This window comes from Bos taurus, chromosome 25, assembly GCF_002263795.3.
Source record: "Bos taurus isolate L1 Dominette 01449 registration number 42190680 breed Hereford chromosome 25, ARS-UCD2.0, whole genome shotgun sequence".
NCBI classification, from domain to species: Eukaryota; Metazoa; Chordata; class Mammalia; order Artiodactyla; family Bovidae; genus Bos; species Bos taurus.
Genome location: NC_037352.1, coordinates 2,475,309 through 2,526,129, shown reverse-complemented (window position 1 = coordinate 2,526,129; position 50,821 = coordinate 2,475,309). Strand labels below are relative to the sequence as shown.

General features: G+C 57.2%; 5 protein-coding genes across 13 annotated transcripts; all 5 read right to left on the bottom strand.

Annotated features, from left to right (window-relative positions):
* Positions 1-231: 231 nt before the first annotated feature.
* On the bottom strand, positions 232-4,459 carry LOC100141258 (interleukin-32). Of its 3 annotated transcripts, XM_059881530.1 has the most exons (7): positions 4,415-4,459; positions 4,254-4,295; positions 2,793-2,831; positions 2,595-2,651; positions 2,216-2,242; positions 1,981-2,040; positions 232-1,502 (listed from the first exon to the last, which is right to left on the bottom strand). In XM_059881530.1, exons 2-7 carry the CDS (start codon positions 4,266-4,268, stop codon positions 1,185-1,187), a joined length of 516 nt encoding a protein of 171 aa, XP_059737513.1. In that variant the 5' UTR covers positions 4,269-4,295; positions 4,415-4,459; the 3' UTR covers positions 232-1,184. The 3 variants fall into 3 exon arrangements, with proteins under 3 accessions (XP_059737513.1, XP_059737512.1, XP_059737514.1); XM_059881529.1 differs by having other exon boundaries at positions 2,595-2,831; XM_059881531.1 differs by lacking the exon at positions 1,981-2,040.
* Positions 4,460-8,773: 4,314 nt separating this feature from the next.
* Positions 8,774-13,064, bottom strand: LOC618541 (uncharacterized). 3 transcript variants are annotated; one of them, XM_024985324.2, is made up of 7 exons: positions 13,021-13,064; positions 12,855-12,899; positions 11,339-11,377; positions 11,142-11,198; positions 10,762-10,788; positions 10,527-10,586; positions 8,774-10,042 (listed from the first exon to the last, which is right to left on the bottom strand). In XM_024985324.2, exons 2-7 carry the CDS (start codon positions 12,867-12,869, stop codon positions 9,728-9,730), a joined length of 513 nt encoding a protein of 170 aa, XP_024841092.1. In that variant the 5' UTR covers positions 12,870-12,899; positions 13,021-13,064; the 3' UTR covers positions 8,774-9,727. The 3 variants fall into 3 exon arrangements, with proteins under 3 accessions (XP_024841092.1, XP_024841091.1, XP_024841094.1); XM_024985323.2 differs by having other exon boundaries at positions 12,855-12,896; XM_024985326.2 differs by lacking the exon at positions 12,855-12,899.
* Positions 13,065-19,281: 6,217 nt separating this feature from the next.
* LOC100139916 (interleukin 32-like) lies at positions 19,282-28,147 on the bottom strand. Of its 2 annotated transcripts, XM_002697870.7 has the most exons (7): positions 23,501-23,540; positions 23,336-23,377; positions 21,821-21,859; positions 21,624-21,680; positions 21,245-21,271; positions 21,012-21,071; positions 19,282-20,522 (listed from the first exon to the last, which is right to left on the bottom strand). In XM_002697870.7, the coding sequence occupies exons 2-7, from the start codon at positions 23,348-23,350 to the stop codon at positions 20,208-20,210; spliced, it is 513 nt and encodes a 170-aa protein (XP_002697916.4). In that variant the 5' UTR covers positions 23,351-23,377; positions 23,501-23,540; the 3' UTR covers positions 19,282-20,207. The 2 variants fall into 2 exon arrangements, 1 of the variants encoding a protein (XP_002697916.4); XR_009492817.1 differs by lacking the exons at positions 19,282-20,522; positions 21,012-21,071; positions 21,245-21,271; positions 21,624-21,680; positions 21,821-21,859 and having other exon boundaries at positions 23,346-23,377; positions 23,501-28,147.
* A 3,043-nt stretch (positions 28,148-31,190) lies between these two features.
* IL32 (interleukin 32) lies at positions 31,191-35,471 on the bottom strand. 3 transcript variants are annotated; one of them, XM_002697939.6, is made up of 7 exons: positions 35,400-35,471; positions 35,239-35,280; positions 33,749-33,787; positions 33,551-33,607; positions 33,172-33,198; positions 32,937-32,996; positions 31,191-32,458 (listed from the first exon to the last, which is right to left on the bottom strand). In XM_002697939.6, exons 2-7 carry the CDS (start codon positions 35,251-35,253, stop codon positions 32,141-32,143), a joined length of 516 nt encoding a protein of 171 aa, XP_002697985.1. In that variant the 5' UTR covers positions 35,254-35,280; positions 35,400-35,471; the 3' UTR covers positions 31,191-32,140. The 3 variants fall into 3 exon arrangements, with proteins under 3 accessions (XP_002697985.1, XP_005224696.1, XP_024841087.1); XM_005224639.5 differs by having other exon boundaries at positions 33,551-33,787; XM_024985319.2 differs by lacking the exon at positions 32,937-32,996.
* A 2,216-nt stretch (positions 35,472-37,687) lies between these two features.
* On the bottom strand, positions 37,688-49,485 carry MMP25 (matrix metallopeptidase 25). 2 transcript variants are annotated; one of them, XM_024985318.2, is made up of 10 exons: positions 48,832-49,485; positions 48,255-48,387; positions 46,472-46,607; positions 46,072-46,364; positions 41,324-41,500; positions 41,155-41,239; positions 40,907-40,989; positions 40,376-40,528; positions 40,033-40,290; positions 37,688-38,371 (listed from the first exon to the last, which is right to left on the bottom strand). In XM_024985318.2, exons 1-10 carry the CDS (start codon positions 48,919-48,921, stop codon positions 38,277-38,279), a joined length of 1,503 nt encoding a protein of 500 aa, XP_024841086.1. In that variant the 5' UTR covers positions 48,922-49,485; the 3' UTR covers positions 37,688-38,276. The 2 variants fall into 2 exon arrangements, with proteins under 2 accessions (XP_024841086.1, XP_010817533.1); XM_010819231.4 differs by having other exon boundaries at positions 37,688-39,869; positions 48,832-49,476.
* Between the last annotated feature and the right edge of the window lie 1,336 nt (positions 49,486-50,821).

Below are 50,821 nucleotides of genomic sequence, written 5' to 3'. Positions count from 1 at the left end.
CACTCCCTCCTGCACCTTGGAGGACTCTTTCCTCCATATTTTTATTGGATTTTGTTCTGTTACCTCCTGAGTTTATATTGTCCATGCACAAATCACATATCATTGGTCAAAAACTGAAACATTTCCTTGGGAGGGAAAGTGTTTAGAAAATGTATTTCATGTAACTTACATTGAAATGGAGAAAAGATTTAATCTAAAAACAACAACAACAAAAATAAAAACAAACTCATATTGATGTTGAAACGGGGAAGAAATTTAATGTTAAACAAAACATCCGTACTACTCTATCAACGGCTATAATCACCATCGTGAGAAGTAGAATATCAGATGTAAGGTCATTATGTAAAAAGAAAAAAAAGGAAATAGTCAAGTGCAGGTTTAGCACAGGGGCACGGGAGAACGCAGGGGAAAGTCTGAGAGACTTGCATACTGATGGGGAGGTGAGGCAGGAACGGGGCCAGGAAGACAAGGCTGCTCAGGGCCCGGCAGTGGGCAGCTCCTTGCAGCAGGGAACTCAGGCCAGATGTAGACCTTCCAGAGTCAGGCCTGTCAGAGGGACCCCCTGGAAGTGAAGGGGGAAGGGTGGGGCCAGAATGGGGCTCTGCCACAAGGAACTCCCAGACAGGCTGCTGTCCTCCTCAGACAGGAAGGCGCAGGCCCAGGAGACAGGGAGAGCCTTCCTCCAGGTCTCCTGCCCTGCTGGGGCCTCAGCTGACAGCAAGCTGGGTCGCTTAGGATGATGAGGGCACTAAGATGCTAGCGTCAGGGTCAGGGTCCACCACTGACTCCTCCTGCGAGACCCACAGCCGGCCCTCAGGGGTCCCCCTCGCTGAGGATCAGCTCAGCGCCCCATCTGACATGGTTTGGAGCGACACGCAGAGACACAGAGGCATGCTGACCCACGGAAGGCACCTTGGTCCTTGGGGCCTCTGAGTTTCGAAGCCTCTCCCACATCCCTGGGTCAGCAGATCATCCCTGTCCCTGACAGACAGGTCAGATCTGGAGAAGGGAAACCTGGCCTGATGCTGTGGTGTCGTCCCTGCAGGACAGGAGGTGAGGGCAGTTAAAGGATGGGTCAAGGGTGAGCAGGAGGGTAAAGGTCGCTTCAGAAGATGGTTTCTGGGAAGGGCATCGTACAGGGCCTTCTGGATGAGGTGGGGCTCCTCCAGAACCACGTGAGGCTCTTAGACCTGGATGAGGCTTCTGCATAAGAGCTGCCCAACAAAGGAAGAGAAATCCGTGAGCACTTCCCAGAGGGCCTCCACCGCACTGCAGATGGCCTGTAGGCAGGCCGCGGCCTTCTCCCACAGCCAGGTGAGCGCATCCCGACACCCGGACAGGAAACTCTGCAGAATGCCCAAGAACTGCCGCAGGGCTCTGGCCCAGATGCTCTCTTCCGGATTCTGGACCTCCAGAGAGGTGGAGACGGAGCGTCTCTGGATTCTGCAGCGTACTTCTTGCCGTGCTTCCTGAAGCAAGGGACTGGACTCCTTCAGGGTTTCCTGCAGGGATTGTGGGCTATTCAGGGACTCGCCCGGAGCGAGGCAGACCCTGGTCCTGACCTTACCGAGGCCTCCCAGCCCTTGTGAAATGCTGGGACTCAGAAGCCCACGAATCCAAACTGCCTGCTTCTGGCCAAAAGGTCTGCAGACACGAGCACTTCTCCCAGAGACTGGGCCTTGCCCCTCGGTTCCCTTCGAAGAACGAACCCCAGTGCTTGGTTGTACCTGCGTCTACGTGATCAACCACTGAACCCAGCACCAGGCCCACGGGGCTCATAGCAGGAAGCTAAGTCCAGGGCTCTGGCCACCGATGCTGAGTCGGGAGGCTGATGCTCGAAAGGCTGCACCACCTGAGATTTCAGGGACCCCCCCCTTCATCCCCCACTCCAGGGAGCTCTGTGCACACGCAGCAGCCCCAAGGACAAGAGAGACCAGTGGGGAGGGGAAGGAAGGCACTGAGACAGTGGCTCCAACTCACGGGACTGTTCTCTTGAATGTGATTATCCATGACTTTAAAGGCGTCCTTGATGAATTTCTCCTGGGGAGAGGAAGTGTGCAGTCTGCACTCCTGCCTCGCTGCTGAGGTCAGTGGTCCCCAGTGTGGCCTCCCGTGCATCCAGGTGAGTCTGAAGGGAGCCAGTGCCCCAGACTCCATACCCTGGCTGATCCAACTCTGAGGACTACCCTTAGCAGGGGGCAAGGTCCAAACTCACCTTAGTCTCTGCTAGGACTGCCTCCATCTGTTGGGAAAAAACGCTCTGTTTAAAATACCCCCACCCTCTCTCACTTTCACCCTGAATCCCAAGGCCCAGCTAGTACTCATCTCTGCCCAGTTACCCCAATAACTAACACTCAACCTGGGGACCATGCTCTGGCATCCTGCCCACCCTCGTTGCCCTGTGGTCTGGACGCTGCCCTCAGCATCCCTGGGCCTCCGTATCTCCTCCCTGTGCACTCACCTGCCACACAGGTGTGCGTTTGTCCAGTGTAAGGACTGGGTGCTGAGCTGTGACCCTCATCATCACCATGACTGTGAACCCACACCACCTCCCTCAAACTGGGGAGGGTCGGGGGTGGGGCACAGTGACCCACCTGTGCTCCTTCTGGTTCATTTTCCATTGTATCGAAAAATTCATCTACAAGGTTGTGCTGTGAACAGAGATGGACTTGAGTAAAAGAATCTCGGTTCTTCTCCCTGCTGGGTCCCAAGTGGGCCAGAATGTTCTCAGCTTCACCCAGCAGAACCCAGGCCTCCCGAACCCCAGCTATACGTGGAAATGAGCTTCTTACCATTAACACCCTGAAAGAAGCCAGGACACGTGGGTCTCTCTGTGGAGGTAACAGTGAAATTCAGGCTTCTGACCTTGTAACCACCAAGATCTGTTTTATACACACACACACACTCACCCAAGGAGGACGGTTGCCCTGGAGTAGGCGGGTCAACCTGGTTCCCAGATGTCTAGCCCTCCGTGGTCCTGCTGAGAGCTGACCAGGGAGGAACTGGTGCTGTCCTCTCCTGTCTGAGGTGCTGAGGGTGACAGTGGCCAGTCTTCCTGACTTCTGACCCTGCAGACCGCCCCCCAGCCCTTCCCCTCCAGACAATTGATGACTCAATGGAGGATACTCGGGAATCTGGCGCTGTCCCCTCTGCCCTCCTGGCCCTGGGTAGTCAGTGCGGCTCACAGCGCAAGCAGGGCTCCCGTCTGCACACCCTTGTCTGGGGGCCCCATCCTGTCAGCCCAGCATCACACATGACTGGGCAAGGAAACTCCTCGCGGGTCCGTGGGGACACTCTCTGCCCACATCCTCTCACTGGACCTGAGTGCTCAGCCTGGCTCACCCCAAGATGACCACTCCCAGACACCGGTGTTCCATGGCCCAGAGCCCCTGGGGATCTGGTCACCCTCAGAACTAGGTAGGTGAGTGGACAGAGGGCGGAGGCCACCCCAAAGGGTAAGAATAGTTTCTGATCTCAGTGTGGCTTCAGCTGTTGATCCACGCCCTGAGAGAAATGCTTTCAGCTTTTCTCTGAAAATCCTGGCCAGTGAACTAGACCCCACACGCTGCAACTAAGATCGCTCAGAGACAAAAGAAATTCAATAAATAGGAATAAGCATTAGAAGGAGCCCGAGGACGGCTGATTCCTCGGACACTGCAGAGGCTCCAGGTCCGGCTCCCCCACGAGCATGACGACTCTAATTCCTACACTCAGTCCCTGGTCCATTGCTCCTTCCTCGGTCCCAAAGGCCCCCACACTGAGCTGCCCGCAAAACTGACCTCCCAGCAGGAGCCCCAGCCCCACAGCCAGGACCTGCCACATAAGGAAAGGGCTCAGAGCAACAGGAAATTGGAGCGTGCTTGTCAACAATTATCCAAAATTTCAGGATGGTGACAGCAGAGCGTTCGACCAGGGTTATTGTGAGACGAGGTGCTTTGTGGCACGGGTCCCATGTTTTGACCCTCTGCTTCCTCAGTGGGAAGGAAATGGCAACCCGCTCCAGTATCTCTGCCTGGAGAAGCCCATGGACAGGGGAGCCTGGTGGGCTACAGTCCCGGGGTTCGCAAAGAGTTGGACACCACTGAGGGACTCACACTTTCACTTCCCCTGTGGCCACCCCAGGGCCCAGGGAGGGTGGGACAGAGGTTGCTGCGCACAGAGCAGTCAGCAGGGCTGGGGCTGAGCTGGTGGGAGCGGGGACAGGTGGCAAATGAGACTCCAGGACGACTCTCCCCTCATCTCTTGTCACTCACCTTAGTGAAGCACATGGTGGCTTAGGGTCCTGCCGCTGGGACCTGGTGGAGGAAGAGTGGGAGGAAAGTGCTTCAGAGAAGAGGGCTCGCCCACCACCCTGGAGGGTCCTCCGCCTGCAGGTCTCCCCGACCCCCACGCCAGGCTCCCCAGAGCCCCTCACCTGAGATCCTGCAGCCAGAGCTCCAGCTGAGCACTACCCCGCTGCCTGCTGAGCCCCAGCGACTTAAGAGCTGGCCAGGGAAGGGCAGAGAGGGTGGAGCCCTGCTGGGGAGGAGGCAGGGTCAGCTGGGTGTGTTTGAGACAGAAACTGAGATAGAAATAGAAGCAGAAACAGAAGAGGAAGGGGGGGAGTCAGAAGGAGGGGAAGACATGGAGCCAGAATCTGAGGTGCGGGGCGGGAAGGGCGTGTCCCTTACACTCAGGGTCCCAGGACAGGGGCCTTCTCCCTGAGCTGGGTGGGGATCTCTGAGCCCAGCTTGGGCTGGGACCCCCCGCCATCGGCTAGAGCACGCGGAGGGACGGGGTAAAGTCCAGACTTGGGATGATAGTTTGAGGAAGCTTCAGGGGGAGCCGACCAGGGCCCTTGAACAGACTGCACCCCACTCCACATCCAGAGAAGCTTCTGTAGCTGCCCTGCCCTCAGGAAGTCACAGGACCTGCGGGAGCCCTGAGGTGGAGACTCTCCCCTGCATCCAGGGAAGGGCCGGGCCTGTGTGCCTCACCCACAGGATGTGTCCTTCAGAAGGGGCAGAAGGGAGCCTTGCTGGCCGTCTGGGCCCCGCTGACCAGGGTCTCCTGAGCCCTGCTCGGGCCCCCGGGCCTCAGTCACCATGGCAGGGGTCTCCCTGGCCCTGGCCAGCCCCACAGGGCTTGACTCTCACAGCCTGGCCCACCTCCCCCTAAGACCACAGCCCCTCACAGCCATGGCCTGGCATCGGTCTTAGAGACCCAGGGCTGCCATAACAAAGAGCCACAGACCCGGGTCTCAGCAACACACATTTATTCTCACAGTGAAGCCTCGAAATTGAAATCAAGGCGTCAGCAGGCAGCGGTTGCTCTAGAGCCCTGAGGGAAGCAAGTGTTCCAGGCTTCTCTCCTAGGCCTGTTGACAGCTGTCTCCAGGTCTACATGGTGCCCTCCCTAGACACGTATCTGTCTCCTAATTCCCCATTTTCCTAAGGTCACCAGTCATAATGGATTAGGACCCACCCTAAGGGCCTCATGCTCACTTGATTCCCTGTAAAGACCCCCCTCCAGGCGCTGGTGGTTAGGACTTCACTGTGTGAATTTAGGGGAACACGATTTAGTGTCTAATATCCTTGAAGAGGAACCGGCCTCCTGATGGGCCACCCGTGTGCACCCCATGGGGACAACCTACGAATCCTGCTCCTCAGGGAAAGTCTCTCTTGGGCCCACCAGACCCCAGCCGGCACCCCCTGCCCCTGTTGCTGACGGTGACATCGTCGGGAGCCGGCAGCCCGCCCTCCCAGAGGCTCAGATCGCGCGGGTAGCCGGGGTCCGGGCGCGCCACAGCCTCGTCCTACCGCCAGTACTGCCGCCCCCGGATCAGGGAGGTCTTCCCGTTGAGCCGCCAGGAGAACACGGCGTCCACCTCCGTCCCGGGGGGCAGCCCCAGCTCGGTGAGCGGGCTTGCGGCGCCCTCTAGCAGCCGGTCCTGGAACGACCAGAACTGCGGGCCTGCGGGCGGGGCGGGGGCCGGGTAGGCCGCGCTGCGCGTGCCCCGCGCTAGCCCCCCACCACCAGGACCCTTCTACTGCTGCCAAGTCGCTTCAGGCGTGTCCGACTCTGTGCGACTCCATAGACGGCAACCCACCAGGCTCCCCCATCCCTGGGATTCTCCAGGCAAGAACACTGGAGTGGGTTGCCATTTCCTTTTCCAATGCATAAAAGTGGAAAGTGAAAGTGAAGTCGCTAAGTCGTGTCCGACTCCTTGCGACCCCATGGACTACAGCCTTCCAGGCTCCTCCGACCATGGGATTTTCCAGGCAAGAGTACTGGAGTGGGGTGCCACCGCCTTCTCCACAAAAGAAGAGAATCGGGCACTGATTTAGATCCTGAATTCTGTGATGAGCTGGGATGGGGGGAGGTCAATAGATGGCCCACGTCCCACCCACTCATCACCCAGGAACGTTGACGAAGCAGTGACCCCAGACTGAGAGGGGACCAGTCGGGGGACCAGTCCACTGTCTTCCCGCCAGCATGAGCTGATGGGAGCCAGGAAGCTCCCGAGAGGACGGCAGGGGCTCAGGTGTGGAGGAGCAGAGAGGTGTTCCAGGTGTAGGAGGGTGTCCCCCTGAAAGTGGGCAGTTCTGGTTCCAGGGTGCTGACCGGAAAGAAGGTGCACGGGGCCGACTGTGGAGCATCATCTATGTGTGAGCAGTGATGTCACCCAGGACCTGGGGCACGGTGACCAGGGGTGGTCTCAGGGCTGATGTGGGGTCCCCAGCAAAGTGGGTTGCTTGGGATGTCACAGAAGGAGGACAGGGTGACAAAAATCACAGAGGGCCCACAGAGGCAGGCTGGGGTTCAGCGTCCCGGGGTGGACGGTGGGGCCCATCCCTAAAGACCCAAACAGCTTGGCACAGTTGTTGACAGGAGCGGCCTGGGCTGCCTGGCACACAGACTGGGGCCTTCAGAAGGGAATGAAGGCCGTCTGGGCGCTGAGACCTCTGGGGTCCCCTCGATCCAAAGCGAAGTGGCAGGTGTCTCCCTCCCCTGGCCTGCCCCACAGGGCTTGTCCCTCACAGCCTGGCCAGCCTCCTTGCTGAGGCAACAGCCTCTCTCAGCCCAGCACCTCCATGGCCTTCTCGTAAGTCTTCCAGCCCCAGGGCCACCATAACAAAGAACCACAGACCCGTGTATCAACAACACACATTTATTCTCTCACACGGGAGCCTAGAAGTTGAGGCCAAGGTGTCAGCAGGTATGGTTCCTCTGAGAGCCCTGAGGGAAGCCTGTGTTCCAGGTCTCTCCTAGGCTTTAGATAACCATCTCCACATCAACACGGAATCCTCTCCAGACATGTATGTGTCTCCTAATCCCCCATTTTCCTAAGGTCACCAGTCATAATGGATTAGGGCCCACCCCAAGGACCAGGTTTCTCTTGATCCCTTGTAAAGACCACCTCCAGATGACGTGGCATTCAGAGGACTTCGGCATGGGAATTTGGAGACACAGTGCGACTTCTGATATCCTTGAAGGGCAACTGGATTTGGAAAGTAGAGGTGTTTCTTGGGCACAGCTGGAAGGGAAAGCTCTGAGCCGGGGGCTGGGATGTTCAGTCGTTTAGGTGTTGGGAGGAAGACAGGGCTACGGGAGTCCCCACATGTCACAGGTTTAGGTTTAAGACTCCTGCAAGACTCCTAGGAGGAACGTTTCCAGGAGACAGCACAGGTCAGCTAAGAGACTGAGGAAGTGGGAGAACTCACAGCGTGGGGGCACTAGTGGTAAGGGATCTGACTGCTAATGAGGGAGATGCAAGCGACCTGGGTTCAATGCCTGGGCTCGGAAGATCCCTTGGAGAAGGAAATGACACGCACTGCACTGTCCTTGCCTGGGAAATCCCATGGATGAGGGACCTGGTGGGCCACAGTCCGTGGGGCTGCAGAGGCAAACACGACAGGGCGACAGCACTCACAGCGTAGCAAGGCATGATTATTTCCTGAGCCATGTGCCGCATTTTCCATGTGCCAGGGAATGTGGTGGGGCCTTGAGGGGAACTGGCTTGAAACAGAGGGGTAGGGCTGCCCCGGAGAAAAAGGAGGGCATCCCAGGCAAAAGGAGCAGCATGTGTAGAGACCCAGGCCGTAGAGCAAGGAGCTTGGCCGGCAGCCAAGGACTATTGTGCAGCCGAGGAGATGCAGAGCAGCGTCCTGCGGATGAGACTCGGTCTGACAGGTCACTGAGAGCCTTAGGTCCTCAGTTGTGTCCGACTCTGTGCCACCCCATGGACTGTAAGCTGCCAGGCTCCTTTTGCCTGTCGCTGAATTCTTTCTGAGCTGAGACATAAAGGACCAGAGTTCCTCGGATCCCATGAAATACCACCTAACGGTTTCAAATGCCTATCCTATGCTAAATGGAGTACAAAACATCTTCTTTACAGCAAATAACCCACTGAAAACTGCTGCCTATAACATGCATGTGCTGGTTAAAAGGTCCAAGAAGTGAGATGACTGATATTCACATAAGTAATATTTCATCTGTTCAGAATTCTCCATAGGAAGGAAGAAACTTGTGCCCAGAATCCCTGGAAATTGCACCTATTCCATTCACATCACTCCCTCCTGCACCTTGGAGGACTCTTTCCTCCATATTTTTATTGGATTTTGTTCTGTTACCTCCCGAGTTTATATTGTCCATGCACAAAGCACATATCATTGGTCAAAAACAAACATTTCTTTGGGAGGGAAAATGTTTAGAAAATGTATTTCATGTGACTTACATTGAAATGGAGAAAAGATTTAATCTAAAAACAACAACAACAAAAAACAAACTCATATTGACTTTGAAACGGGGAAGAAATTTAATGTTAAACACAGAATACCGTACTACTTCTATCAGCTGAGTAACCTCACCATCGTGAGAAGTAGAATATCAGATGTAAGGTCATTATGTAAAAAGAAAAAAAGGAAATAGTCAAGTGCAGGTTTAGCACAGGGGCACCGGAGAACACAGGGGAAAGCCTGAGAGACTTGCATACTGATGGGGAGGTGAGGCAGGGACGGGGCCAGGAAGCCAAGGCTGCTCAGGGCCTGGCAGTGGGCGGCTCCTTGAAGCAGGGAACTCAGGCCAGAGGTAGGCCTTCCAGAGTCAGGCCTGTCAGAGGGACCCCCTGGAAGTGAAGGGGGAAGGGTGTGGCCGGAATGGAGCTCTGCCACAAGGAACTCCCAGACAGGCTGCTGTCCTCCTCAGACAGGGAGGCGCAGGCCCAGGAGACAGGGAGAGCCTTCCTCCAGGTCTCCTGCCCTGCTGGGGCCTGTGCTGACAGCAAGCTGGGTCGTTTAGGATGATGAGGGCACTAAGATGCTAATGTCAGGGTCAGGGTCCACCGCTGACTCCTCCTGCGAGACCCGCAGCCGGCCCTCAGGGGTCCCCCTCGCTGAGGATCAGCTCAGCGCCCCATCTGACATGGTTTGGAGCGACAGGCAGAGGCACAGAGGCATGCTGACCCACGGAAGGCACCTTGGTCCTTGGCGCCTCCGGGCTTCCAAGCCTCTCCCACATCCCTAGGTCAGCAGAGCATCCCCGTCCCTGACAGACAGGTCAGACCTGGAGATGGAAAACCTGGCCTGATGCTGTGGTGTCGTCCCTGCAGGACAGGAGGGGAGGGCAGTTAAAGGATGGGTCAAGGGTGAGCAGGAGGGTAAAGGTCGCTTTAGAAGATGGTTTCCGGGAAGGGGATCGTGCAGGGCCTTCTGGATGAGGTGGAGTTCCTCCAGAATCACTGGGGCTCCTATACCTGGATGAGGTTTCCGAAGAGCTGCCCCACAGAGGAGCACATATCCATCAGCATTCCGCAGACGGCCTTCACTGCACTCCAGACGGCCTCCAGGAACGCCCCCACCTTCTCCCAAAGCCAGGTGAGCACATCCCAACACCGCTGCTGGATACTCTGCAGAATGCCTTGGAACCGCCGCAGGGCTCTGGCCCAGATGCTCTCTTCCGGATTCAAGACCTCCAGACAGGCAGAGCCTGAGGGTCTCTGGATTCTGCGGCGTACTTCTTGCCTTGCTTCCTGAAGCAAGGGACTGGACTCCTTCAGGGATTCCTGCATGGATGGGGGCCTTTCAGGGACCCGCCCTGGGTGAGGCAGACCCTGGTCCTGACCTGACTGAGGCCTCCCAGACCTTGGGAGACGCTGTAACTCAAAAGTACAGCCCAGCCCAACCCAAACCGCCTGCCTGCAGACCAAGAGCTTTGCAGACACAAGGACTTCTCCCAGAGACTGGGTCTGCTCCTTGGTTCGCCTTGAAGAATGAACTCTGGTGCTTGGTTGTATCTGCCTGCAGGTGGTTGGCCTCTGAACCCAGCACGAGACCCCCGGGTCTTAGAGCAGGAAGCTGAGTCAGGGCTCTGGCCACCGTGTGCTGAGTGGGGAGGGTGATGCCCGCAAGGCTGCACCATCTGAGATTTCAGGGACCACCCCCTTCATCCCCCACTCCAGGGAGCTCTGTGCGCACATAGCAGCCCCAAGGACAAGAGAGACCAGTGGGGAGGGGAAGGAAGGCGCTGAGATAGTGGCTGTGACTCACTGGAAGGTTCTGTTGAATGTGATCTTCTATAAATTCACTGATGTCCTCGCTGAGCTCCTCCTGGGGAGAGGAAGCGTGCAGTCTGCACTCCTGCCTCCCTGCTGACGTCTGGGGTCCCCACTGTGGCCTCCCGTGCATCCAGGTGAGTCTGACGGGAGCCAGGGCCCCAGACCCCATACCCTGGCTGATGCAACTCTGAGGACTACCCTTAGCAGGGGGCAAGGTCCAAACTCACCTCCGTCTCATCTAGGGCTGCCTCCATCTGGTGGGGAAAAAATATTGTATTTAAAACACCCCCACCCTCTCTCACTTTCACCCTGAATCCCAAGCCCCAGCTAGTACTCATCTCGGCCCAGTCACCCCAATAACTAACCCTCAACCCGAGGGCCATACTCTGGCATCCCTGCCTTGCCCTGTTGCCCTGTGGTCTGGACGCCGCCCTCAGCATCCCTGGGCCTCCGTATCCCCTCCCTGTGCACTCACCTGCCACACAGGTATGCGTTTGTCCAGTGTAAGGACTGGGTGCTGAGCTGTGACCCTCATCATCACTGTGACTGTGAACCCACCTACCGCCCTCAAACTGGGGAGGGTTGAGGGTGGGGCACACTGACCCACCTGTGCTTCTTCTGGTTCATTTCCCATCTTATCACAGAAATCATCCACCCGTTTGTGCTGTGAACAGAGATGGACTTGAGTAAAAGAATCTCCGTCCTTCTCCCTGCTGGGTCTCAAGTGGGCCAGATCGACTCGGCTTCACCTCGCAGACCCAGGCCTCCCGAGACCCTAGCTATTCATGGGGATGAGCCTCTTACCATTATGGACCTCAGAGAAGCCTGGTCATATGGGACTCCCTGTGGAGGTAACAGTGAAACTCAGATTCTGTCCTTGTAACCACCGAGACCTGTCCTACACAGACACACACACACACACACACACACACACACACACGGACACTGACCAAAGGAGGACCCTTGCCCTGGAGTAGGCAGGTCAACCTATTTCCCAGATGCCTAGCCCTCCGTGGTCCTGCTGAGAGCTGACCAGGGAGGACCTGGCACTGTCCTCTCGGGTCTGAGGCTCTGAGGGTGACAGTGGCCAGTCTTCAGACCTCTGACCCTGCAGACCCCCGGCCCCCAGGACCTTCCACTCCAGACCCTTGATGAGTCATGGAGGTGGGAGGCGCCCCACCGACCCCTGGGAGACTCCACCTAACGGCGGGCATCTGGTGGGTCCCCACTGCCCTCCTGGCCCTGGGTGGTCAGTGGGGCTCACAGCGCATGCAGGGCTCCGTCTGCACACCCTTGTCCAGGGGGCCCATCCTGTCAGCCCAGCATCACACACAACTGGGCAAGGAAACACCTCACGGGGCCGTGGGGACACTCTCTGCCCGCATCGTCTCACTGGGCCTGGCCGCTCAACCTCGGCCAGCCACGCTGACCACTGCCAGATACTGGTGTTCCATGGCCTGGAGCTCCTGAGCATCTTGTCACCGTCAGAACTGAGATGAGGGAGTTGTACAGAGGGCGGAGGGCACTCCAAAGGGAAAGAGTAGACTCTGAGCTCAGTGTGGCTCGGCTACTCATCCAGGCCCTGAGAGAAATGTTTTCAGCTTTTCTCTGAAAATGCTGGCCACATGCTGCAACTAAGATCGCTCAGAGACAAAAGAAATTCAATAAATAGGAATAAGCATTAGAAGGAGCCCGAGGATAGCTGATTCCTAGGAGACTGCAGACGCTCCACGTCTGGCTCCCCCACGAGCATGACGACTCTAATTCCTACACTCACTCCCTGGTCCATTGCTCCTTCCTCGGTCCCAAAGGCCCCCACACTGAGCTGCCCCCCAAACCGAACTCCCAGCAGGAGCCCCAGCCCCACAGCCAGGACCTGCTACATAAGGAAAGGGCTCAGAGCAACAGGAAACTGGTGCCTGCTTGTCAACAATTATCCAGAATTTCAGGATGGTGACAGCAGAGCGTTCGACCAGGGTCATTGTGAGACGGGGCGCTTTGATGGCCCGGGTCCCATGTTTTGACCCTCTGCTTCCCCAGTGGGAAGGAAATGGCAACCCGCTCCAGTATCTCTGCCTGGAGAAGCCCATGGACAGGGGAGCCTGGTGGGCTATAGTCCCCGGGTTCGCAAAGAGTTGGACACCACTGAGCGACTAACACTTTCACTTTCCCCTGCGGCCACCCTAGGGCCCAGGGAGGGTGGAACAGAGGCTGTTGTGCAGAAAGCAGTCAGCAGGGCTGGGGCTGAGCTGGTGGGAGCCAGATCGGGCGGCAAATGATACTCCAGGACCACTCTCCCCTCATCTCTTTTCGTCACTACCTTTGCGAAGCACATGGTGGCTTAGGGTCCTCCCGCTGGGACCTGCTGGAGGAAGAGGTTGGGGGGTGGAAAGTGCTTCAGAGAAGCGGGCTCGCCCACCACCCTGGAGGGTCCTCCGGCTGCAGGTCTCCCCCATCCCCATGCCGGGGTCCCCAGAGCCCCTCACCTGAGATCCTGCAGTCAGAGCTCCAGCTGAGCACTACCCCGCTGCCTGCTGAGCCCCAGCGACGTAAGAGCCGGCCAGGGAGGGGCAGAGAGGGTGGAGCCTTGCTGGGGGAGGGAATAGGGGCAGCTGGGAGTGTTTGAGACAGAAACTGAGTCAGAAATAGAAGCAGAAAAAAAAGGGGAAAGCGGGGAGTCAGAAGGAGGGGAAGACATGGAGCCAGAGGTCTGAGGGCCGGGGCGGGGAGGGCATGTCTCTTACTCTCAGGGTCCCAGGACAGGCCCCTTCTCCCTGAGCTGGGTGGGGATCTCTGAGCCCAGCTTGGGCCACATTCCCCCACCATCGGCTGGAGCATGGGGAGGGACGGGGTAAAGTCCAGACTTGGGACGATAGTTTGAGGAAGATTCGGGGGGAGCCGACCAGGGCCCTCGAACAGACTGCACCCCACTCCACATCCAGAGAAGCTTCTGTAGCTGCCCTGCCCTCAGGAAGTCACAGGACCTGCAGGGGCCCTGAGGTGGAGACTCTCCCCGGGGCCCTGGCATCCAGGGCAGGGCCGGGCCTGTGTGCCTCACCCACAGGATGTGTCCCTCAGAAGGGGCAGAAGGGAGCCTTGCTGGCCGTCTGGGCCCCACTGACCAGGGTCTCCTGAGCCCTGCTCGGGCCCCCGGGCCTCAGTCACCATGGCAGGGGTCTCCAAGACCCTGGCCAGCCCCACAGGGCTTGACTCTCACAGCCTGGCCCACCTCCCCCTAAGACCACAGCCCCTCACAGCCATGGCCTGGCATCTGTCTTAGAGACCCAGGGCTGCCACAACAAAGAGCCACAGACCCGGGTCTCAGCAACACATATTTATTCTCACAGTGGAGCCTCGAAATTGAAATCAAGGCGTCAGCAGGCAGCGGTTGCTCTGCGAGCCCTGAGGGAAGCATGTGTTCCAGGCTTCTCTCCTAGGCCTGTAGACAGATGTCTCCAGGTCTGCATGGCGCCCTCCCTAGACAAGTATCTGTCTCCTAATTCCCCATTTTCCTAAGGTCACCAGTCATAATGGATTAGGGCCCACCCTAAGGACCTCATGCTCACTTGATTCCCTGTAAAGACTCCCCTCCAGGTGCTGGTGGTTAGGACTTCACTGTGTATATTTAGGGGAACACTATTCAGTGTCTAATATCCTTGAAGAGGAACCGGCCTCCTGATGGGCCATCTGTGTGCACCCCACGGGGACAACCTATGAATCGTGCTCCTCAGGGAAAGTCTCTCTTGAGTGCACAAGACCCCAGCCGGCACCGCCTGCCCCTTAGGTCCGTTCAGTTGTCTGAAACTCCCTTCCTACACCCAGGAAGTCCAGATTCTTCCCTGAGCCACCTCAGAACTCCAGGGTGGGAGGGAGCCAATAGAGCTGCTCTTGCTTCAGCTGCAGGCTTCCCTGGTGGCTCAGAGAGTAGAGAATCTGCCTGCAATGCAGGAGACATAGGTTCGATCCCTGGGTCGGAAAGATCCCCCTGGAGAAAGGAACCCACTCCTCTATCATGGCCCGGAGAGTTCCATGGACTGCATAGTCCATGGGTCGCAAAGAGTCACACGGGTGAGCGGCTTTCACTTGCTTCAGCTGCACGCCTCATTTCCAGGTCGTATTTCCAGTGATCTGGCTGCCTGAGACGTGACAATGGGCACCTCCACATCTGTCTCAGGAAGGCCACCTCCTGAAAGGCATTTCATGTCTCACGTTGGGCTGAACCCTTTTCTTTATAGAGTTTTAGTGAGATGTAATTCACATATCATACAATTCACCCAGGAAAGGGCCTAATTTAATGCACAGTACTACTCAACCATCACCACCATCAATTTCACAATACTTTTATCATCTCCAGAAACCATACTGCACCCTTAAGCCTCCAGGGCCCACCACCAGGCAATCCCTAAGTCTGTTTTTAACTTTTTGGGGTACCACTAGACTATTTCCCCAGGCTTTCCTGGTAGCTCAGCAGTAAAGAATCTGCCTGCAATGCTGAAAACCAGCTTCAATCCGTGGGTCAGGGAAGATCCCTGGGAGGAAGACATGGCAACCCACTCTAATACTCTTGCCTGGAAAACCACATGGACAGAGGAGCCTAGGGGGCTACAGTCTATGGGGCCACGGAGACAGCATTGAGCATGCACGACCACACGCAAGAGTAGTAAATGTTTTCTGGCTCCATGCCCTTACCACATGAATCATTTGCAAATTTTCTTCCCCATTCTATCGGTTGTCTTCTTACTTTTCCGGTGTTTCCCTTTGAAATACAAAAGTTTTAAGTGCTTATATTTTAATAATTTATATCATTTACTTCCCATTCTTTAAAAAACATAATTCAGTGCGATGTGGCATTTTGTGAAGCAGACGTCATGAAGTGAGAGGCTGGAGAAGTATCCATTGTCTCAGCGAAAGGAGCCTCAGATATCACATGGGACATCCCTCTCTGGGCGCCTCCAACCAACTCTTGGTTGCCCCCCAGCTCATCCTCAGCCACCCTGTCCCCCGTCAATGCTGGATTCCAGCCTCTTCTGGAAAACAGTGATTCGGGTCTGTCACGTTCCTGCCACCAAACTTCAGCCTGGCTCCATCACTGCTTCAAGGAAATGAGGGTTTTCTCTCCTGTTATTTTTACTGTCCTGCTTTGGGGCTGACAAGCTTTTTGAAGACAAGTTTCCTCCTCCTCGTACTTAGAAAGGGTCCTGACAGAGGCCCAGATGGCTTCTGGTGCCTTTGAATTCCCAGGTGGCTGGCTGGTTGAAGACACCGGGCTGTCATCCTCCTTCTGGCCTGGTCATGACCACGCTGGGCTCCATGTCCCTGGGTCAGCTCTTGCAGCACTGTGGGCCCGCTGAGGCTGGTGGCACATTAAGAAATGGTGGGTATGTGACTCCACCCATGGGGGGTGAACCTCTCTAACCCAGCCGATGAGCTGGGCTCAGTAAACACAGGAAGAGGTTAGAGAACTTGGCAGAGACACAGAAAAGCCACAAGACAAAGAGATGCAGGTGCTGGCCCAGCTCCCTTGCCCAGGAAGACCACGCCCCGCCCCACCACCCAGTTTGTTAAAATGCAGATTCCTGTCCCCAGACCTCAGAGTGTAGATTCAGATGAGGACATGGAATCTGCATTTTCAGTCTCCAGGGTCATGCTCTCTCTCTGTGTGTGTGTTTTTTTTTTTTTTTTTCCGGCAAGATCAAGCGACTTGAGGGATCTTACTTCTGGGACTAGAAATTTAACCCAGGCCATGACAGTGAAAGCACCTGATTCTAACCAGTGGACCACCAGGCAATTCCCTTCTTGAGTCATCCTGTGTGGAATATTCCCGAAGCAGATTTGCAGAGGCACTGGTTTTTAGATCCTGAATTCTGTGACGAGTCTGGGGTGGGCAGAGGTCAATGAGGTGGCTCAGGTTCCACCCACTCATCACCCAGGAACGATGAGGAAGTCGTGACCCCAGACTGAGAGGGGGCCAGTCCACTGTCTTCCCACCAGCATGAGCTGATGGGAGCCAAGCAGCTCCTGAGAGCACGGCAGGGGCTCAGGTGTGGAGGAGCAGGGAGGGGTCCAGGTGCAGGAGGGTGTCCCCCTGAAAGTGGCAATTCTGGTTCCAGGGTGCTGACCGGAAAGAAGGTGCACGGGGCCAACTGTGGAGCATCATCTATGTGTGAGCAGTGATGTCACCCAGGACTTGGGGCACGGTGACCAGGGGTGGTCTCAGGGCTGATGTGGGGTCCCCAGCAATGTGGGTTGCTTGGGATGTCACAGAAGGAGGACAGGGTGACAAACATCACAGAGGGCCCAGAGAGGCAGGGCTGGGGTTCAGCATCCCGGGATGGACGGTGGGGCCTGTCCCTAAAGACCCAAACAGCTTGGCACAGTTGTTGACAGGAGTGGCCTGGGCTGCCTGGCACACAGACTGGGGCCTTCAGGAGAGAATGAAGGCCGTCTGGGCGCTGAGCCCTCTGGGGTCCCCTTGATCCAAGGCGAAGTGGCAGGTGTCTCCCTGCCCTGGCCTGCCCCACAGGGCTTGTCGCTCCCAGCCTGGCCAGCCTCCTTGCTGAGGCAACAGCCTCTCTCAGCCCAGCACCTCCATGGCCTTCTCATAAGTCTTCCAGGCCCAGGACCACCATAACAAAGAACCACAGACCCATATATCAACAACACACATTTATTCTCTCACAGGGGAGCCTAGAAGTGGAGGTCAAGGTGTCAGCAGGTATGGTTCCTCTGAGAGCCCTGAGGGAAGCCTGTGTTCCAGGTCTCTCCTAGGCTTTAGATAGCCATCTCTACATTGACACGGAATCCTCTCCAGACATGTATGTGTCTCCTAATCCCCCATTTTCATAAGGTCACCAGTCATAATGAATTAGGGCCCACCCCAAGGACCACGTTCACCTTGATCCCTTGTAAAGACCACCTCCAGATGACGTGGCATTCAGAGGACTTCGGCATAGGAATCTGGAGACACAGTGTGACTTCTGATATCCTTGAAGGACAACTGGATTTGGAAAGTAGAGGTGTTTCTTGGGCACAGCTGGAAGGGAAAGCTCTGAGCCTGGGGCTGGAAGGTTCAGTCGTTTAGGTGTTGGGAGGAAGACAGGGATACGGGAGTCCCCACATGTCACAGGTTTAGGTTTAAGACTCCTGCAAGACTCCTGGGAAGAATGTTTCCAGGAGAGAGGACAGGTCAGCTAAGAGACTGAGGAACTGGGAGAACCCACAGCATGGGGGTCATTAATGGTAAGGTATCTGACTGCTAATGAAGGAGATGCAAGGGACCTGGGTTCAATGCCAGGGCTCGGAAGATCCCTGGAAAAGGAAATGACACCCTACTCCAGTATCCTTGCCTAGGAAATCCCATGGATGAGGGACCTGGTGGGCCACAGTCCGTGGGGCTGCAGAGGCGAACACGACAGAGCGACAGCACTCACAGCATATCAAGGCGTGATTATTTCCTGAGCCCACCCACGTGCCAGGGAATGTGGTGGGGCGTTAGGAGACCTGGCTTGAAATAGAGGGGCAGGGCTGCCCCGGAGAAAAAGGAGGGCATCCCAGGCAAAAGGAGCAGCATGTGCAGAGACCCCAACAGGAGAGAGAGGAGCTTGGCCCCCAGCCAAGGACTATTGCGCAGGCGAGGAGATGCAGAGCAGCGTCCTGCAGATGAGACGGGGTCTGACAGGTCAGTGAGAGCCTTAGGTCCTCAGTTGTGTCTGACTGTGCCACTCGTGAACTGAAGGCTGCCAGGCTCCTTTCGCCTCTCCCTGAATTCTTTCTGAGCTGAAGCATAAAAGACCAGAGTTCACCAGATCAGATCAGATCAGATCAGTCGCTCAGTCGTGTCCGACTCTTTCCGACCCCATCAATCGCAGAAAGCAGGCCTCCCTGTCCATCACCAACTCCCAGAGTGCACTCAGACTCACGTCGATCGAGTCAGTGATACCATCCAGCCATCTCATCCTCTGTCGTCCCCTTCTCCTCCTGCCCCCAATCCCTCCCAGCATCAGAGTCTTTTCCAATGAGTCAACTCCTCGCATGAGGTGGCCAAAGTACTGGAATTTCAGCTTTAGCATCATTCCTTCCAAAGAAATCCCAGGCGTGATCTCCTTCAGAATGGACTGGTTGGATCTCCCTGCAGTCCAAGGGACTCTCAAGAGTCTTCTCCAACACCACAGTTCAAAAGCATCAATTCTTCGGCACTCAGCCTTCTTCACAGTCCAACTCTCACATCCATACATGACCACAGGAAAAACCATAGCCTTGACTAGATGGACCTTTGTTATCCCATGAAATACCACCTAAGGGTTTCAAATGGCTATCCTATGCTAAATGGAGTACAAAACATCTGCTTTACAGCAAATAACCCACTGAAAACTGCTGTCTATAACTTGCATGTGCTGGTTAAAAGGTCCAAGAAGTGAGATGACTGATATTCACATAAGTAATATTTCATTGTTTCAGAATTCTCCATAGGAAGGAAGAAACTTGTGCCCAGAATCCCTGGAAATTGCACCTATTCCATTCACATCACTCCCTCCTGCACCTTGGAGGACTCTTTCCTCCATATTTTTATTGGATTTTGTTCTGTTACCTCCTAAGTTTATATTGTCCATGCACAAATCACATATCATTGGTCAAAAACTGAAACATTTCTTTGGGAGGGGGAATGTTTAGAAAATGTATTTCATGTAACTTACATTGAAATGGAGAAAAGATTTAATCTAAAAACAACAACAAAAAACAAACTCATATTGACGTTGAAACAGGGAAGAAATTTAATGTTAAACAAAAAAAAACCTTATTCCTTATACCAACTGAGGAACCTCACTATCGTGAGAAGTAGTATATCAGATGTAAGGTCATTATGTAAAAAGAAATAAAGGAAATAGTCAAGAGCTGGTTTAGCACAGGAGACTTGCATACTGATGGGGAGGTGAGCCAGGGACGGGGCCAGGAAGCCAAGGCTGCTCAGGGCCTGGCAGTGGGCGCCTCCTTGAAGCAGGGAACTCAGGCCAGAGGTAGGCCTTCCAGAGTCAGGCCTGTCAGAGGGACCCCCTGGAAGTGAAGGGGGAAGGGTGTGGCCGGAATGGAGCTCTGCCACAAGGAACTCCCAGACAGGCTGCTGTCCTCCTCAGACAGGAAGGCGCAGGCCCAGGAGACAGGGAGAGCCTTCCTCCAGGTCTCCTGCCCTGCTGGGGCCTCAGCTGACAGCAAGCTGGGTCACTTAGGATGATGAGGGCACTAAGACGCTAACGTCAGGGTCAGGGTCCACCACTGACTCCTCCTGCGAGACCCACAGCCGGCCCTCAGGGGTCCCCCTCGCTGAGGATCAGCTCAGCGCCCCATCTGACATGGTTTGGAGCGACAGGCAGAGGCACAGAGGCATGCTGACCCACGGAAGGCACCTTGGTCCTTGGCGCCTCCGGGCTTCCAAGCCTCTCCCACATCCCTGGGTCAGCAGAGCATCCCCGTCCCTGACAGACAGGTCAGACCTGGAGAAGGGAAACCTGGCCTGATGCTGTGGTGTCGTCTCTGCAAGACAGGAGGTGAGGGCAGTTAAAGGATGGGTCAAGGGTGAGCAGGAGTGCAAAGGTCGCTTCACAAGATGGTTTCTGGGAAGGGGATGGTGCAGGGCCTCCTAGATGAGGAGGAGTTCCTCCAGAACCACCTGCGGCTCCTAGACCTGGATGAGGTTTCCGAAGAGCTGCCCCACAGAGGAGCAGAAATCCGTCAGCACTCCCAAGACGGCCTTCACCACACTGCAGATGGCCTCCAGGAAGGTCACCGCCTTCTCCCGCAGCCAGGTGAGCGCATCCCAACACCGCTGCTGGAGACTCTGCAGAATTACTTGGAACCTCCCCAGGGCTCTGGCCCAGATGCTCTCTTCCGGATTCTGGACCTCCAGACGGGCAGAGACTGAAGGTCTCTGGATTCTGCGGCGTACTCCTTGCCGTGCTTCCTGAAGCAAGGGACTGGACTCCTGCAGGGATTCCTGCATGGATGGGGGCCTTTCAAGGACCTGCCCTGGGAGAGGCAGACCCTGGTCCTGACCTGACCGAGGCCTCCCAGCCCTTGTAAGAGTCTGGGGCTCAGAAGCCCAGCCCAGCCCAACCCAAACTGCCTGCCTTCAGGCCAACAGCTCAGCAGACATGAGCACTTCTCCCAGAGACTGGGCCTGGCCCCTCGGTTCCCCTTGAAGAACGAACCCTGGTGCTTGGTTGTACCTGCCTGCAGGTGGTTGGCCTCTGAACCCAGCACCAGGCCCACGGGGCTCATAGCAGGAAGCTCAGTCCAGGGCTCTGGCCACCATGTGCTGAGTGGGGAGGCTGATGCCCGCAAGGCTGCACCACCTGAGATTTCAGGGACCCCCCCTTCATCCCCCACTCCAGGGAGCTCTGGGCACACACAGCAGCCCCAAGGACAAGAGAGACCAGTGGGGAGGGGAAGGAAGGAAGGCGCTGAGACAGTGGCTCCAACTCACGGGAAGGTTCTCTTGAATGTGATCTTCTATGAATTCACAGATGTCCTCGCTGAGTCCCTCCTGGGGAGAGGAAGTGTGCAGTCTGCACTCCTGCCTCCCTGCTGAGGTCAGTGGTCCCCACTGGCCTCCCGTGCATCCAGGTGAGTCTGACGGGAGCCAGGGCCCCAGACCCCATACCCTGGCTGATCCAACTCTGAGGACTACGCTGAGCATGGGGCAAGGTCCAAACTCACCTCCGTCTCATCTAGGGCTGCCTCCATCTGGTGGGGAAAAAATATTGTATTTAAAACACCCCCACCCTCTCTCACTTTCACCCTGAATCCCAAGCCCCACAAGTTCTCTTCTCTGCCCAGTTACCCCAATAACTAACCCTCAACCCGAGGGCCATGCTCTGGCATCCCTGCCCTGCCCTGTTGCCCTGTGGTCTGGACGCCGCCCTCAGCATCCCTGGGCCTCCGTATCCCCTCCCTGTGCACTCACCTGCCACACAGGTATGCGTTTGTCCAGTGTAAGGACTGGGTGCTGAGCTGTGACCCTCATCATCACTGTGACTGTGAACCCACCTACCGCCCTCAAACTGGGGAGGGTTGAGGGTGGGGCACACTGACCCACCTGTGCTTCTTCTGGTTCATTTCCCATCTTATCACAGAAATCATCCACCCGTTTGTGCTGTGAACAGAGATGGACTTGAGTAAAAGAATCTCCGTCCTTCTCCCTGCTGGGTCTCAAGTGGGCCAGATCGACTCGGCTTCACCTCGAAGACCCAGGCCTCCCGAGACCCTAGCTATTCATGGGGATGAGCCTCTTACCATTATGGACCTCAGAGAAGCCTGGTCATATGGGACTCCCTGTGGAGGTAACAGTGAAACTCAGGTTCTGTCCTTGTAACCACCGAGACCTGTTCTACACACACACACACACACACACACACGGACACTGACCAAAGGAGGACCCTTGCCCTGGAGTAGGCAGGTCAACCTGTTTCCCAGATGCCTAGCCCTCCGTGGTCCTGCTGAGAGCTGACCAGGGAGGACCTGGCACTGTCCTCTCGGGTCTGAGGCTCTGAGGGTGACAGTGGCCAGTCTTCAGACCTCTGACCCTGAAGACCCCCGGCCCCCAGGACCTTCCACTCCAGACCCTTGATGAGTCATGGAGGTGGGAGGCGCCCCACCGACCCCTGGGAGACTCCACCTAACGGCGGGCATCTGGTGGGTCCCCACTGCCCTCCTGGCCCTGGGTGGTCAGTGGGGCTCACAGCGCATGCAGAGCTCCGTCTGCACACCCTTGTCCGGGGGGCCCATCCTGTCAGCCCAGCATCACACACAACTGGGCAAGGAAACACCTCACGGGGCCGTGGGGACACTCTCTGCCCGCATCCTCTCACTGGGCTTGGCCGCTCAACCTCGGCCAGCCACGCTGACCACTGCCAGATACTGGTGTTCCATGGCCTGGAGCTCCTGAGCATCTTGTCACCGTCAGAACTGAGATGAGGGAGTTGTACAGAGGGCGGAGGGCACTCCAAAGGGAAAGAGTAGACTCTGAGCTCAGTGTGGCTCGGCTACTGATCCAGGCCCTGAGAGAAATGTTTTCAGCTTTTCTCTGAAAATGCTGGCCAGCCAACTAGACCCCACATGCTGCAACTAAGATCGCTCAGAGACAAAAGAAATTCAATAAATAGGAATAAGCATTAGAAGGAGCCCGAGGATAGCTGATTCCTAGGAGACTGCAGACGCTCCACGTCTGGCTCCCCCACGAGCATGACGACTCTAATTCCTACACTCACTCCCTGGTCCATTGCTCCTTCCTCGGTCCCAAAGGCCCCCACACTGAGCTGCCCCCCAAACCAACCTCCCAGCAGGAGCCTCAACCCCACATCAGGACCTGCCACATAAGGAAAGGGCTCAGAGCAACAGGAAACTGGAGCGTGCTTGTCAACAATTATCCAAAATTTCAGGATGGTGACAGCAGAGTGTTTGACCAGGGTCATTGTGAGATGGGGTGCTTTGATGGCCCGGGTCCCATGTTTTGACCCTCTGCTTCCCCAGTGGGAAGGAAATGGCAACCCGCTCCAGTATCTGCCTGGAGAAGCCCATGGACAGGGGAGCCTGGTGGGCTACAGTCCCCAGGTTCCCAAAGAGTTGGACATCACTGAGCGACTCACACTTTCATTTTCCCCTGTGGCCACCCCAGGACCCAGGGAGGTTGGGACAGAGGCTGCTGTGCACAGAGCAGTCAGCAGGGCTGGGGCTGAGCTGGTGGGAGCGGGGACAGACGGCAAAGGAGACTCCAGGCCCACTCTCCCCACATCTCTTGTCGTCACTCACCTTAGCGAAGCACATGGTGGCTTAGGGTCCTCCCGAAGGGACCTGATGGAGGAAGAGGTGGGGGGTGGAAAGTGCTTCAGAGAAGCGGGCTCGCCCACCACCCTGGAGGGTCCTCCGCCTGCAGGTCTCCCCCATCCCCATGCCGGGGTCCCCAGAGTCCCTCACCTGAGATCCTGCAGCCAGAGCTCCAGCTGAGCACTGCCCCACTGCCCGCTGAGCCCCAGCAACTTAAGAGCTGGCCAGGGAGGGGCAGAGAGGGTGGAGCCCTGCTGGGGAGGGGGCAGGGGCAGCTGGGTGTGTTTGAGACAGAAACTGAGATAGAAATAGAAGCAGAAACAGAGGGGGGAGGGCAGGAGTCCGAAGGAAGGGATGACAAGGGGCCAGAGGTCTGAGGGGCGGGGTGGGGAGGGCGTGTGCCTTACACTCAGGGTCCAGGGGTCAGGGCCCTTCCTCTCTGACCTGGGTTGGGATCTCTGAGCCCAGCTTGGGCCACCTCCCTTCACCATCGGGTCGAGCACAGGGAGGGACAGGGTAAAGTCCAGACTTGAGACAATAGTTTGAGGAAGATTTGGGGGGAGCTGACCAGGGCCCTCGAACAGACTGCACCCCACTCCACTCCACATTCTGGAGCTGCCCTACCCTCAGGAAGGCACAAGACCTGCAGGGGCCCTGAGGTGGAGACTCTCCCCGGGGCCCTGGCATCCAGGGCAGGGCCGGGCCTGTGTGCCTCACCCACAGGATGTGTCCCTCAGAAGGGGCAGAAGGGAACCTTGCTGGCTGTCTGGGCCCCGCTCACCAGGGTCTCCTGAGCCCTGCTCGGGCCCCCGGGCCTCAGTCACCATGGCAGGGGTCTCCCTGGCCCTGGCCAGCCCCACAGGGCTTGACTCTCCCAGCATGGCCCACCTCCCCCTGAGACCACAACCCCTCACAGCCATGGCCTAGCATCTGTCTTAGAGACCCAGGGCTGCCATAACAAAGAGCTACAGACCCCGGTCTCAGCAACACACATTTACTCTCACAGTGGAGCCTCGAAATTGAAATCAAGGCGTCAGCAGGCAGCGGTTGCTCTGAGAGCCCTGAGGGAAGCATGTGTTCCAGGCTTCTCTCCTAGATGTGTAGACAGCTGTCTCCAGGTCTGCATGGTGCCCTCCCTACACATGTATATGTCTCCTAATTCCCCATTTTCCTAAGGTCACCAGTCATAATGGATTAGGGCCCACCCTAAAGACCTCATGCTCACTTGATTCCCTGTAAAGAACCCCCTCCAGGCGCTGCTGGTTAGGACTTCACTGTGTGAATTTAGGGGAACACTATTCAGTGTCTAATATCCTTAAAGAGGAACCAGGCTCCTGATGGGCCACCCGTGTGCACCCCACGGGGACAACCTATGAATCCTGCTCCTCAGGGAAAGTCTCTCTTGAGTGCACCAGACCCCAGCCGGCACCCCCTGCCCCTTAGGAGCCAGTTCAGTTGTCTGAAAGTCCCTTCCCACACCCAGGAAGTCCAGATCCTTCCCTGAGCCAGCTCAGAACTCCAGGGTGGGAGGGAGACAATAGAGTGGCTCTTGCTTTGGCTGCAGGCTTCCCTGGTGGCTCAGAGGGTAGGGAATCTGCCTGCAATGCAGGAGACCTGGGTTCAATCCCTGGGTCGGAAAGATCCCCCTGGAGAAAGGAACCCACTCCACTATCATGGCCCAGAGAATTCCATGGACTGAATAGTCCATAGGGTTGCAAAGAGTCACACAGCTGAGCGGCTTTCACTTGCTTCATTTGCCCGCCTCATTTCCAGGTTTGATCTCCGGTGATGTGACACTGGGCACCGCCACATCTGTCTCAGGAAGGCCACCTCCAGAAAGGCATTTCATGTCTCACTGAGGACTGAACGCTTTTCTTTATAGAGTTTTAGTGAGATGTAATTCACATATCATACAATTCACCCAGGAAAGGGCCTAATTTAATGCACAGTACTACTCAACCATCACCACCATCAATTTCAGAACACTTTTATCATCTCCAGAAACCATTCTGCACCCTAAGCCATCATCCTCCACGGTCCAGCATCAGGCAATTCCTAAGTCTGTTTTTAACTTGTTGAGGTACCAGTAGCCTCTTTCCCCAGGCTTCCCCGGTAGCTCAGCGGTAAAGAATCTGACTGCAATGCTGAAAACCAGGTTCAATCTGTGGGTCAGGGAAGATCCTTGGGAGGAGGACATGGCAACCCTCTCCAATACTCTTGCCTGGAAAACCCCATGGACAGAGGAGCCTGGGGGGCTACAGTCTATGGGGCCACAGAGACAGCATTGAGCATGCACAACCACACACAAGAGTAGTAAATGTTTTCCGGCTCCATGCCCTGACCACATGAATCATTTGCAACTTTTGGTCCCCATTCTGTGGGTTGTCTTTTTACTTTTCTCGTGTTGCCCTTTGAAATACAAAAGTTTTAAGTGTTTATATTTTAAAACTTTGTATCATTTCCTTCCCATTCTTTAAAAAACATAATTCAATACCATGTGGCATGTTTGCGACCCTGACTTCATGACGTCTGAGAGGCTGGACAAGTGTCCATTGTCACAGCGAAAGGAGCCTCAGGTGTCACATGGGACATCCCTCTCTGGGCACCTCCAACCAACTCTTGGTTGCCCCCCAGCTCATCCTCAGCCACCCTGTCCCCCATCAATGCTGGATTCCAGCCTCTTCTGGAAAACAGTGATTCGGGTCTGTCACGTTCCTGCCACCAAACTTCGCCTTGGGGCTCCATCACTGCTCCGAGCAAATGAAGGGTTTTCTCTCCTGTTATTTTTATTGTCCTGCTTCAGGGCTGATAAACTTTTTGAAGACAAGTTTCCTCCTCCTCATACTTAGAAAGGGTCCTGACAGAGGCCCAGATGGCTTCTGGTGCCTTTAAACATCCAGATCCCTGGCTGGTTGAAGACACCGGGCTGTCATCCTCCCTCTGGCCTGGTTGTGACCACGCTGGGCTCCATGCCCCTGGGTCACCTCTGGGCTGCACTGTGGGCCCGCTGAGGCTGGTGGCACATAAGAAATGGTGGGTATGTGACTCCAGCCATGGGGGTGAACCTCTCTCACCCAGGCCGTGAGTGGAATCTGTAAACACAGGAAGAGGTTGGCTCCTGGGTGGAGAACACGGAGGGGACGCACAAGTCAGAAGACAGAGACCTGAGATGGCAGCTGCTGGCCCTGGTCCCTTGCAGATCGGGGCCACCCCCAGCCCACCCCCACATCAACCACCCAGTTTGTTCAAATGCAGATTCCTGGCCCCAGACCCAGAGTGAGGATTCACAGTGAAGCCATGGAATCTGCATTTTTCAAGTTCCCTAGGTCATTCTCTCTTTTTCTTGGACCACACCGATCGGCTTGAAGGATTTGAGTTCTGGGACTAGAAATTTAACTCAGGCCACGACAATGAGAGCACCAGATTCTAACCACTGGACCACCAGGGAACTCCCTTCCTGGATTATCTTGTGTGGACTATTCCAGAAGCAGAGTTCCAGAGGCATTCATTTAGATCCTGAATTCAGTGGGGAGGGAGGTCATTGCGGTGGCCAGGTTCCATCCACTTGTCACCCAGGGGCACTGAGGAGACAGTGACCCCAGACTGAGAGTGGACCAGTCCACTTTCTTCCCACCAACATCGAGCTGATGGGAGCCAAGCGGTTCTGGAGGGGGTGGCAGAGGCTCAGGTGAGGAGGTGGGAGAGGTGTTTTAGGAGCAGGAGGGTGTCGTACTGAATGTGGGCAGTGCTGGTTACCAGCGTGCTGATTAGAACCAAGGATGGGCCACAGGGGCCGTCTCAGGAGAATCACCCACGTGATGCTCATGTGACACCCATGTGAACCATGGATGTCACCCCGGACTTGGGACATGCTCAGGGGTGGTCACAGAGCTGGGTTTGGGACCCCACCAATGTGCTTCGATTGGCACTTCGTGAGGGGATGACAGGATGAGAAACCTTAGACCAGAGGCTGGAGAGCCTGCTCAGCAAGGGGGAGTGGGGCTGTCCTGTAAAGAGCCAAGCACTTGGGACAGCTGCTGTTGGCAGGCGGGGCGGGCTGCAGGAATTCAGCCACCTGAGCTCCGGGAAAGGCCAGGTGTTCCGGGAAAAGGAGAGTCCTGCGGGGTCATGGCCAGGGACAGGGGAGGAAGGAAGGCCCAGGAGGCGGCAGTCAGGACATTCAGTGCCAGGGCTGGCCCTGTGTCTCTGCCCTCCTGGATTTAGGTCCACCTGCATCCCCAGCTGCATCCTGGCTGAGACCCACCCCTGGGACAGACTTCCCACAGCCACCACCCGAGGGGGCCCGGTGGGAGATCCGATCCCTTCCATACAGCCGCAGGTTCCCTTCAGGGGGAGGCCAGGCCCCCCACCAGCAGGGACAGAAGAGGCAGGAGGGGCACTGAAGGACGCCCCGCAGCCGGACTGATCCCACATTGACAGTCGCAGTCTCTGGCTTAAGGGTCGCTCTGGGGGGTCTGGGGGCCCGAGGGCCCACAGTGGGGGCGGGGCAGTCCAGGAACTTGGGACCCATGGGTTGGGGGGAGTCTGGCTCGGCTCTGATGCTGCCCTTGGGGAAGCGCCAGTAGTGGAGGCCCTTGAAGAAGTAGGTGTCACCTGCGGGGAGGGAGAGGTTTGAGGGGCTGGTGCACGCCTGCCCACCCTCCAAACCCCTCTCTCCGCACCGCTTCTCCGCCCACGCCGGGCTCTGCAGGCCCCACCACCCCACGGCCACTGGGCCCCCAAGGCCCGGCCCCCCGGGTGCGCGAGCTCTCCCACCCCTGTTGCTGACGGTGACATCGTCGGGGGCCGGCAGCGCGCCCTCCCAGAGGCTCTGATCGCGCGGGTAGCCGGGGTCCGGGCGCGCCGCCGCCTCCTCCTACCGCCAGTACTGCCGCCCCCGGATCAGGTAGGTCTTCTCGTTGAGCCGCCAGGAGACACGGCGTCCACCTCCGCCCCGGGGGGCAGCCCCGGCTCGGTGAGCGGGCGTGCGGAGCCCTCTTGCAGCCGGTCCTGGAACGACGAGAACTGCGGGCCTGCGAGCGGGGCGGGGGCCGGGTAGGCCGCGCTGCGCGTGCCCCGCGCTAGCCCGCCACCACCGGGACCCTGCTACTGCTGCTAAGTCGCTTCAGTCCTGTCCGACTCTGTGCGACTCCATAGACGGCAGCCCACCAGGCTCCCCCATCCCTGGGATTCTCCAGGTAAGAACACTGGAGTGGGTTGCCATTTCCCTCTCCAATGCAGGAAAGTGGAAAGTAAAAGTGAAGTCCCTCAGTCGTGTCGGACTCTTTGCCACCCCATGGACTGCAGCCTACCAGGCTCCTCGGTCCATGGGATTTTCCAGGCAAGAGTACTGGAGTGGGGTGCCATAGCCTTCTCCACAAAAGAAGAGAATCCGGCACTGATTTAGATCCTGAATTCTGTGATGAGCTGGGGTGGGGGGCGGTCAATAGGTGGCCCAGGTCAGACCCACACATCACCCAGGAACGATGACGAAGCAGTGACCCCAGACTGAGAGGGGGACAGTCCACTGTCTTCCCACCAGCATGAGCTGATGGGAGCCAAGCAGCTCCCGAGTGGACGGCAGGGGCTCAGGTGTGGAAGAGGGGAGAGGTGTTCCAGGTGCAGGAGGGTGTCCCCCTGAAAGTGGGCAGTTCTGGTTCCAGGGTGCTGACCAGAAAGAAGGTGCATGGGGTCTGCCTGTGGAGCATCATCTATGTGTGAGCAGTGATGTCACCCAGGACCTGGGGCACGGTGACCAGGGGTGGTCTCAGGGCTGATGTGGGGTTCCCCAGCAAAGTGGGTTGCTTGGGATGTCACAGAAGGAGGACAGGGTGACAAAAATCACAGAGGGCCCACAGAGGCAGGCTGGGGTTCAGCGTCCCGGGGTGGACGGTGGGGCCCATCCCTAAAGACCCAAACAGCTTGGCACAGTTGTTGACAGGAGTGGCCTGGGCTGCCTGGCACACAGACTGGGGCCTTCAGGAGAGAATGAAGGCCGTCTGGGCGCTGAGCCCTCTGGGGTCCCCTTGATCCAAAGCAAAGTGGCAGGTGTCTCCCTGCCCTGGCCTGCCCCACAGGGCTTGTCGCTCGCAGCCTGGCCAGCCTCCTTGCTGAGGCAACAGCCTCTCTCAGCCCAGCACCTCCATGGCCTTCTCTTAAGTCTTCAAGGCCCAGGGCCACCATAACAAAGAACCACAAACTCGTGTATCAACAACACACATTTATTCTTTCACAGGGCAGCTTAGATGTTGAGGTCAAGGTGTCAGCAGGTACGGTTCCTCTGAGCGCCCTGAGGGAAGCCTGTGTTCCAGGGCTCTCCTAGGCTTTAGATAGCCATCTCCACGTCGACAGGGTGTCCTCTCCAGACGTTTAAGTGTCTCCTAATCCCCCATTTTCATAAGGTTAACAGTCATAATGGATTAGGGCCCACTCCAAGGACCACGTTTCTCTTGATCCCTTGTAAAGACCACCTCCAGATGACGTGGCATTCAGAGGACTTCAGCATGGGAATTTGGAGACACAGTGAGACTTCTGATATCCTTGAAGGGCAACTGGATTTGGAAAGTAGAGGTGTTTCTTGGGCACAGCTGGAAGGGAAAGCTCTGAGCCGGGGGCTGGGAGGTTCAGTCATTTAGGTGTTGGGAAGAAGACAGGGCTACGGGAGTCCCCACATGTCACAGGTTTAGGTTTAAGACTCCTGCAAGACTCCTAGGAGGAACGCTTCCAGGAGAGAGGACAGGTCAATAAGAGACTGAGGAACTGGGAGAACTCACAGCGTGGGGGGCACTAGTGGTAAGGGATCTGACTGCCAATGCGGGAGATGGAAGCGACCTGGGTTCAATGCCTGGGCTTGGAAGATCCCTTGGACAAGGAAATGACACGCACTCTACTGTCCTTGCCTGGGAAATCCCATGGATGAGGGACCTGGTGGGCCACAGTCCGTGGGGCTGCAGAGGCGAACACGACAGGGCGACAGCACTCACAGCATATCAAGGCGTGATTATTTCCTGAGCCCCACCCATGTGCCAGGGAATGTGGTGGGGCCTTAGGGGACCTGGCTTGAAATAGAGGGGCAAAGCTGCCCCGGAGAAAAAGGAGGGCATCCCAGGCAAAAGGAGCAGCATGTGCAGAGACCCGGGTGGGAGAGAGAGGAGCTTGGCCAGCAGCCAAGGACTATTGCGCAGGTGAGGAGATGCAGAGCAGCATCCTGTGGATGAGACGGGGTCTGACAGGTCAGTGACAGCCTTAGGTCCTCAGTTGTGTCCGACTCTGTGCCACCCCGTGGACTGTAGGCTGCCAGGCTCCTTTCACCTCTCCCTGAATTCTTTCTGAGCTGAGACATAAAGGACCAGAGTTCCTCGGATCCCATGAAATACCTCCTAATGGTTTCAAATGGCTATCCTATGCTAAATGGAGTACAAAACGTCTTCTTTACAGCAAATCACCCACTGAAAACTGCTGTCTATAACATGCATGTGCTGGTTAAAAGGTCCAAGAAGTGAGATGACTGATATTTACATAAGTAATATTTCATTGTTTCAGAATTCTGCATAGGAAGAAGGAAACTTGTGCCCAGAATCCCTGGAAATTGCACCTATTCCATTCACATCACTCCCTCCTGTACATTGGAGGACTCTTTCCTCCATATTTTTATTGGATTTTGTTCTGTTACCTCCCGAGTTTATATTGTCCATGCACAAATCACATATCATTGGTCAAAAACTGAAACATTTCCTTGGGAGGGAAAGTGTTTAGAAAATGTATTTCATGTAACTTACATTGAAATGGAGAAAAGATTTAATCTAAAAACAACAACAACAAAAATAAAAACAAACTCATATTGATGTTGAAACGGGGAAGAAATTTAATGTTAAACAAAACATCCATACTACTTCTATCAACGGCTATAATCACCATCGTGAGAAGTAGAATATCAGATGTAAGTCATTATGTAAAAAGAAAAAAAGGAAATAGTCAAGTGCAGGTTTAGCACAGGGGCATCAGAGAACAGAGGAAAGTCTGAGGGACTTGCATACTGATGGGGAGGTGAGGCAGGGACGGGGCCAGGAAGCCAAGGCTGCTCAGGGCCTGGCAGTGGGCGGCTCCTTGCAGCAGGGAACTCAGGCCAGAGGTAGGCCTTCCAGTGTCAGGCCTGTCAGAGGGACCCTCTGGAAGTGAAGGGGGAAGGATATGCCCGGAATGGGGCTCTGCCACAAGGAACTCCCAGACAGGCTGCTGTCCTCCTCAGACAGGAAGGCACAGGCCCAGGAGACAGGGAGAGCCTTCCTCCAGGTCTCCTGCCCTGCTGGGGCCTCAGCTGACAGCAAGCTGGGTCGCTTAGGATGATGAGGGCACTAAGATGCTAATGTCAGGGTCAGGGTCCACCACTGACTCCTCCTGCGAGACCCGCAGCCGGCCCTCAGGGGTCCCCCTCGCTGAGGATCAGCTCAGCGCCCCATCTGACAGGGTCTGGAGCGACAGGCAGAGACACTGAGGCATGCTGACCCACGGAAGGCACCTTGGTCCTTGGGGCCTCTGGGCTTCCAAGCCTCTCCCACGTCCCTGGGTCAGCAGAACATCCCCGTCCCTGACAGACAGGTCAGACCTGGAGAAGGGAAACCTGGCCTGATGCTGTGGTGTCGTCCCTGCAGGACAGGAGGGGAGGGCAGTTAAAGGATGGGTCAAGGGTGAGCAGGAGGGTAAAGGTCGCTTCAGAAGATGGTTTCCGGGAAGGGCATCGTACAGGGCCTTCTGAATGAGGTGGGGCTCCTCCAGAACCATGTGAGGCTCTTAGACCTGGATGAGGCTTCTGCATAAGAGCTGCCCAACAAAGGAGCAGAAATCCGTGAGCACTTCCCAGAGGGCCTCCACCGCACTGCAGACGGCCTGTAGGCAGGCCGCGGCCTTCTCCCACAGCCAGGTGAGCGCATCCCGACACCCGGACAGGAAACTCTGCAGAATGCCCAAGAACTGCCGCAGGGCTCTGGCCCAGATGCTCTCTTCCGGATTCTGGACCTCCAGAGAGGTGGAGACGGAGCGTCTCTGGATTCTGCAGCGTACTTCTTGCTGTGCTTCCTGAAGCAAGGGACTGGACTCCTTCAGGGTTTCCTGCAGGGATTGTGGGCTATTCAGGGACTCGCCCGGAGCGAGGCAGACCCTGGTCCTGACCTTACCGAGGCCTCCCAGCCCTTGTGAAATGCTGGGACTCAGAAGCCCACGAATCCAAACTGCCTGCTTCTGGCCAAAAGGTCTGCAGACACGAGCACTTCTCCCAGAGACTGGGCCTTGCCCCTCGGTTCCCTTCGAAGAACGAACCCCAGTCCTTGGTTGTACCTGCGTCTACGTGGTCGACCGCTGAACCCAGCGCCAGGCCCACAGGGCTCATAGCAGGAAGCTAAGTCCAGGGCTCTGGCCACCGATGCTGAGTCGGGAGGCTGATGCCCACAAGGCTGCACCACCTGAGATTTCAGGGAGCCCCCACTTCATCCCCCACTCCAGGGAGCTCTGTGCACACGCAGCAGCCCCAAGGACAAGAGAGACCAGTGGGGAGGGGAAGGAAGGCACTGAGACAGTGGCTCCAACTCACGGGACTGTTCTCTTGAATGTGATTATCCATGACTTTAAAGGCGTCCTTGATGAATTTTTCCTGGGGAGAGGAAGTGTGCAGTCTGCACTCCTGCCTCCCTGCTGAGGTCAGTGGTCCCCACTGTGGCCTCCCATGCATCCAGGTGAGTCTGAAGGGAGCCAGTGCCCCAGACTCCATACCCTGGCTGATCCAACTCTGAGGATTTCCCTTAGCAGGGGGCAAGGTCCAAACTCACCTTAGTCTCTGCTAGGACTGCCTCCATCTGTTGGGAAAAAACCTCTGTTTAAAATACCCCCACCCTCTCTCACTTTCACCCTGAATCCCAAGGCCCAGCTAGTTCTCATCTCTGCCCAGTTACCCCAATAACTAACACTCAACCTGGGGACCATGCTCTGGCATCCTGCCCCACCCTCGTTGCCCTGTGGTCCGGACGCTGCCCTCAGCATCCCTGGGCCTCCGTATCTCCTCCCTGTACACTCACCTGCCACACAGGTGTGCATTTGTCCAGTGTAAGGACTGGGTGCTGAGCTGTGACCCTCATCATCACCATGACTGTGAACCCACCCCACCTCCCTCAAACTGGGGAGGGTCGGAGGTGGGGCACAGTGACCCACCTGTGCTCCTTCTGGTTCATTTTCCATTGTATCGAAAAATTCATCTACAAGGTTGTGCTGTGAACAGAGATGGACTTGAGTAAAAGAATCTCGGTTCTTCTCCCTGCTGGGTCCCAAGTGGGCCAGAATGTTCTCAGCTTCACCCAGCAGAACCCAGGCCTCCTGAACCCCAGCTATACGTGGAAATGAGCTTCTTACCGATAACACCCTGAAAGAAGCCAGGACACGTGGGTCTCTCTGTGGAGGTAACAGTGAAATTCAGGCTTCTGACCTTGTAACCACCAAGATCTGTTTTATACACACACACACACTCACCCAAGGAGGACGGTTGCCCTGGAGTAGGCGGGTCAACCTGGTTCCCAGATGTCTAGCCCTCCGTGGTCCTGCTGAGAGCTGACCAGGGAGGAACTGGCACTGTCCTCTCCTGTCTGAGGTGCTGAGGGTGACAGTGGCCAGTCTTCCTGACCTCTGACCCTGCAGACCCCCGGCCCCCAGCCCTTCCCCTCCAGACAATTGATGACTCATGGAGGTGGGAGGTGCCCCACCGACCCCTTGGGATACTCGGGAATCTGGCGCTGTCCCCGCTGCCCTCCTGGCCCTGGGTAGTCAGTGCGGCTCACATCTCGAGCAGGGCTCCTGTCTGCACACTCTTGTCTGGGGGCCCCATCCTGTCAGCCCAGCATCACACATAACTGGGCAAGGAAACTCCTCGCGGGTCCGTGGGGACACTCTCTGCCCGCATCCTCTCACTGGACCTGAGTGCTCAGCCTGGCTCACCCCAAGATGACCACTCCCAGACACCGGTGTTCCATGGCCCAGAGCCCCTGGGGATCTGGTCACCCTCAGAACTAGGTAGGTGAGTGGACAGAGGGCGGAGGCCACCCCAAAGGTAAGAATAGTTTCTGATCTCAGTGTGGCTTCAGCTGTTGATCCACGCCCTGAGAGAAATGCTTTCAGCTTTTCTCTGAAAATCCTGGCCAGTGAACTAGACCCCACACGCTGCAACTAAGATCGCTCAGAGACAAAAGAAATTCAATAAATAGGAATAAGCATTAGAAGGAGCCTGAGGACGGCTGATTCCTCGGACACTGCAGAGGCTCCAGGTCCGGCTCCCCCACGAGCATGACGACTCTAATTCCTACACTCACTCCCTGGTCCATTGCTCCTTCCTCGGTCCCAAAGGCCCCCACACTGAGCTGCCCGCAAAACTGACCTCCCAGCAGGAGCCCCAGCCCCACAGCCAGGACCTGCCACATAAGGAAAAGGCTCAGAGCAACAGGAAACTGGAGCGTGCTTGTCAACAATTATCCAAAATTTCAGGATGGTGACAGCAGAGCGTTCGACCAGGGTTATTGTGAGACGGGGCGCTTTGATGGCACGGGTCCCATGTTTTGACCCTCTGCTTCCTCAGTGGGAAGGAAATGGCAACCCGCTCCAGTATCTCTGCCTGGAGAAGCCCATGGACAGGGGAGCCTGGTGGGCTACAGTCCCGGGGTTCGCAAAGAGTTGGACACCACTGAGGGACTCACACTTTCACTTCCCCTGTGGCCACCCCAGGGCCCAGGGAGGGTGGGACAGAGGTTGCTGCGCACAGAGCAGTCAGCAGGGCTGGGGCTGAGCTGGTGGGAGCGGGGACAGGTGGCAAAGGAGACTCCAGGCCCACTCTCCCCTCATCTCTTGTCACTCACCTTAGCGAAGCACATGGTGGCTTAGGGTCCTGCCGCTGGGACCTGGTGGAGGAAGAGTGGGAGGAAAGTGCTTCAGAGAAGAAGGCTCGCACACCACCCTGGAGGATCCTCCCCCTGCAGGTCTCCCCCACCCCCACGCCAGGCTCCCCAGAGCCCCTCACCTGAGATCCTGCAGCCAGAGCTCCAGCTGAGCACTACCCCGCTGCCTGCTGAGCCCCAGCGACTTAAGAGCTGGCCAGGGAAGGGCAGAGAGGGTGGAGCCCTGCTGGGGAGGAGGCAGGGTCAGCTGGGTGTGTTTGAGACAGAAACTGAGATAGAAATAGAAGCAGAAACAGAAGAGGAAGGGGGGGAGTCAGAAGGAGGGGAAGACATGGAGCCAGAATCTGAGGGGCGGGGCGGGAAGGGCGTGTCCCTTACACTCAGGGTCCCAGGACAGGGGCCTTCTCCCTGAGCTGGGTGGGGATCTCTGAGCCCAGCTTGGGCTGGGACCCCCCGCCATCGGCTAGAGCACGCGGAGGGACGGGGTAAAGTCCAGACTTGGGATGATAGTTTGAGGAAGCTTCAGGGGGAGCCGACCAGGGCCCTTGAACAGACTGCACCCCACTCCATATCCAGAGAAGCTTCTGTAGCTGCCCTGCCCTCAGGAAGTCACAGGACCTGCGGGAGCCCTGAGGTGGAGACTCTCCCCTGCATCCAGGGCAGGGCCGGGCCTGTGTGCCTCACCCACAGGATGTGTCCTTCAGAAGGGGCAGAAGGGAGCCTTGCTGGCCGTCTGGGCCCCGCTGACCAGGGTCTCCTGAGCCCTGCTCGGGACCCCGGGCCTCAGTCACCATGGCAGGGGTCTCCCTGGCCCTGGCCAGCCCCACAGGGCTTGACTCTCACAGCCTGGCCCACCTCCCCCCTAAGACCACAGCCCCTCACAGCCATGGCCTGGCATCTGTCTTAGAGACCCAGGGCTGCCATAACAAAGAGCCACAGACCCGGGTCTCAGCAACACACATTTATTCTCACAGTGAAGCCTCGAAATTGAAATCAAGGTGTCAGCAGGCAGCGGTTGCTCTAGAGCCCTGAGGGAAGCACGTGTTCCAGGCTTCTCTCCTAGGCGTGTAGACAGCTGTCTCCAGGTCTACATGGTGCCCTCCCTAGACACGTATCTGTCTCCTAATTCCCCATTTTCCTAAGGTCACCAGTCATAATGGATTAGGGCCCACCCTAAGGGCCTCATGCTCACTTGATTCCCTGTAAAGACCCCCCTCCAGGCGCTGGTGGTTAGGACTTCACTGTGTGAATTTAGGGGAACACTATTCAGTGTCTAATATCCTTGAAGAGGAACCGGGCTCCTGATGGGCCACCCGTGTGCACCCCATGGGGACAACCTATGAATCCTGCTCCTCAGGGAAAGTCTCTCTTGGGCCCACCAGACCCCAGCTGGTACCCCCTGCCCCTTAGGGGCTCGTTCAGTTGTCTGAAACTCCCTTCCCACACCCAGGAGGTCCAGATCCTTCCCTGAACCAGCTCAGAACGCCGGGTGGGAGGGAGACAACAGAGCCGCGCTTGCTTCAGCTGTGGGCTTCCCTGGTGGCTGAGGGTAGAGAATCCGCCTGCAATGCGGGAGACCTGGGTTTGATCCCTGGGTCAGAAAGATCCCCCTGGAGAAAGGAACCCACTCCAGTATCACGGCTCAGAGAATTCCATGGACTGCATAGTCCATGGGTCAGAGAGTCAGGCACAGCTGAGCAGCTTTCACTTGCTTCAGCTGCACGCCTCATTTCCAGGTCTTATCTCGGGTGATCTGGCTGCCTGAGACCCAACACTGGGCACCTCCACATCTGTCTCAGGAAGGCCACCTCCTGAAAGGCATTTCATGTCTCACTGTGGGCTGAACCCTTTTCTTTATAGAGTTTTAGTGAGGTGTAATTCACATATCATACAATTCACCCAGGAAAGTGCCTAATTTAATGCACAGTACTACTCAACCATCATCACCATCAATTTGAGAACACTTTTATCATCTCCAGAAACCATCCTGCACCCCTATGCCATCATCCCCATGGCCCACCACCATGCAATCCCTAAGTCTGCTTTTAACTTTTTGAGGTACCACTAGACTATTTCCCCAGGCTTCCCCGGTAGCTCAGCGGTAAAGAATCTGCCTGCAATGCGAGAGATCCGGGTTCAATCTGTGGGTCAGGGAAGATCCCTGGGAGGACGACATGGCAACCCACTCCAATATTGTTGCCTGGAAAACCCCATGGACAGAGGAGCCTGGGGGGCTACAGTCTATGGGGCCATGGAGACAGCATTGAGCGTGCACGCACACACAACGGTCGTATAAGTTTTCCGGCTCCATGCCCTTCCCACATGTATCATCTGTAACTTTTTGTCCCCATTCTGTGAGTGTCTTTTTACTTTTCCGGTGTTGCCCTTTGAAATATGAAAGTTTTGAGTGTTTATATTTTAATAATTTGTCTCATTTATTTCCCATTCTTTAAAAAACATAATTCAATACCATGTGGCATTTTTGTGAACCTGACTTCATGACGTCTGAGAGGCTGGACAAGTGTCCATTGTCGCAGCGAAAGGAGCCTCAGGTGTCACATGGGACATCCCTCTCTGGGCGCCTCCAACCAACTCTTGGTTGCCCCCCAGCTCATCCTCAGCCACCCTGTCCCCCGTCAATGCTGGATTCCAGCCTCTTCTGGAAAACAGTGATTCGGGTCTGTCATGTTCCTGCCACCAAACTTCGCCTTGGGGCTCCATCACTGCTCCGAGGAAATGAAGGGGTTTCTCTCCTGTTATTTTTATTGTCCTGCTTCAGGGCTGATAAACTTTTTGAAGACAAGTTTCCTCCTCCTCGTACTTAGAAAGGGTCCTGACAGAGGCCCAGATGGCTTCTGGTGCCTTTGAATTCCCAGGTGGCTGGCTGGTTGAAGACACCGGGCTGTCATCCTCCTTCTGGCCTGGTCATGACCACGCTGGGCTCCATGCCCCTGAGTCAGCTCTTGCAGCACTGTGGGCCCGCTGAGGCTGGTAGCACATTAAGAAATGGTGGGTATGTGACTCCAGCCATGGGGGTGAACCTCTCTCACCCAGGCTGTGAGTAGGCTCTGTAAACACAGGAAGAGGTTGGCCCCTGGGTGGAGAACACGGAGGGGACGCACAAGTCAGAAGACAGAGACCTGAGATGGCAGCTGCTGGCCCTGGTCCCTTGAAGATCGGGGCCACCCCCAGCCCACCCCCACATCAACCACCCAGTTTGTTCAAATGCAGATTCCTGGCTCCAGACCCAGAGTGAGGATTCACAGTGAAGCCATGGAATCCGCATTTTTCAAGTTCCCTAGGTCATTCTCTCGTTTTCTTAGACCACACCGATCAGCTTGAAGGATTTTAGTTCTGGGATTAGAAATTTAACTCAGGCCATGACAGTGAGAGCACCAGATTCTAATCACTGGACCACCAGGGAACTCCCTTCCTGGGTCATCCTGTGTGGAATGTTCCAGAAGCAGAGTTGCAGAGGCACTCATTTAGATTCTGAATTCAGTGGGGAAGGGGGTCATTGAGGTGGCCCAGGTTCCACCCACCTGTCACCCAGGAACACTGAGGAGGCAGTGACCCCAGACTGAGAGGGGACCAGTCCACTGTCCTCACACCAGCATCGAGCTGATGGGAGCCAAGGGGTTCTGGAGAGGGTGGCAGAGGCTCAGGTGAAGTGGTGGGAGAGGTGTTTTAGGAGCAGGAGGGTGTCGTACTGAATGTGGGTGGTTCTGGTACCAGCGTGCTGACCAGAAAGGATGGGCCACAGGGGTGGGCCATCTGAGGAGCATCACCCACGTGTGAACCACGGATGTCACCCCAGACTTGGGACACATGCTCTGGAGTGGTCGCAGAGCTGGGTTTGGGACCCCACCAATGTGCTTCGATTGGGACATCGTGGAGGGAGGACAGGATGAGAAACGTTAGAGCAGAGGCTGGAGAGCCTGCTCAGCACGGGGGAGTGGGGCTGTCCTGTAGAGCCAAGCACTTGGGACAGCTGCTGTTGGCAGGCGGGGTGGGGCTGCAGGAATTCAGCCCCCTGAGCTCTGGGAAAGGCCAGGTGTTCCGGGAAAAGGAGAGTCCTGCGGGGTCATGGCCAGGGGCAGGGGAGGAAGGAAGGGTCAGGGGAGGAAGGAAGGCCCAGGAGGCCACACTCAGGGCATTCAGTGCCAGGGCCGGCCCTGTGTCTCCGCCCTCCTGGACTTAGCTCCACCTGCATCCCCAGCTGCATCCTGGCTGAGCCCAGCCCCTGGGACAGACTTCCCACAGCCACAACCCGCAGGGGCCCCGTGGGCGATCCGCTCCCTTCCACGCAGCCGCAGGTTCCCTTCAGGGGGAGGCCAGGCCCCCCACCAGCAGGGACAGAAGAGGCAGGAGGAGCACCGAAGGCCGCCCCGCAGCCCGACTGATTCCGCACTGACAGTCGCAGTCTCCGGCCTTAAGGGTCGCTCTGGGGGGTCTGGGGGCCCGAGGGCCCACAGTGGGGGCGGGGCAGTCCAGGAACTTGGGACCCATGGGTTGGGGGGAGTCTGGCTCGGCTTTGATGCTGCCCTTGGGGAAGCGCCAGTAGTGGAGGCCCTTGAAGAAGTAGGTGTCACCTGCGGGGAGGGAGAGGTTTCAGGGACTGGTAGCACGCCTGCCCACCCTCCAAACCCCTCTCTCCGCACCGCTTCTCCGCCCACGCCGGGGTCTGCAGGCCCCACCACCCCACGGCCCCTGGGCCCCCATCGCCCAGCCCCCCGGATGCGCGAGCTCTCCCACCTGTGTTGCTGACAGTGACATCGTCGGGGGCCGACGGTGCGCCCTCCCAGAGGCTCAGGTCGCGCGGGTAGCCGGGGTCCGGGCGCGCCGCCGCCTCGTCGTACCGCCAGTACTGCCGCCCCCGGATCAGGTAGGTCTTCCCGTTGAGCGGCCAGGAGAACACGGCGTCCACCTCCGTCCCGGGGGGCAGCCCCAGCTCGGTGAGCGGGCGCGCGGCGCCCTCTAGCAGCCGGTCCTGGAACGACCAGAACTGCGGGCCTGCGGGCAGGGCGGGGGCCCGGGTGAGCCGCGCTGCGCATGCCCCGCGCTAGCGCCCCCGCCCCCAAACCCGGACCGCACTGACCGCTAAATAAGAGGATCCGGCCGTCCGGGTGACGGGCGTAGGCGGCCTGAATGACCTTCACCTGGGTTGGCAGCCCCTCCCAGAAGCGGTGGAGCCGGGCGGGCCGGGGTGACACCAGCTGTCCCGAGGGCTGGAGGCGCCAGAACCAGGGGCCTGGGTTGGGGGGCGATTGGGGGTTGGAAGAAGGGGTGGGCGTATAGGCGTGAGATGAGATGGCAGGAGGTCACCCCTTCTGTACACCCCTCTACTACCGCGCACCCACCTTGCCCGCCAGGGTGTGGCTTGGACACAGTTCAGGGTTTCCCCTCCCACCGCTGGGGGCGGGGCGGGGCGGGGCGGGGCGGGGCGGGGGGCGCAGGTCCATCAAAAATCAAGGCTGCAGTGGCTCTAGGGTGACCGGCTGGGCCAGGAGTTTCCCATTTTTGGCACTGAAAGTCCGGCATTCCTGCGACCCTCGGGGCCCGGGCGGCGGGTCACTCTAAGTGGATGTGAAGCCAGCTGTATGCGTCCGGGGAGATGGAAGTCACTTACCTTTGAAGAAGAAAGTTTCGCCTCGGATGTTGGCGATGGCGTCAAAATTGCCATCACATCGATCAGGGAGGGGTTGGGGGGTGCTGGGAAGGAAAAGAGAGGTGAGCAGAGAGGAGGGGCGGGGTCCCGCTCCTTTTATTTAACCTTTACCGCATCCTACAAAGCAGGGACTCTCACCTGCCCATCTGGAGAGGAGGACCCTGAGGTTAGGGAGCGCATCCAAAGCCTCCTACCTGGAGAGGACTCACCTGTCCGGGGGCAGGGCAGGGGGCGGGGGAGGAGGAGCCAGGGGCTTCCGTGTGGGCTTGTCATATGGGGTTTGGGGTGCTCTCCCTGTGGAGAAAGGGTTACAGGGCTGGGTCCCCTGAGGCTACTGCAGAGGCCACCAGGGGGCGAGCACCCCGCCGCCCGCGGTACCGTAGAGCTGCTGCAGGCCTTCGCGGTCGTCCTGAGACAGGCGGTACTCGGCGGGGTTGCCCACTGGGCCCTGGTAAAAGGGCCTCATGATGGAGTCGGGCGCTGAGGAGTGGCCCAGGCCCAGGGCGTGGCCGAACTCATGAACAGCCACCGCAAACAGGTCCGTCCCCTCGCCATCTGGGGAGGAAGGGAGAATGCGCTGGAGCCGGGCTCCACCCCCACCCTGGCGCCCCCAGGAAGCCCCGGAGAAAGGGGCCTTCTGGTGGACACAGCCAGGAGACCCTCCGAGGTGGCCGTGGCCTCCTCTGCGCGGACCCCCTCCCTGAGTCATCTTTTCCCTCCTCTGTGGGTGCACTTGTTCGGAAGATAGTCTCCTGTAGCCTGGTTTGGCAGTGCTGCACACCGGGGGGACGGACTGAAAAGACCTCAGAGCAGACTAGGGAAAGAGCAGGAGGAAACGGCATGGACAGGGGAAGGAGCAACTGTATAAGGATGGAGCCCCTGCCCCAGCAAGGCAACATACAGAAACATGTGGGGAGACCTCCCCGCTGGTCCCCACGCTCCCAATGCAGGGGGTCTAGGTCAGGGAACTAGATTCCACGGGCTGCAACTGAGAGCCTGCAGGCTGCAAGATCCCAAGGGCCGCAAGGAAGACCCGGCACAGCCAAATGCATAAATGAATATTCTTTAAAAAAAAAAAAAAAAAGGAAACATTCTAGAGGAAGCAGGATCCTCTGGGTGTGTGGTTCTCTGGAGGGAGCCCCAGCTCTGGGGAAACTCCCTTCTGGCAGCTCCAGAGGCCCCGCCCCTCTGCACCATTCTCACTCCCACCCACAGGGAAGGTAGGTCAGACTCCATGGCCCCCCTCCTCCTCCTTCCATCCCCACCCGGCTAGTGCCCAGGACCCCCAGTCCTCTATTTCTGCTCCATCTCTCCCTCCCACAGCCTCCATCCCCCACCCCTGCAGCCTGCATCTCTCGGAATTCGGAACTCGAAGCTCTAGCAAGCACTCTCTAACCACAGCCCGCTGGCCCTGGCGCCCAACCTCTCTGACCACAGAAGGCTTTTCCCTGGGGACCCAGCCCAGGCGCCAGGACCAAGCTGTCTCCACGCTCCCAGCTGCTGGCTGAATCCCAGCTCCTCATTGATTCCCGAGCCAGTGAGAGGCTAAGAAGGCACAGAGACAGCAAGAGACAAGCAGCGCCCCCCGCCACCCCCAGGTTGATCTACCGTCATGGAAATGTCTAACTAGAGTGAGCAGTGGTGAAAGTGCAATTATTGGAAGTAACCTGGTGAACTGAAAAGCAAATTTCTCTCCACCCGTCAAGGCCACTAAGTGAGAATCTAAGGACAAGATGAGTGAGTCGTAAGCAGAGCAGCAAAGGCTTTTCCTGTTACTTCTACCTCCTATCCTCATTTTACAGGTGAGGAAACTGAGGCACAGAGAGGTCAAGTTAAATGACAGAGACGGAACCCTGGCTGGGCTGTCCTGCTTCTCAGCAGTGGTTTCAGATGTCTGTCAAACTCATAAGTACTGATGAATTCCCATGTTGACTGTGGCTTTTCTCAATATGTGCTGAGAGCTTTTTCTAAGAAACTGGACGGAGGACATTTGGTGTCTTAATCAGGTAGATCTTTTTTGTATTTTACCACGTGCCCCACCCGGTGTCCTTGCCTCTCCTCTGGCCACACCCCTTCCTTGCACCCTTGTCACGCTATTTAGCTAGGGAAATTACACAACCATGCAGATCCAGCCGCAGAGACTCCCGGTGCTCATCTCTGGAGGGTCCTCTGCACCTCCCCTCACCCTCACCCACAGCCTCAGCAGGCAGCTCCTTTGCTCCCCCCATTCAGCCTCAAATCCAGACTCAAAGCCCCTCCAGGTGCTACCCAGTCCCAGCCCCAGCCCGCAACTCTTAGATGACAAATTTCCTGTTTCATCAAGACGGGCCGCTTGTGTCATCGGTAAGCTTCTGTGCATGGGGCACAGAGCTTCATCCCCCACCAGCTCATCTCCTGCTTCTTGCCCTGCCCTGGGAGAGATCTTTGCCTCACTCACCTCCTCCAGGACAAGGACAAAGCCCCACCCATCCGTTCATCTCTGCCTTCATGCATGCATGCATCTGTCCCTCCATCCATCCGTGTGTCCGTTCATCGGTTCATTGATCCATCTGTTAATCCGCGATTCATACACTCATCCCCCACCTCTATTGTCTCATCCACTGTCCCCGAGTCTTCAAGACTCCCTCATCCTAGGGCACCCCCTGGACCTGTCTGCCCACCATCCACACCCCGCACCCCGCCAGCAAGCTCTCTGCTCAGCAGTCTGAACTCAGCCTTCTGTTGCTCAGCTCCTCTCATGCCTCTGTGGTCTGGATTCTCCCTCCACCCACCAAGCCATTGGGCACTAAAGTCACTTTGTCCCCACATGGCGAGATCCAACCGTAAGTAAGTTACTGGATGACTTGAAGCCCCGCTCACTGCTGCCCACTTCCTCCTTCACTTGTCTTCCTCCTCACCTTTCAACCTAGTTTTTCTCCATTTGTTTTCATCCTTCCCCAACCCCTCCACCTACTGCCCTCCCCTTAACTGTGAGACTTCCCCACCTCTGAACTTGGTCTTCACATTCTACCTTCTCCTGGAACCTGACCCCCCAGGTACCACCAACTCTCAAATGTGCTGGGAGACCCAGCTTATAGTGGCCGACAGTGAACAGTGTGCTGAGAGCTGTAGATGAATTACTGGTTTCATCTGCAAGCCCATGAGACCAGTACATACTATGATCGCCATTCCTCAGGTGAGGAAACTGAGCCCTCTGAGGCCAAGTAACTGGCACACGCAGCAGCAGGCGGGGGAACCCTGAATTGAGTTCAGCTCCAACCCCAAGTTCTTAAATGCTGTTATACAGCCTCCCTGCGGTGGATCTGTGTCTGCTATCCCCACCTCACCTGAGTCCGTCTGCAGAGCCTGAGGACCCATCCCCAGCAAATGGCTCTCCCTCCTGGCCCAGCCTCCCCCAGCAGTTCCAGGGATGGGAAGTGGGAGAGCTGGGCCCCCTGCCTCCAGGCAGAACCAACCCTGGGGTGCTATTTACGCTCCAGAGAGCTCCAGAGAGTTCCCTGCGGGGTCAGGCTCTTCTCCAGCTGAGACCACATCCTAGCTTAGCTTCTCCCCCCTCCCTCCCCCGACGTCTCTCCTGCTTCCCTTTCCCCTGGGAACGTGCCCCCCAAAACTGCTTGCACAAGAATTTTCCTCTCACGCGCCAGTCCTGGGAAACCTGACTTGAGTTGGAGGAATCCAAATTCTAGCACAAGATACTGGATCATCAACGCACCACCTGCACCGACTCGGCGCTGCAGACACAGGCCCCGACCTGAACTCACCTGCCCTCCCCAGCCTGCTCCTCCTCCCCGCCCTCTTCTCACCTGCATTAATGGGACACCATCCTCCAGGGCCTTTGAGCCAGAAACCTGGCTGGTATCCGGCCATCCTCACTCCCTTTGCTGCCGAATCCAATCAGATCCCAATCTCTGTCCATCCTGATGGACTCCCCACTGAGCTGCCCACTGCCCTCCAGCCCCACTCCCATCGCCCCCACCATCTCTTACCTGGACCCCCAGCTACCTCCCTGCCTCCCTGTCTCCATCTTGCCCCCCAGGGCAGCCAGTGGTATCTCTGGAATGCAGAACTTCCCACAGCTCCCACTGCCTTTGGAATCCCATTGTCCAGGCCCTGCCACATGCCCTCCCAGGCCCCTCATCATATGAGACTGGCCCTCCATCCTCTGCGGTCCGCTCCTAACAGCACGTGTGTGCCTTCCAGCCCTGAATATCCCAGACCGATCCTCACCCCTGTACCCCCACCTCTGACTCCCCTGGCCTCAGCGAGCTCACTGGCTTGTGCTTTATACGTCCCCTCCCACCCCCACCCTGGTACTCCAGGAGAGTGGGACCCTGGGCGCTAGTTGGCACGCACTGTCTACATATGTGAAACAAGCAAAGTCACCGCTTCCAGGAAGTCCCCATCCCTTCAGCCAGCCTTTGTGTGAGCACCCCCAGGCTTAAGGACTTCCTCTGTTGTGATTCCACGTAATTGTGACACCCTGTGTAGCAACTGCCAGTTACTCTTCTGACTCAGCTACTGGCAGACCTGAGTTCTTGCCCTTCTGAGTCCTTGGCCCCAACTTGGACTTCCCCTCTGTGATGGGCAATTTTCTGTGTCAACTTGGCCAGACTAGGGTGCCCCAATGCCTGATTAAGTACCAGTCAAGATGTTGTTGTGGAGGTTATTTTATCAGCATGAATAACATCTATAAGCCACGGTAAGTAGAGCAGATTATCCTCCATAGTGTGGGCGGGGCCCGTCTAATCAGTTGAAGGCATTAAAAACCAAAACTGAGGTTTCCTGGAGAAGAAAGAATTCTGCCCAAAGACGGCAACATGGAAAGCCTGCCAGCTGCCTTGCTCTGCAAATACTGGACTCAAAATTGCACCATCAAGTCTCCTGAATTTCCAATTTGCAGGCCTGCCCTACAGATTTTGGAGCTCACCAGCCTCTGCAATTCTGTGAGCCAGTTCCTTAAAGTAAATCACTTTCTCCACACACACGTGCACACACCCATCCTACTGGTTCTGTTTCTCTAGAGAAGCCCAACTGATACAGCGTCCATCAGTAAACGTAATGTAAACTTCATTCTTAAGGACAGGCAGATCTGGACAGGGGACCTCTCAGAAGAGGGGAGATGGTACCTTTTGACCCAAAAGTCCAGGTCTCCTCATCGTCGAAGTGCGTGTCCCCAGAGATAGGGTGCTCCCCCGGGAAGAAGGCATGGGCCAGGGTGCCCCCCTGCCCATCGAAGGGGTAGCTGTCCTGGTGATAGGCCCGGGCAAAGTCGATGAGGATGTCAGGCTCCGTGGGCCCCTGCGAACCCACCTCCTGGAACCTGAGGTCTGACTCGGCGCCCCAGGTGGTCAGGGCGTGGTGCATGAGGGTCCGCACAGTCTCCTGGCTCAGCCCAGAGCCCTGGGGGAAGGAGTTGACCCTGGAAAGAGGGGGGCCGAGTGAGGGGCTCTGAGGAGAGAGGGCAGACAAAAGAAGCTGGGGCCCAGCGGGCAGCCCCAGGGTGGTCAACAGGGCACCAGGACTGACCTCCACGTCAGTGTCCGCTTCTTCCACACGCTGCCGCTCAGAGCGTACCGGCGCCGCCGCCTCACCAGCCCTGCTGCCCCCAGCACGTCGGGCAGCGAGCAGCGGGGTTTATGCATCGTGGCCACCGTCAGCGGGTCTGCAGGAGAGGTTGCGGCAGACGGGGAATCAGCAGCAGGCGCGAGCTACCATTTTCCATGGGCAAACTGAGTTTCCAAGAGCTACAGACACTTGCTCACAAAGGCCCCACAGCTTGCACTGGGAGCCGGGCTATCTGATTCTGAACACCAGCTCGTACCAAACTATGGCACTGCCCTCTGGGTATGATCACCCTTCACACCTGGTCCTGGATGGACACAAGAGTCTCAGGCCAGGATCTGAGTGGCCCGCTTACCTGAGTCCTGGCAGCTGGACTCCAGAGAAAGAACCCTGGGGGTGCCAGGAGAATGCCTCTCTTAAAGGTTGGAAGCCCCTAGGAGGCTACTCACACCTCACAGGCTAGCTCCCGAGTCCCCATCACATCCAGGTCAAGTTCAAAGTCCCCGGGCCAGCCAGGTATCTGGTCTCTGGTGGCAAGCCCCTCCCAGGTCAGGTCACCCGGAATCCCACCGCCCGGCTCAGCTCCATTCCCAGCAGTCCCCTCAGCTCCACATGAAGGTCCAACCTCATCTTGTCGTTTGAAGTGACAAGGAGCAACTGAGCACATCCTGGGGCCAGAAGGTTCTACCTCCCTCGCATCTGGACGGGACCCCTCTGCTTCCCTCTTCCTCTCATTTAACCCAATGGAGGAGCCTCTCAGCTCTGCCTCTGAAATACACATTCTGGATTCACTGCTTCTCATCACATCCTTGCCTGAACACTGGTCTCTGTGCTCCCCACTCTCCATTCTCCACCAGTAAGCAGTAAATAGTAAAGTAAATGTCACTCAGTCGTGTCCGACTCTTTGTGACCCCATGGACTGTAGCCTACCAGGTTCCTCTGTCCATGGGATTTTCCAGGCAAGAATACTGGAGTGGGTTGCCATTTCCTTCTCCAGGAGATCTTCCCAACCCAGGGGTCGAACCCAGGTCTCCCGCGTTGTAGGCAGACACTTTATCATCTGAGCTACCAGGGAAGTCCAGTAAGCAGAGGAAACTAAACTGTAAATCAGGTCTCCTTGCCTCCCTCCTTCAAACCCTCTCAGCGATTCTTATCACTTTTGAAGTCAAACCAAAACACCCTTCCTGGCTCTTGTTTGGCTCTGCAGTCCGCCTTTCATCACAGGCATACAAGCTTGTGTCTGCCACAGGGCCTTTGCACCAGCCTGCGAGATCGCCTCCCACATTCCCCCTCTTTGTGTCCTAGGAATTCTTCATGTCACATGAGCTCCTCCCAGCTCACGTGACCTATTTCAGAGGGGCCTGCCCTGCCCGGACCAGCCCCTGAGGATCATTAACATTTTATTTTCTTCAGAACACTCATCACTGTTATTGGTCTGAGCCTCTCTCCCTCTAGAACGTTAGCTCCACGTGAGCGGGGACCTCATCTACCTCGTTCGCCACTATACCAGTGGAGCCTGGAATGACCTCACATGTCAGTTCATCGGGAAAAGATTCCTGATAAATATTTACTGAAACAGGAATGTCTTAGCACCTCCAGGGTTGGGACCTGAGGTCAGCATGTTCATAGACCCTGGTGATTCAGCTACATGCAGATGTTTAGACCCTGCAGTTGGTGGTGTGGGCAACAATGGTCAGGCTGGGTGCAGGGCCAAGACAGGGCTGGGGAGGGGGTGGAGGCCACGTACCCAGGACGCCTGTCTCCGGCAGGCCGGCAAACCTCTGCATGACCTTGATCGCATCCCGCAGTTTTGCAGGGCTCTGCAGCTGGGCCTGGGCGGGGTGAGGGGGCGGCAAGTAGCCATAGCGGGTCAGCCAGTCCTAGACCAGAGGTGGGAACAGGGGAAGCAGAAAGGCTTGTGGAGGGACTCTCCCATCCAACCACCATCCTGGAAGCCTCACCACTCACCAGGCATGGCCAGCCCCGGGGAACCGTCTGCTCCCCACCTCAAGATCCAGGCCCTCCAGCCCCGGCTTTGCTAGTGTTCATCTGTTCCCAAGAGTGCCCACTTCCCCACCCCAACCCAACCCTTTTTCAGATTTCCAAATTCCGGCCCTCAACCTCCTGACGAATCCAAGAATTCGGGTCCCCAGTCTCCACCCTCGGTCACGAATCCAAGGATTCCGGTCCCCAGTCTCCATCCTCGGTCACTCTTTGGACATTTGGAAAGCGTCCCCAGCCTTCTCTGAACCCAGAAGTCCAGGCCCCGGGCTCCCCTCTCTCAGCTCTGTTGCAGATCTGAGCCGGCGGACCCCTGCACTCACCACGCCCAGGCTCACGTCCTGCGCGGAGGGCTCCCGGGCGCGCGCGGGCGGCTGCAGCAGCGGGAGCAGCAAGGCCAGGAGCCGGAGCATGGCGCTCTCCTCCCCGGCGGCCGGCTGGGCTCCCGGGGACCTGCCCCGCACCGCCCTGGAGATCTGGGGAGGAGGTCGGGGGCCCGGAGAGGCTCAAGGGACCTGGCACCGCGTACGAGGAGTGGGCCAGGGGGTGAAAGGGTGGCGCGCGGGGATCCGGGACCTTGGGAGGTACGATGCGGGGGGTACTGGGGCGTCCAGCCGAGGGCCGGGAAGGTTGAGAGGAAGCGGGCTCCGGGTCTGCGGCACGGCCTCCGGGGGGTGAGCACAGGTCCGGTCCGCGCCGACGGCCTGTCGTCCGGACAGGAGGGCTAGCCCGGCGGGGCGGGGCGGGGGCGGGGCGGGGAAGGCGAAGACTGCTGGGGCCGACCTTACGTCGTCAGTGATGGCTAAAGACCCTACCGGATCCAAGGCCTCCCCGACTGCTTCAGAGAGCCGGGCCGCAAGTTTCTCTTCCCAGATCCCTGCTCTAATGGGACTCTCCGGAGGGCCGCTCGCTTCTGCTTTCTCAGATCCGCGCCGCCCGGCCCGGGGGAGGGGCGGCTCGGGGCCCTCCCCTCCCCCCACCGCCCTTCCCGGAGACCCCCGGGCGCGCGGCCGGCGCTTCGGCTGGGGGATTTCCGGGCGGCGGGCGGCTGGGCTACTTCCCCCTCCAAGGGGCCGCGGCACGCCCCCCGCCCATCCCTGCCAGCCCCGCACTCCTCCCACCCCGCCCCCCGCCGCCCGGGTGTGCGCGCCTGGGGCTGCCTATGGTCCCCGAATTAATTCCCCTAACTACGTGGGCTGCGAGGGTCTCTGCTTCCCACGCCGAGGTTCTAGCGTCTCTAGATCCCAGACCCGGGGACTACCTAGGGGCAAGTACTAGGCTTTTAAAATCCTCGCTAGGCTTCCCAGGTGGCTCAGTGGTAAAGAATACGCCTGCCAATGCAGGAGACTCAGGTTTGATCCCTAGGTCAGGAGGATCCCCCGGAGAAGGAAATGGCAACCCACTCCACTGTTCTTGCCTGGGAAGTGCCTTGGACAGAGGAGCGTGGCGGGCTACAGTCCACAGGGTCCCAAAGACTCGGACACCACTTAGAGACTAAACAACATCGCAGGAGCTGGAGCGCCTGTGGCAGGTCGGTTGGAGCGCAGCGCAGAAGAGGGGGCGAATGGGAAGAGACCCGGGAGGCAGAGCCGCCGCTCACGCCCGCGGGGAGCCGGGTGCTGGGAGGCCGAGCAGCTGGAAAAAGATGAGGAGGAAGCGGGGGTGGACTTCCTGTCGGGGGCGGCGTGGGGGGGGGGGTGCCGTCTGCAGAGCTGGGCCGCGATGGGACCCCCGTGTGCCTTTTAAACAAAATAAACAGTGAGCAGGATTAGCAAGGTAGAAATGCAAACTAAAACATCGAGATCCTGTGCTGAGCCGCTGGGGCTGCAAGAACAAACCACCACAGACCAGGTGGCCCGAACAACAGCAGTTTATTTCCTTACTTCTGGAGGCAAGGTTGTTTTTCCCAAGGCTTCTCACCTTGCAGGTGGCTCCGTGGTCCTTCCTCTGCCCAGGCAGCCCTGGTGTCTTGGTGTCCATATCCCTGCTTCTCATAGACACCAGTCACACTGGACGAGGACCCACCCCAACTGCCTCATTTCACCTTAATGGCCTCTTTAAAGTCCTGTCTCCAAATGCAGTCACATTTTGAGGGGCTGGGGGTTAGGACTTCAACCTATGTATTTAGGGACACGGCTCAGTCCATACTGGATCCCCGTGTGCAATGAAAACGTCCCCTCCTCCTCCTCCTGGGTCTCCTTTGCTCTCTTGCACACGGCCACACTCACAACACTTCTGACACCAGATGTGTGGGGTTTCTTCCCGCATCAGACAGTTCTGTGTGACACCAGCCAGGGTGTCCTTCAGTTCTGA

What these genes read in the sequence shown, in the direction of transcription:
- LOC100141258 (XM_059881529.1), bottom strand. An exon ending in ATGAACCAGAAGGAGCACAG is followed by an intron (nt 2,243 to 2,594) that starts GTGGGTCACTGT and finishes TTTTCCCAACAG; the next exon opens with ATGGAGGCAGTCCTAGCAGA. An exon ending in CAGTCCTAGCAGAGACTAAG is followed by an intron (nt 2,041 to 2,215) that starts GTGAGTTTGGAC and finishes TCCTCTCCCCAG; the next exon opens with GAGAAATTCATCAAGGACGC.
- MMP25 (XM_010819231.4), bottom strand. Translation starts at nt 48,921, where the DNA reads ATGCTCCGGCTCCTGGCCTTGCTGCTCCCGCTGCTGCAGCCGCCCGCG. An exon ending in AGGACGTGAGCCTGGGCGTG is followed by an intron (nt 48,388 to 48,831) that starts GTGAGTGCAGGG and finishes CCTCTGGTCTAG; the next exon opens with GACTGGCTGACCCGCTATGG. An exon ending in GCCGGAGACAGGCGTCCTGG is followed by an intron (nt 46,608 to 48,254) that starts GTACGTGGCCTC and finishes CCTCTCCTGCAG; the next exon opens with ACCCGCTGACGGTGGCCACG.
- LOC618541 (XM_024985324.2), bottom strand. An exon ending in CTTCTCTGAGGTCCATAATG is followed by an intron (nt 11,199 to 11,338) that starts GTAAGAGGCTCA and finishes CTCTGTTCACAG; the next exon opens with CACAAACGGGTGGATGATTT. An exon ending in CAGCCCTAGATGAGACGGAG is followed by an intron (nt 10,587 to 10,761) that starts GTGAGTTTGGAC and finishes TCCTCTCCCCAG; the next exon opens with GAGGAGCTCAGCGAGGACAT.
- IL32 (XM_005224639.5), bottom strand. An exon ending in ATGAACCAGAAGGAGCACAG is followed by an intron (nt 33,199 to 33,550) that starts GTGGGTCACTGT and finishes TTTTCCCAACAG; the next exon opens with ATGGAGGCAGTCCTAGCAGA. An exon ending in ACATTCAAGAGAACAGTCCC is followed by an intron (nt 32,459 to 32,936) that starts GTGAGTTGGAGC and finishes CAATCCCTGCAG; the next exon opens with GAAACCCTGAAGGAGTCCAG.
- LOC100139916 (XM_002697870.7), bottom strand. An exon ending in CTTCTCTGAGGTCCATAATG is followed by an intron (nt 21,681 to 21,820) that starts GTAAGAGGCTCA and finishes CTCTGTTCACAG; the next exon opens with CACAAACGGGTGGATGATTT. An exon ending in ACATTCAAGAGAACCTTCCC is followed by an intron (nt 20,523 to 21,011) that starts GTGAGTTGGAGC and finishes CCATCCATGCAG; the next exon opens with GAATCCCTGCAGGAGTCCAG.